This window comes from Salvelinus alpinus, chromosome 20 (genome assembly GCF_045679555.1).
Source record: "Salvelinus alpinus chromosome 20, SLU_Salpinus.1, whole genome shotgun sequence".
NCBI classification, from domain to species: Eukaryota; Metazoa; Chordata; class Actinopteri; order Salmoniformes; family Salmonidae; genus Salvelinus; species Salvelinus alpinus.
Window position 1 is genome coordinate 14,592,920 of NC_092105.1, and position 61,133 is coordinate 14,654,052.

General features: G+C 44.3%; 5 protein-coding genes across 12 annotated transcripts in view; 3 read left to right on the forward strand and 2 right to left on the reverse strand.

The window, feature by feature from the left end:
* LOC139546330 (transcription factor Dp-1-like) overlaps positions 1-5,645 on the forward strand; it is a 12,617-nt gene extending 6,972 nt beyond the window's left edge. For all 7 annotated transcript variants that reach the window (XM_071354609.1, XM_071354604.1, XM_071354607.1 and 4 more), the window contains 6 exons: positions 600-746; positions 861-929; positions 1,058-1,209; positions 1,414-1,580; positions 1,807-1,888; positions 4,471-5,645. In XM_071354609.1, the coding sequence (XP_071210710.1) occupies positions 600-746; positions 861-929; positions 1,058-1,209; positions 1,414-1,580; positions 1,807-1,888; positions 4,471-4,609 (756 nt within the window). In that variant the 3' untranslated portion in view covers positions 4,610-5,645. The remainder of the gene's footprint in view (positions 1-599; positions 747-860; positions 930-1,057; positions 1,210-1,413; positions 1,581-1,806; positions 1,889-4,470) is intronic.
* A 98-nt stretch (positions 5,646-5,743) lies between these two features.
* On the forward strand, positions 5,744-11,329 carry LOC139546329 (rhodopsin kinase GRK1-like). Its single transcript, XM_071354603.1, has 7 exons — positions 5,744-7,350; positions 8,092-8,219; positions 8,450-8,607; positions 8,696-8,779; positions 8,881-9,005; positions 9,279-9,480; positions 9,677-11,329. Exons 1-7 carry the CDS (start codon positions 6,652-6,654, stop codon positions 9,964-9,966), a joined length of 1,686 nt encoding a protein of 561 aa, XP_071210704.1. The 5' UTR covers positions 5,744-6,651; the 3' UTR covers positions 9,967-11,329.
* A 57-nt stretch (positions 11,330-11,386) lies between these two features.
* On the reverse strand, positions 11,387-15,502 carry LOC139547292 (protein-lysine methyltransferase METTL21C-like). The gene is made up of 4 exons (XM_071356346.1): positions 15,343-15,502; positions 15,010-15,146; positions 12,164-12,281; positions 11,387-12,026 (listed from the first exon to the last, which is right to left on the reverse strand). The coding sequence occupies exons 1-4, from the start codon at positions 15,500-15,502 to the stop codon at positions 11,629-11,631; spliced, it is 813 nt and encodes a 270-aa protein (XP_071212447.1). The 3' UTR covers positions 11,387-11,628.
* A 12,904-nt stretch (positions 15,503-28,406) lies between these two features.
* LOC139546332 (fibrous sheath CABYR-binding protein-like) lies at positions 28,407-35,036 on the reverse strand. Its single transcript, XM_071354612.1, has 6 exons — positions 34,913-35,036; positions 30,754-32,676; positions 29,696-29,778; positions 29,410-29,550; positions 29,215-29,326; positions 28,407-29,034 (listed from the first exon to the last, which is right to left on the reverse strand). Exons 1-6 carry the CDS (start codon positions 34,953-34,955, stop codon positions 28,967-28,969), a joined length of 2,370 nt encoding a protein of 789 aa, XP_071210713.1. The 5' UTR covers positions 34,956-35,036; the 3' UTR covers positions 28,407-28,966.
* Positions 35,037-37,638: 2,602 nt separating this feature from the next.
* Positions 37,639-55,214, forward strand: LOC139546333 (junctional adhesion molecule 2A-like). Of its 2 annotated transcripts, XM_071354614.1 has the most exons (10): positions 37,735-37,941; positions 41,354-41,419; positions 41,498-41,608; positions 41,728-41,877; positions 47,103-47,290; positions 48,727-48,835; positions 49,727-49,835; positions 50,170-50,195; positions 54,569-54,593; positions 54,816-55,214. In XM_071354614.1, exons 1-10 carry the CDS (start codon positions 37,890-37,892, stop codon positions 54,847-54,849), a joined length of 870 nt encoding a protein of 289 aa, XP_071210715.1. In that variant the 5' UTR covers positions 37,735-37,889; the 3' UTR covers positions 54,850-55,214. The 2 variants fall into 2 exon arrangements, with proteins under 2 accessions (XP_071210714.1, XP_071210715.1); XM_071354613.1 differs by lacking the exons at positions 54,569-54,593; positions 54,816-55,214 and adding an exon at positions 53,410-54,560 and having other exon boundaries at positions 37,639-37,941.
* The last annotated feature ends 5,919 nt before the right edge of the window (positions 55,215-61,133 follow it).

Consider the following 61,133-nt stretch of genomic DNA (forward strand, 5'->3'; position numbering starts at 1 on the left):
TTTGAAAAGAGCTTTACATTGGCAAGTCCTCATCCTGGTAAAGTTGTCAGTCGGACTACTGCCATCTCCACTATAGATAGCAAGCAAATATAGCCACCTGACAGAACACCTCATTATGGCATCACTCTCTCTTACAGAACTCCTCATTATGACAACCCTCTCTCTGACAGAACTTTACTATAACTTTCTCTCAGACATAACACATCATTGTGACATCGCTCAGACAAAACAAACCTTTTTATGACGTCACAATTTCACAGACACAACAAACCTGTTTAGGAAATAAAGATTCTCTGACATGGTCTTCCTCGAGCCTAATTTACTTGCGCTACTACCGCTTCAGTGTTTGGACATCAAACGTCCTCTCTCGTCCACATAGGGTTTTGAGTCCACATTCACCTCCTTGAAAACTTCTGCTGCGATTTCGAAATCCATGTGCGGACAGGAGCGGACATTCCGGGAGGTAGACGGCACGGAAGTTGTAAATTAGGCTTTAGGACACTGGTTTTCTTACGAAATCACCTCACAAATCCACTGTAAGCTCTCTGCACACACAGGAATCAAGGTCAGAGATGAACCTCTTCCCCCTCTCCTTGTAGCATGTGTACGACCAGAAGAACATCCGACGGCGTGTGTACGACGCGCTCAACGTGCTCATGGCCATGAACATCATCTCTAAAGAGAAGAAAGAGATCAAGTGGATTGGTCTGCCTACCAACTCAGCCCAGGAGTGCCAGAACCTAGAGGTAAGCGCGCGCGCGCACACACACACACACACACACACCTGGCCCTCTATGAACTCTCCTCACTCCCCCTTTTCTCTTATGCTCTGACACCCTGTCTGCGTTGTTCCTCTGTAGGTGGAGAGACAAAGGCGACTGGAGAGAATCAAGCAGAAGCAGTCACAACTCCAAGAGCTCATATTACAGGTGATCATAGGCCAAGCCTGCCTCATAGACAACAATACAATCAATGTTTAAGGGAAGCATAAAATACAAGACCACGGGTTGACTTAACGTTATTCTAACGTTCTCTCCATGTTGTTCCTCTCCTGCAGCAAATAGCCTTTAAGAACCTGGTGCAGCGGAACAGACAGACGGAACAGCAGGCCAACAGACCTCCGCCCCCCAACTCTCTCATCCACCTCCCCTTCATCATCATCAACACCAGCAAGAAGACAGTCATCGACTGCAGCATCTCAAATGACAAGTGAGTGACTATGTGTGTGTTGGTGTATGCCAGTGTAAATTGATCATCAATTGAAGTAATGTAAAGACATTTTATTTTGTCCAACATCGAGGCCATGGCAACACACCGATTGAGTTTTTCATGGTTGAAAGTTTTTTATTTATTAATGTTCTAACCATGCTATTATAGTCTTCATTTCTTCCTCTCCCATTCTGCTGTGTTCAGGTTTGAGTACCTGTTTAACTTCGACAACATGTTTGAGATCCACGACGATATTGAGGTGCTGAAGCGCATGGGCATGGCCTGTGGCCTGGAGGTGGGCAAATGTTCCCCGGAGGACCTGAAGGTGGCCCGCAGCCTGGTGCCCAAAGCCCTGGAGCCCTACGTCACAGGTCAGAGGTCATAGGGATCAGGGGTCATAGCGCATGCTTAAACTTCATGCCCAAATCATCTGTCATAGCTTGAGTCATCGAGCTACACACAATCTCTATTAAAGTAAATGAATTGGGCATTGTAAAACGTTGATAATTTGGGGTACATTGGCTATGAGAAACAAGGGCCTGTGTGGTTCTCTCTAATGTCTATATGTGAATGTGTGTACTACTGTCTGTCACATAGAGATGGCCCAGGGTCCCATCAGTAACGTCTACATCACTGGAGGATCCTCCACCAACGGGCGGCGCCATCACGGCCAGGGCAGGTGAGACTCTCTCTTAGTCAGGCTTGCCATCAGCACTTTCACATAGAAATATATGGTAACTCTTAGGGATGTAACAATTCACCAATACGTATCGGTCCCCCCCCATATGCTAAAACGACTTGCGTGATATTAGGCTTTATTAGTTGAGTGACAACCTGTGTAATTAGTTGATTGTTATCTATGCGCTGTTGAAAATGGTGTTTTACCAGAAATAAAAAGTAATCTACCTGGAGACAAGTCATCTGGCTATACCTGCTGAACGAGGCTTACAATAGATTTTACTTTGATTGTTCAGGTTCACCATCAGCAATAGTTTTGGTCGTTTTTCAGATATACAGGGTTAAGTTGATAATTTCATAACGAGGACAGCAATCACTTTTGCGAGGCACACTGCATGGCTGAAGCGAGAGGAGAAGAGATCACCACTCTCTAAAAATGTCCAAACCATTTTATTTTGAGATGGGAGGGTGGGAAATCCAAAGTTGTGCTAAATATTCATTGGCTATGTCATAACTATTTTGTAAATAATAAATATTGATACGTTACTAGCTCAAACACAATCTGCAAAAATGACAAGTTAATTAGTGGGTGATGGTGATTTCAGAACCAGAGTGTGGGGACAAAATGGGCTACATTGCCCCACCTAATCCGATAGTGGTAGTGAGTGGTAGATGCTTATGACTCAGCTCAGGTGTCTACATAGTACGTACACCATAGTAGTCGGCTCAGACAGATCCAGCTCAGAGGCCCAGCTCACGAGCTTCATCAGCAGCAGATTTTCATTTAGATTGGAAAATGAATGTGTTTATGCTGCAAATGTTGGTGCGATTCGTTCTCTAATCAAACTAAAACGTTTAGTTCCTGTATGGTATCGGAGCCCATGTGTCTAGATATCGGAAAGTATTCAGACCCCTTGACTTTTTTCACATTTTGTTACATTACAGCCTGTATCGAAAATAAATTAAATTAAAAACATCTCTGTAATCTACACACGATAGCCCATAATGACAAAGCGAAAACAGGTTTTTAGACATTTTTGCAAAAGTATTAAAAATACAAAACAGAAATACTTAATTTACATAAGTATTCAGACCCTTTGCTATGAGACTCTAAATTGAGCTCAGGTGTATCCTGTTTCCATTGGTCATCCTTGAGATGTTTCTACAACTTCATTGGAGTCCACTTGTGGTAAATTCAATTGATTGGACATGATTTGGAAAGGTACACACCTGTCTATATAACGTCCCACAGTTGACAGTGCATGTCAGAGCAAAAACCATGAGGTTGAAGGAATTGTCCGTAGAGCTCAGAGACAGGATTTTTAAGGCACAGATCTGAGGAAAGGTAGCAAAAAATGTCTGCAGCATTGAAGGTCCCCAAGAACACAGTGGCCTCCATCATTCTTAAATGGAAGAAGTTTGGAACCACCAAGACTCTTCCTAGAATTGGCCACCCGGCCAAACTGAGCAATCGGGGGAGAACGACCTTGGTCAGGGAGGTGACCAAGAACCCGATGGTCACTCTGACAGACTTCCTCTGTGGAGATGGGAGAACCTTCCAGAATGACCGCCATCTCTGCAGCACTCCACCAATCAGGCCTTTATGGTAGAGTGGCCAGACGGAAGCCACTCCTCTGTTCATCATGTAGCCCGCTTGGCGTTTTCCAAAATGCACTTAGACTCAAACCATGAGAAACAAGATTCTCTGGTCTGATGAAACCAAGATTGAACTCTTTGGCCTGAATGCCAAGCATAATTTCTGTCGGAAACCTAGCACTATCCCAGTCTGTGATGCATGGTGGTGGCAGCATCATGGTGGTGGCAGCATCATGCTGTGGGGATGTTTTTCAGCGGCAGGGACTGGGAGACTAGTCAGGATCGAAGCAAAGATGAACAGAGCAAAGTACAGCGAGATCCTTGATGAAAGCCTGCTCCAGAGCGCTCTGGGTCTCAGATTGGGGCGAAGGTTCACCTTCCAAAAGGACAACGACCCTAAGCACACAGCCAAGACAACGCTGCAGTGGCTTTGGGACAAGTCTCTGAGTTTCCGTGAGTGCCCAGCCAGAGCCCGGACTTGAACCCAATCGAACATCTCTGGAGAGACCTGAAAATAGCTGTGCAGCGACACTCCCCATCTAAGCTGACAGAGCTTGAGAGGATCTGCAGAGAGGAATGTGAGAAACTTATCAAATACAGGTGTGCCAAGCTTGCAGTGTCATACCCAAGAAGCCTTGAGGCTGCAATCGTTGCCAAAGGTGCTTCAACAAAGTACTGAGTAAAGGGTCTGAATACTTATCTAAATGTAATATTTCAGTTATTTATTTTAATTATAAATTAGCAAAAATTTGTAAGCCTGTTTTTACTTTGACGTTATGGGGTATTGTGTGTGGATTGATGAGGGGGGGAAAAAAACATTTAATCAATTTTAGAATAAGGCTGTAACCTAACAAAATTCGGAAATAGTCAAGGGGTCTGAATACTTTCCGGAGCCACTGTAGGTATAGAATTGTCCTGAAAGGGAAAGATGCACATCCCTACTAACTCTACTACTCTCTTCTTCCCCCTCTGTATCTCTCTCTGTAGTGACAGCGGTGCAGATGGTCCCCTGGCCTCCAGCTCTAATGACTCTCACTACAGCAGCTCCCGTGTTGAGACCCCTGTGTCATACATGGGGGATGATGACGAGGAGGACGACTACGATGAGAACGACGATGAAGATTAACTTTCTGCCGCGCCAAGCCTCTCGAACAAGCAGTCTGTCTCTTTTTCTCGCCCTCTCTCTCTCTCTGAGTATCTCTGAGTATTTCTCCCCCTCCGAGTATCTCTCTCTCTGTAAGGGGCGTTGAAGAATGTTTTTCTGGGTATGAAGGGTGTGCAGCCCTCTTCTCCTCAGAGGGGGTGGTCCTGAATCACATGATGCACATTGGCTCTCTGGGAAGTGTAGTCTATGGCTTTGGCACTGCTGCAGCATTTCTCTGTCTATTATCACCCTCTTCTTGGCAAGCCACCCCGCTGGAGAATAAAGGGAAAATAAACATCTTCCAGACAACCCACTGCTGTTGGAGAATAGTGTTCCTTGTGTGTGAAATAGTTAGCTTTGTTATGTTTTGATTTCTTTGGACAGACTCAATGGTGAACCACTGTTTCAAGATGGCTGCCAGTGCAACTGTCCCCAGACCGCTGGCTCAGAGACACTCACTGGATCCAAAATGTCCGGTTTAGTCGCCACAACGCCCTAAGAAAGTTTGGGACTGCCTTTCGAAAGTGTGGACACTGTTTTGTTATCCCCCTCTTTTGTGGCATTGATATCAATGGGCTGGTGTGTTGGGCTAGCTTCCTCTCATTCTGTAGGCAGCTGCTTTTCTGGTCCTTATTTGTTTAAGTTTTGGAGAGCGCCCTTCCACACCATGGTAGTGTTTACAAGTGACGGGCACGAGCGAGGAAAATAACTCTCCTACCCACGCTCCCCTATAGGAAAATGTTAAGCTTTGTGTTTGAATGATGTAAACTGATCCTATGAAGATTGTAGTTTATAACATCCTTTACAGGTCAGTGGCGGAAGGAAGACCTGGACATTATTAATGTATCTGAAATGTGGGTTGTGTAGGTGTGTCTCCATGGACTCCCTTCGAAGATCTCCTTTTTTTTTTTTTTTTTTTTACTGAACAACATGTACTGACTCTTCCAAAAGACCTTTTCTGTAATCTAATATAATTTTGTCAATTAAATATAGAGAATGTTTTAACACGTTTACTTCAGTTAGTGGTTTTGTGTGGTGTTATAATCTAAAAAGCATATGGTATTTTGCACTACTCAATTGGCTTCAATAGCTGAAATAGGACCGTAATAACCTCAAATGGGTCAAACATATGACATCCTTTGGGAATTTTCCTCTGGGAAATCTGATGTGTTGACTTGCGGTCTCTAAAGCCTTGTTCACATTGGTATTTTGAAGTGACTCAAATCCTTTTTCCTGCAGTCAACAGCCAAAAAGCACATGGAATCAGATATTTCAAGCCACATTTAAAACCACCTTTGTAGGTTTTTAGACAGTTTGGCATATCTTGTTGCTTGCTAGCTACTCTGTTGACAATTTTGACAAGAACAGGTGGTAGTTAACTAGCTTGTTAATTGTTTACAATCAAATTAGGGAATGTGCTGAAGGCTAGAGGGAGATATAACCATTTTGCTTTCACCTTTCTGATCCTTCCATATCTATGAAGGCCAGGAGCCATTCCAATGTTTCGAGAGGTGTCTATTTTAGACTGCGCCTTACTCCCTCCCTTCTTTTCTACTGTTCTGCTCCCTTGTGTCTTGTTCTTTAGATAACAGGTGCTGCTCTGGCCTCCATGGCACAGTCTGAATACATCAGTCACAGCTTGGGCTCTCACTCTCAGCCTGAGGTATTAGGGAGTTAGTGGATAAAGGCATTACTGTCTGAAAGGTGCTGAGCCAGGTGTGTGTGAGAGATACGGGTAAAGCGCTCGGGTCAGGAGAAGGATCTTGTGTCCTCTGTCCTGCTGCTGGCACTGCTCTCCTTTTCTTTCTCTGCCGCTGTTCATTTTCCTCTTAGCATTCCTCTCTAATCCTCCCTTTTTACTGTTTCACTCCCTCTTTCTCCTCTACCACCTTTTACTCACACTTCAACATATTTTTTGTAATCTCTTTTCTCACACTATCCCTCCTTGCCCCCCCGCTCTCCTTCACCATGCTCTCCCTCTGAGTGTCCTCGCTGTCGGCGACAGCCTCTCTCCCTCCGTTGCCATGGATTTGGGCAGCCTGACCACGGTGGTTGCCAACTCGGCCTACATAAGCGCCCGCGGCAGCTTCGATGGCTCCAACCCGGCAGCCTCGCGTGACAAGAAGTACCACGCCCGCCTCAAGCTGCCCCACATCACCGTGTGTGAGGGCCTCCAAGAAACCCTGGACCTAACCTTTCAGTCAGTCTGCGTGGAGCAGCCCATCGGCAAACGTCTGTTCCGCGAGTTCCTGGAGACGGTGCCCGAATACCACGGTCCTTGCCACTTGTGGCGGGACATCGAAGAGTACGACTTAGCCGAAGACACAGACCGGGCCCAGAAGGCATCTAGGATCGTCCAGCGTTACCTGGAATCCTCTGCTAAGCTCTACTGCCCCTTCCTGACCCCGGAGACCGTGACCCAGGTGAAGGAGGCACAGCAGGGGGCTGGGGACACACTCTTTTCCCAGACACTGGTCTCGGTGCTTGGCTACCTCCAGGAAGTTCCCTACACCTTCTTCCTGGAGAGCATGTACCTGAAGAGGTTCCTGCAGTGGAAGTGGCTGGAGATGCAGCCCATGGACCAAGACTGGTTCCAGGACTTCCGTGTGCTAGGGAAGGGGGGGTTCGGAGAGGTGTCTGCCTGCCAGATGAAGGCCACGGGGAAACTGTACGCCTGCAAGAAGCTCAACAAGAAGAGGCTGAAGAAGAGGAAAGGCTATGAGGTGAAAAGACGGGGTGGGAAAGAGGTAGTTTCTGAGGGTCTTTGGTGTGGTCCATCATCTCTAGTCATGTGATACTTCCTGTATGATATCAGATGATATCCCAAGAGGAAATCAGTTCATTAGAATACAGGTCACTTCTGTAGCCTATTATCGCTAGATCAAGCTGAGTCACAATGACTAATGACATGGAAGGGTAGTGCTACAGTGTGTGGCCAGGTGTCATACCCTCTGTGACTGTGTTAGAACCCCTGTAATCTTGAGTGAAACATTTGCCTCTGTCTTAGCCCTCTGTGTTAAACACAACACAGGGATAGAGCGATTACGGAGAGGTTTAGGGAAAAGCTGTTCTCAATGGAAGTGCTGGGGAAGGTTAGTCCATGTCCTTTACAGCTAGTCCAATGCCCTGTTAAAATGCCCCCTTGCTAATGTCAATCACTCATATGATTAGATAGGTGAAAGCAAGGATTCCACTTCATATCCTTCACCTATCCAGGTGTTAGATCAGTGATTACTTCAAGGATGCATTTGAAAAGTAATTGAGCAGGGCCTACCGCTGAGATACTGTATATAATGATCAGATTGTCTCCCTAACAATGGGAGTATTGGGAGCTTAACGCTGTATTCCCTCAGTGGACAGATTTTGACTGGAGTGGATCCTCTCGCTTTGCCTCTTCCTCGCTGCCTACCGGTATGAATTTGTGAGTGATGGTTGCTATTGTCATGTTTGTCCCTCTACTCTAGGGGGCGATGGTGGAGAAGAGGATTCTTGCCAGGGTTCATAGTCGCTTCATCGTGTCACTGGCCTACGCTTTCCAGACCAAGGATGAGCTTTGCCTGGTTATGACCATCATGAATGGAGGAGACCTGAAGTAAACACACACTTATGATAGATTTGTAACATGTTTGTTCCCATACTTCACATTTTAGTAATTTAGCAGACACACTTATCCAGAGCGACTTACAGGAGCAATTGGGGTTAAGTGCCTTGCTCAAGGGCACATCAACATATGTTTCACCTAGTCAGCTTTGGGGATTCGAACCAGCGACCTTTCGGTTTCTGTCCCAACGCTCTTAACCACTAGGCTACCTGCCGTCCCAGGTACCACATCTATCTGGTGGATGAGAACAACCCAGGGTTTGAGGAGCCCAGAGCCTGTTTCTACGCAGCTCAGATCATCCAGGGCATGGAGCACCTCCACCAGAAGAGAATCATCTACAGAGACCTCAAACCTGAGAACGTGCTGCTGGACAATGAAGGTACACAATGAGAGGTGTGCATGTACATACAAACACACCCACACGCATGTGATGCTTGTGTGATGTGACGCTGTCCATATGTCCTTAGGTAACGTGCGTATCTCTGACCTGGGTCTGGCAGTGGAGCTGAAGGAGAACCAGACAAAGATCAAAGGCTATGCCGGAACTCCAGGTCAGTCTCGGCTGCAGCGGCTTGACCTGGGGTTTCACGTTTAGTGTCTCCAAGAGGTTCCATATTGGCTCTTGTGACTGACCTTTGCTATCTGCCCCCAGGGTTTATGGCCCCGGAGCTCCTGAAGGGGGAGAAGTATGACACCTCAGTGGACTATTTCACCCTAGGGGTCACACTGTTTGAGTTTATGGCCGCCAAGAACCCCTTCAGGGAACGTGGAGAGAAGGTAACCTGCTCTATCCCTCCTCCCTTTCATCCCTCCACACTGAAAGTGCACACTGGATAACAGTGTAGGTCATCAATTCTGGTCGTGTAGAGCCACTGGAGTATGAAGGCTTTCATTCCATCCCAGCATTTACACACCTGTCTTTGATTCTTCCTTAAGGCCATCATTATTTGCATCAAGGGTGTCTGTGCAGGGCTGGAACAAAAGCCTGCACACACAGTTGGTTTATGGCTTTGATGTATTGTTGCTAACCTGCGGTCGTCTTCTGGTCAGGTTGAGAAGGAGGCACTAAAGGAGCGCATCATGACCGGGACTGTGGTCTACCCAGAGACATTCAGTGAGAACGCCAAGTCCATCTGCTCTGCGCTGCTGGAGAAACAGGTGGACAAGAGACTAGGTTTCAAGGACGGGACCTGTGACGAGATCAGAACACACCCCTTCTTCAGCGCCATCCACTGGACGAGACTGGATGCAGGTACGAACTGCTATTTCTAAGTGCTAAACTGAACCAAATGTTAAGTTGTGTATGTGGGCTAGATTTGGGCCATGATAATTTTGCTGTGTCACACTACAGCTGCCACAAAGACAGACTCCCAATCAGAAGCACACCATCCCTCCTTCTGAAGTTCACTCAGTAAGAGTCTCTCTAACCCCCTCCCTCTCTCCTACAGGCATCCTGCCCCCTCCGTTTGTCCCTGACTCCAAGGTGGTCTACGCCAAGGACCTGGATGACGTGGGGGAGTTCTCCTCGGTGAAGGGGGTGGGGCTGGACGACCCCGACCGCGTGTTCTTTGACGAGTTCTCCTCTGGGAACATTGCCATCCCCTGGCAGGAGGAGATGATTGAGACGGGGATCTATGGTGAGCTCAACGTGTGGGGACCCGCAGGCACCATACCCAACGACCTGCGCAGGGAGTCCATCTTGGAACAGCCCAAGTCATCCACCTGCTGCTTGGCGTGATTGTCTCTTTGGAAACGGAGGACGAAGAAGGGAGCTCAGACGTTCCGGATCAGACCAACCGTAGCTCTTTGAGGTGATGTTGTGTTTAGTACACGCGGAAGCGCTGCCAACTGAATATTTTTTTTGAACGCTTTACGTTTAGAGTAGAACAATGAGAGAAACTGTAAAAAAAAAAATAATACATACACCTCAAAGGGCATTGATGGGAAAATGCGTCGCCATCGTGACAACAACACCTGGACCCAGACAAACACTCAAGACAGTCCAGAACAGCAAATCAGGTTCTACACAATAACGTTGCCATGGAGATGGAACTCCTGAGTGGCACGGCGTTCTGACTGCTCATTGGTTGAGATTGAGAGACTGTTCCGCTGCTCTTAGAGTGAAACTGTTAGATGGACTTTGGACCTTTGTACTTCATTTGGGCCCAGCTATAGATATTCTGTATTCTCAAAGCATTCTGACAGATCATTTAGCATCATCAAGATGCTTTCTGATTCTGCTCACTATAACACTAGTGAAATGTGCTAAGAAACATGAAATCTTGCAGTTCTCTAAATATGTCAATATACACTGAGTCTATCAAACATCAGGAACACCTTCCCAATATTGAGTTGCACCCCACCCCTTGCCCTCAGAACAGCCCCAATTGATCAGGCATGAACTCTACAAGGTGTCACAGGGATCCACAGGGATGCTGGCCCATGTTGACTCCAATGCTTCCCACATTTGTGTCAAGTTGGCTGGATGTCCTTTGGGTGGCAGACCATTCTTGTTACATACGGGAAACTGTTGAGCGTGAAAAACCCAGCAGCGTTGCAGTTCTTGACACAAACTGGTGCGCCTGGCACCTACTACCATACCCTGTTCAAAGGCACTTCAATTTTATGTGTTGCCCGTTCACCCTCTGAATGGCACACATAAACAATCCATGTCTCAGTTGTCTCTAGGCTTAAAAATCCTTCTTTAGCCTGTCTCCTCCCCTTCATCTACACTGATTTGAAGTGGATTTAACAAGTGACATCAATAAGGGATTCTAACTTTGGAAAGAGCAGTTGTTAATGTTTTGTATACTCAGTGTAAGAGCTTACCTTCTTGAACTAGTCTGTTTTCATGTATAGTGGAAAAGGGTTTGTTTGCCATTATCGTAAATGCAGGTGATACTGTCTCTAGTAGATGTCTATGTATATATAGTAACTTTCAGAATATCTGTGTTGATGCCAATGCAGACTATGCGTAAGTAGCGAGAAATGAACACATTTCTCACACTGTAGTGAAAATCAAATTTATTTACAAAACATTTTGTCAATGTATCTAATGTATGAAAAAACATTGGTAGATAAAATTGCATTTTGAAAAGTCACATGGTTTAGATTCATTTTGGTTTCTGTTTTTTTTTGCAGGACACGGGTTGTAAATATAATGTAGCTCACAGCAATGTCCTTGAAACCCAGAATCTGCTTTTGTTGTCTGTCTAATAATAGTGTGTGTTGGTGAGGTGAATGTACCCACACAATGGGCTCCAGGCAGTCTGTAGTGAGCTCCTGTTTCATCCATCCACAGTGGAGAACAATCTCTTCTTTCTCTTGCTCAACACTTTTCCTCTGAGTCTCCTCTACTCCCTGGTCTCTCCATTATATCCCCTCTCCCCCTCTCCTCTCTTCACTCTCGTGCCGTGGCCTTGTAGATCATCACGTCTCCCTCCTTTAGCTCTGTCATCAGTGTTGTATCAAAACAACTCTTAAATCTCTCTGTGAACTTCAGGTCTGACTGGAACCTCACCTTATTGGCCCACATCAGCGTGGTGCCACTTCCTGGTTTGCAGAAGTGGTGCATGGTCGCCAGCAGCTCCTCCAGGTAGTTGTGGTGATACACTACATCGGCTGCCAGCACGTAGTCATAGTGACAGGAAGTGCTGGGGAAGTCTTTCTCAAGGTCGTGACCCCAGGTGAGGGCAGTTACCTGGGGCGTGTAGCGGCAGCGGCCCTTGGAGTTCCGAGAGAGGTTAAAGGTCAGGTTGGGAAGGATTTCGGGCAGGTCGGTGGCTGTTACCCAGGCACCTGGAAAACAGGATACAAGGGGAACAGTCAGTTAGGAAAATTGAATCAGTCTGTCAAACCATATCACCAACTGACAGACTCATCTAGTAGACTGGCCAGTTAGCCAGACTGAAAAAGAGACAGATGGACAGACTCACCCAGAAGACTGGCCACAATAGATAGTAAACCTGTCCCTGCTCCAATCTCCAGTACCGCTTTATCCAGGAAATTCACCTGCTGCCGGTTATTCTCCAGGAACTGACTCAGAGCCACCGCCTACCCAGACACACACACAAATACATCATCGTCAGCAACAGCATTATTATCATCATCACTGCGATCACCATCAACATCTACACACAGTGATAGATAGAGCAACCCAGATCAGTCAATATGAATTAAAGGCCCAGTGCAGTCAAAATTCTTTTTTTGCTGTGTTTTATATCATATCGCACAACAGCTGATGAAACTAACACTGTAAATGTGTGCTGATTGAAAATACAATCTACGCGGGAGTTTCTGCTTTTCATGGTGACATCACCATGCAGTAAATTGGTTAATAGACCAACAGAGTGCCAAACCTCTCTGCCAATAACAGCTTCCACTCTACACGAAGACCACTCCCAGACAGTCCTAGCTAAACTGTTGCTTGAGAAATATACTGAACAAATATATAAACGCAAGTGTCAAAGATTTTACTGAGTTACAGTTCATATAAGGCAGGTATTCCCAAACTGGGGTATGTAAATGCAATGCCGTCATGGGTACGCCAAATAAAAATGTGATTCACCAAAAAATACATATATATATTTTCACATTTTCAAACAGCACATTTATATTTTCCAATGGGGCTATACATTTGGGTGAGGATTTTTTCTCGCCTGAGTAGCCTTGTTTCACTGCCCCCCCAAAAAATTCAACCGTCTAGTGTTCAGCAATTTTTTTTATTTATTTCACCTTTATTTAACCAGGTAGGCCAGTTGAGAAGAAGTTTACAACTGCGACCTGGCCAAGATAAAGCAAAGTAGTGCGACGACAAAAACAACACAGTTACACATGCGATAAACAAACGTACAGTCAATAACACAAGTGAAAGTCTATATACAGTGTGTGCAAATGAGGTAGGAAATAACAAAATGTCAAATACAGGAAGCCTAGTCAAAAAATGAACATCCAATCACATTAACCGTTACTGTCTCGTGGGAAACCTTCACTCTTGCGCAGACATTTTAGAAACATGACAATTTTAAAAATAAGCCACAGGAGTTTTAGTGAGAATAAAGGTGACTTTTGAGTAGTAAGACATGTATAAAAGCAACAGATACCATGAATAAGAAGGGGCTAGAAGCATCTTATATGGTGAGCTACCAAGTGGCTAGGACAGGCAAGCCTCATACTATTGTGGAGGACTTAATTCTTCCTGCTGCCCCGGATATGGCTGGGACAATGCTGGGAGAAAAGGCCCCAAAAAACTATACAGACAATGCCTTCATCAAACAACACTGTTTCACGACGCATCAGTGACATGGCAGGAGATGTTTTGAATCAATTACTGCTTCGCATACAAGCCAGTGAATTATATGCGTTACAGCTGGATGAGTCAACAGACGTAGCGGGCCTGCCACAGCTCCTGGTATATGTCCGTTACGTTTATGGGGGTCAATTAAGGAAGACATCCTCTTCTACAAACCACTGGAAACCAGGACAACATGAGAGGATATTTTTAAACTACTGGACATCTTTGTGACATCAAATGGACTTTGGTGGTCAAGATGTGTTGGTATCTGTACTGATGGCGCAAAAGCCATGACAGGGAGACATAGTGGAGTGGTAACGCGCGTGCAAGCAGTTGCTACCGACGCCACTTGGGTACACTGCAGCATCCACCGAGAGGCTCTTGCTGCCAAGGGAATGACTGACAGCTTGAAATATGTTTTGGATACTACAGTGAAAATGGTTAATGTTTTTAAAGCAAGGCCCCTGAACTCTCGTGTATTTTCTGCACTATGCAATGATATGGGCAGCGACCATGTAGCGCTTTTACATCATACAGAAGTGAGCTGGTTATCATGGGGCAAAGTATTGACACGTTTTTTTAAATTGAGAGACGAGCTTAAAGTCTTTATTGACCATTATTTTCACTTGTCTGACTGCTTGCATGATGATGAGTTTCCCACACGACTGGCCTATCTGGGTGATGTTTTTTCTCGCCTGAATGATCTGAATCTAGGATAACAGAGACTCTCCGCAACTATATTCAATGTGCGGGACAAAATTGAGGCTATGATTAAGAAGTTGGAGCTCTTCTCTTTCTGTATTAACAAGGACAACACACAGGTCTTTCCATCATTGTATGATTGTTTGTGTGCAAATGAACTCAAGCTTACTGACAATGTCAAATGTGATATAGTCAAGCACCTCAGTGAGCTGGGTGCGCAATTACGCAGGTACCTTCCAGAAACGGACGACACAAACAACTGGATTCGTTATCCCTTTCGTGCCCTGCCTCCAGTCCAGTTACCGATATTTGAACAAGAGAGCCTCATCGAAATTGCAACAAGCGGTTCTGTGAAAATTTAATTTAATCAGAAGCCACTGCCAGATTTCTGGATAGAGCTGCGCTCAGAGTTTCAACATTTGAGAGTGCGCTGACCCTGGTGCTAGAGGGGGTAGCAGTTGGAGGTTGAATGTTTGAAGCGGTATGGGACTATAACAAGTTTGGGAACCACTGATATAAGGAAATCAGTCAAATGAAATAAATAAATTAGGCCCTGACCTATGGATTTCACATGACTGGGCAGGGGCACAGCCATGGGTGGGTCTGGGGGGGCATAGGACCACCCACTTGGGAGCTAGGCCAACCCACAGGGAGCCAGGCCCAGCCAATCAGAATTAGTTTTTTCCCACAAAAGGGCTTTACTACAGACAGAAATACTTCTCAGCACCCCCTGCTGCATTCCCTTTAAGTTCAATCATCATGTTACTGAGTGTCTTTTGAACTCACCCCTGGCCAGACAAGGGCGCCATAGGAGTCCAGAGACTCTCTGATGCAGATTTCATGACCAGCGATAAGGAAAAACTCCTTCCCCAGCGTGTAGGAAACACTGGATTCACTGGCCATCTGCTTACAGTCAGACACCACTGTAGAGGACAGGACCACAACACAACCAGGTACACTACACACCGGACAGCCAACTGTTAATAACCACTACTACACACAGTCACAACATAACTAAGTTTGACTGTTACACACAACAGCCTCAGAACCACAACACAACCACACTGGACTGCTAATATAATTGACCGTGACCACTAGAACACATTCACCATTCCTTACTGTTAGGGTTAGGAAACCGCTGCTTGCGTTCATCTTGTGTTCCATTGTCCATCACCTGTGGTCTCTCTTCTTCTTCCTTGTTCTCACCCGGCTCTCCGTCTGTCTTCTCCTTCTTGGGATCCTCTTGGTCTGGCTGTTTGACTGTAGAAGGGCTCTCCATCGCCACAGAACACTGTCGCCATTAGACAACACTTTAGTTGACCTTGTGTGTGCGTCCATCCGTACATGTGTGTGTAAATACTGTATTGGTTAGGCTACATGTTACATGTGTGTAAATCCAGCCAAGGAAGCTTGGACTGGGCTATGATGAACTGGGCTCTTTTCCCTTATCTCCCCTGGGTCTAGTTGTCTGTGTTCGGGCCCAGAGAAATACTTATATTTATAACCAACCATCAGCAGAACACTCGGACTCTGGAGGGAAATACCTGCCATAGCTTAGGACCCACATCACCGAACTTCCTCAGTTCCATACACTTAGTTTCTCTTCTCCACACACAATCACCAGACTTTCACATCAAACATTGTTAGCTAAGATGGTGTTAGTATCAGAAATGGAGCAGCATTAGTACCAAGGCTTTTACAGACTCAAATTATGCATTTCCGTACAGGATTTACCCCAGTGTTTTACCCCAAAGGCTAGGACTTTTCTGTTTCCATCTACGCGGGCCGGCACCCGTGTCTCACTGGGCCATGGCTCCGGCGGACCAGCTCTCACTTGGGGATAAAGCCAAGCCACTGGTACTTTTCAGCTGGCGTTTACATAACAAATGTTAATCGTAAACTTCAAGACCTTCTCACAAAGCAACTGTTCTGATTATGCAGAAGTTGTTGATTCCGCTCCTCACAAGTCCTCACTGTCAGCCCTAGCTATGGAAACACAACATAAGGGTGTGTATACACTAGTGTAACACTGGTGCTACAGTCAAAAAGCAGCAGAAGACACTGATGCAAACACATGAATACCCACATATTGATGTTCACGGGGGCTTGCAGACTCATGCTCCAGAGAGATGAATCAAGTTCCATGGAATTGAACAGAATAAACGGGAGGATGTTGTATGTGATACAGACCTGTATGAGGTGGTTGTCTCTGTCTCTCTTTGTCTTTGTGACTGTCCTACTGCATCCTGTTTATACCTGGGCAGCAGCCCTTCAAACACACCCCCAAAATCACTGCGCTATAATAGAGAGAGAGGCAGAAAGTCAGACAGACTAAGCTAGTATGATAGTGACAGACCGACAGACAGAGAGAGAGCGAAAGATATACTGCCTAAAGTGAAACTCCCTCTTTGATCCCACTCACATGGAGCCAAGTAAAGTCCACATTTTCAGAGACGTGTGTATTAGACTGAGACTTCTGCGTGATGACGTATCTGCCATAGTGCTATTTGCCAAGGCATACAGGCTCCTGGGTCTAGCCCTGAATTTAAAGAAGACTCAAATCCTTCAACAAGCCCCCTACTCCGCCCACAATACAGGTTGACAATAACACCCTTGGAAATGTGGAACACTTCCCATACCTCGGCAGCCTTCTCTCCCCCAAAACCTACAATGACTCTGAAATACACCTGTTGTATTCGGTGCATGTGACAAATAAAATTTGATTTGATTAGATTTTTGATGTGACTGAGTGACAGCAAACTTGGCTGCCCCCTGCAGTTGAGGACAGACACAGAAACATCCATCCGTGGGCTGCTCCTAATCTGCAGTTTTTTTTGCAGTGACAATGTGCAGGGAGTTATTTGACAACATCTATTTAGGTATATTAAAACACTTCCGTTTTTCCCGATCAAGAGTATCATCGAATCCGACTATCAACTGTAAATTTACGCATACGACCACGTGTATGGCCACGTCGGCACACATCATACTTTACATGCTTGTACACTTAATTAAGGCACTATTTAACACACCCCTACCATGTAGTCTTATAGTCTCCACAGGCACAGCCAGAAGAGGATTGGCCAAGCCTCAGAGCCTGGTTCCTCTCTAGGGCCAGTAAACGAAAGGTCGCTGGTTCGATTCCCTGAGCTAACTAGGTAAGAATAATCTGTTGATGTGCCCTCTACATCCGGCTTCTTCATTTGTGGGATCATCTGAGACCAGCCACCTGGACAGTTGATGAAACTGTGGGTTTGCACAACCGAAGAATTCCGACACAAACTATCAAAAATCGTCTCAGGGAAGCATATCTGCGTGCTCGTCGTTCTCACCAGGGTCTTGACCTGACTGCAGTTTGGTGTTGTAACTGACTTTGGTGGGAAAATGCTCACCTTTGATTGCCACTGGCATGCTGGAGAAATGTGATCATCACAAAGAATATGTGAAATGCTTACTTACAAGCTCTTAACCAACAATGCGGTCTTAAGAAAATCGAGCTAAGAAAATATTTACTAAATAAATTAAAGTGAAAAATAAAAAACTTTAAGTAATAAAATAACAATAACGGGGCTATATACAGTTGAAGTCGGAAGTTCACATACGCCTTAGCCAAATACATTTAAACTCAGTTTTTTACAATTCCTGACATTTAATCCTAGTAAAAATTCTCTGTCTTAGGTCAGTTAGGATCACCACTTTATTTTAAGAACGTGAAATGTCAGAATAATAGTAGAGAGAATGATTTATTTCAGCTTTTATTTCTTTCATTACATTCCCAGTGGGTCAGAAGTTTACATACACTCAATTAGTGTTTGGTAGCATTGCCTTTAAATTATTTAACTTGGGTCAAACGTTTCAGGTAGGCTTCCACAAGCTTCACACAAATTGAATCTTCCTATTTTGTGAAGTGCACCAGTCCCTCCTGCAGCAAAGCACCCCCACAACATGATGCTGCCACCCCCGTGCTTCACGGTTGGGATGGTGTTCTTCGGCTTGCAAGCCTCCCCCCTTTTCCTCCAAACATAACGATGTTCATTATGGCCAAATAGTTATATTTTTGTTTAATTAGACCAGAGGACATTACTCCAAAAAGTACGATCTTTGTACCCATGTGCAGTTGCAAACCGTAGTCTGGCTTTTTTATGGCGGTTTTGGAGCAGTGGCTTCTTCCTTGCTGAGCGGCCTTTCAGGTTATGTCGATATAGGACTTGTTTTGCTGTGGATATAGATACTTTTGTACCTGTTTCCTCCAGCATCTTCACAAGGTCCTTTGCTGTTGTTCTGGGATTGATCTTGCACTTTTCGCACCAAAGTACGTTCATCTCTAGGAGACAGAACGCGTCTCCTTCATGAGCGGTATGATGGCTGCGTGGTCCCATGGTGTTTATACTTGCGTACTATTGTTTGTACAGATGAACGTGGTACCTTCAGGCATTTGGAAATTGCTCCCAATGATGAACCAGACTTGTGGAGGTCTACTATTCTTTTTCTGAGGTCTTGGCTGATTTCTTTTGATTTTCCCATGATGTCAAGCAAAGAGGCACTGAGTTTGAAGGTAGGCCTTGAAATACATCCACAGGTACACCTCCAATTGACTCAAATTATGTCAATTTAGCCTATCAGAAGCTTCTAAAGCCATTACATAATTTTCTGGAATTTTCCAAGCTGTTTAAAGGCACAGTCAACTTAGTGTATGTAAACTTCTGACACACTGGAATTGTGATACAGTGAATTATAAGTGAAATAATCTGTCTGTAAACAATTGTTGGAAAAATGACTTGTGTCATGCACAAAGTAGATGTCCTAACCGACTTGCCAAAACTATAGTTTGTTAACAAGAAATTTGTGGAGTGGTTGAAAAACGAGTTTTAATGACTCCAACCTAAGTGTATGTAAACTCCCGACACACAAGTGCTCATTATATGTGGGAACTCTTTCAAGACTGTTGGAAAAGCATTCCAGGTGAAGCTGGTTGAGAGAATACCAAGAGTGTGCAAAGCTGTCAGCAAGGCAAAGGGTGGCTACTTTGAAGAATATAAAATATATTTTGATTTGTTTAACACTTTTTTAGTTACTACATAATTCCATGTGATGGCACCGACAGAGATGGTCTCCTCGCTTAAGGTCCTTAGGAAATAACGGTACACGGGGTACCGGTAGTGAGTCAATGTGCGGCGGTACAGGTTAGTCGAGATAATTTGTACATGTAGTTAGGGGTAAAGTGACAATGCATAGATAATAAACAGCGAGTAGCAGCAGTGTAAAAACAAATGGGGGGGGGGGGTGTCAATGTAAATAGTCCGGGTGGCCATTTGATTAGTTGTTCAGCGGTCTTATGGCTTGGAGGTAGAAGCTGTTAAGGAGCCTTTTGGTCCTAGACTTGGCGCTCCGGTACCGCTTGCCGTGCGGTAGCGGTACCAGAGTGTATATATAGTTCCTGGATGACAGGAAGATGATGACGTGGCCCCAGTGATGTACTGGGCCGTACGCACAACCCTTTGTAGCGCCATACCAGGCGGTGATGCAACCGGTCAGGATGCTCTCAATGGTGCAGCTGCAGAACCTTTTGAAGATCTGGGGACCCATGCCAAATCTTTTCAGTCTCCTGAGGGGGAAAAAGTGTTGTCGTGCCCTCTTCACGACTGTCTTGGTGTGTTTGGACCATGATAGTTCGTTGGTGATGTGGACACCAAGGAACTTGAAACTCTCAACCCGCGCCACTACAGCCCCGTCAATGGAGGCCTGTTCGGCCCGCCTTTTCCTGTAGTCCACGTATCAGCTCCTTTGTCTTGTTCACATTGAGGGAGAGGTTGTTGTCGTGGAACCACACTGCCAGGTATCTGACCTCCTCCCTATAGGCTGTCTCGTCGTCGTCAATGATCAGGCCTACCACTGTTGTGTCATCAGCAAACTTAGTGATGGGGTTGGAGTCGTGTTTGAGCACGCAGTTGTGGGTGAACAGGGAGTACAGGAGGGGACTAAGCACGCACCCCTGAGGGGCCCCAGTGTTGAGGATCAGGGTGGCAGACGTGTTGTTTCCTACCCTGAACTCTGAGCTGTAGTCAATGAACAGCATTCTCACATAGGTGTTCCTTTTGTCCATGTCTGCAAACTACCAAATAACTGTCATCAAGTGGTGAAAGGCCTCAACAGTATAATAAGGACAGAGGACAACACTCTCTGTTTAGTGACTGTGACTAACACGGCTTGAATGTGTTGAATCTCCAGATATGATTGGATAAGGTTGTCATATTCATATAATGCGTTGTGAAGCTGATCTAGAGTTCAACACCATGAGAGTTGTGTTGTGAGGGCTGTTCAAAACGGCCCTGTTCTCTAGAAATGAACAATGAACCTGTTTCGGATCATCCAAACAGGCATTCCTTTAAGGTTGCTTTTCTCAACCACTGGGAGGGAGAGAGGGAGAATTTGTGTAATGACGTTTGTGATGAGTCTGTGTGTGTGGTAACTATTGATTAAAATAGAAAGATTAGACAGGGTTGATTGTCACCTGAGAGCTGATAATCCTGCCTCTGTCTCAGTAGCCCTTAAATAGCCTCTGTAATCACACTCATACACAGCTATGTGAGTCCCAACATGCCTCATATTGTGTGTGAAAGGCTGCTAAGCTCCTGGGGGATGGGCGTGCAGTTGTTCTGTCTTCTCTCAACTACTCATACAAACTGGCACATATTCACAAACAGATGCATACACACTCTTTGTCATCCCTGTGGGCAACGAGAGACTGAGAGTTGTAATATAAGAGCTGGATGTGAGCAGCCCTGGTCGTCATGGGATACTGTTGGCCCGGGAACTAATGCTTTCATGGACAGAGTGGCTCTTCCCTGATCCTACAGATGACATGCAGAAAACACTGGAACGTTTGGAATTGTGAGGCAGATGAAGAGAGAAAGCCATGTGTGGGTTATATTTGGGCCACGTAGCTAGTGGGTCGTTCCACAAAATGAGTGCCTTTTGCGTCCCTTTGATATTTAAAATAGAAATTGTGCACAAATATAGACTTTTAAAAGCCTGTTATATTAAGTGCCTGTAATATGAGGTGCCCTTTAATATAGACTACATGGAACATTTTATAAATCAGATTTTTAATAAAAATAAAGACTTTCTAAAGTGTCAAAATGAAACATTTTGACATGTCCCTCTGCATCCTCTGTGACTTCTAGGAAGATTTTAACTGACATTTCTCCAAGATTTCACCGTCATTATAAAGTTATTTTGTTGATTTGACAGAGTCAATGTCTGAAGATGATTATTTATTAGTGATTCATTATTTTAAGGTCAACCTGTTACGTGAACTGAACGTTTATTTTAATATGGTGAAACTATTCTTCTTCTTCTTCTTCTTATTTTTTACATCTATTAGTCAAATGATAGTGTAAAATCAGATGAGTTGGTTACATTTACATTTTGGTCATTTAGCAGACGCTCTGAGGGATCCCCCTCCCCACTGTTTTTCATATCACCCTCTCCTTGTTCTGGAAAACAATTGCACATCCTCCCCGTCATAGAATTAACTCCAAATAATGTTTACGACCACAAATAAAAATAATTGTCGGGACCCTGTGTTAATAAAGGTGGATGTCGACTTTGCCACTTCAGCGTGCTTTTGAGGCTCAGTTGATGCTACGCAGGACTATGGGCCAGAAGGTTGAGGTTTCGCTGACCACCACCGACAGCAAACTCTCCCTGCCTGTTTCTTACACTATGGTCAGAGCAGGCTGCAGACAATGATCAGCTAGGTGGAAATGACATTTTCAACATTTTTATGCTCTATTTATAATTTATATTATCCAGGCTGTAACCGGCTGTGATTGGGCGTCCCATAGTGCGGTGCACAATTGCCCCAGTGTCGTCTGGGTCTGGCCATTTTCCACCAGCAGGTTTCTGTGCCAATGCACCACAGCCAATAAGCAAAGCATACCGACTTTGGACGCTTCAACTTGGTGGTTTGCGTTTTCAGCACCACAATCTGCACAGTTTGGATGCTGGAATTATATTGTGGCAGATTTAGGCATAGGCAACATGTGCAGCTGCCCAGGGCGGCATGGGGCGCCAGCACACAAAAAAAGTTTAAATAAATAAATATATCTATATTTATTTATTTAAACTTTTTTTGTGTGCTGGCGCCTCATGCCGCCCCCGGCAAGATGCCGCCCTGGGCAGCTGCACATGTTGCCTATGCCTAAATATATATACATACAGTTGAAGTCGGGGGTTTACATACACTTAGGTTGGAGTCATTAAAACGCGTTTTTCAACCACTCCACAAATTTCTTGTTAACAAACTATAGTTTTGGCAAGTAGGTTGAGGACATCTACTTTGTGCATGACATAAGTAATTTTTCCAACAATTGTTTACAGAAAGAATATTTCACATATAATTCACTGTATCACAATTCCAGTGGGTCAGAAGTTTACATACACTAAGTTGACTGTGCCTTTAAACAGCTTGGAAAATTTCAGAAAATTATGTCATGGCTTTAGAATCTCCTGATAGGCTAATTGACATCATTTGAGTCAATTGGAGGTGTACCTGGGGATGTATTTCAAGGCCTACCTTCAAACTCAGTGCCTCTTTGCTTGACATCATGGGAAAATCAAAAGAAATCAGCCAAGAGCTCAGAAAAAAAATTGTAGACAGCAGCCGTCATACCGCTCAGGAAGGAGACGCGTTCTGTCTCCTAGAGATGAACGTACTTTGGTGCAAAAAGTGCAAATCAAAGGACCTTGTGAAGATGCTGGAGGAAACAGGTACAAAAGTATCTATATCTACTGTAAAACGAGTCCTATATCGACATAACCTGAAAGGCCACTCAGCAAGGAAGAAGCCACTGCTCCAAAACTGCCATAAAAAAGCCAGACTACTGTTTGCAACTGCACATGGGGACAAAGATCGTATTTTTTGGAGTAATGTCCTCTGGTCTGATGAAACAAAAACAGTACTGTTTGGCCACAATGACCATCGTTATGTTTGGAGGAAAAAGAGGGAGGCTTGCAAGCTGAAGAACACCATCCCAACAGTGAAGCACGGGGTGGCAGCAGCATGTTATGGAGGTGCTTTGCGGCATGAGGGATTGGTGCACTTCACAAAATAGATGGCATCATGAGGAGGTAAATTATGTGGATATATTGAAGCAACATCTCAAGACATTAGTCAGGAAGTTAAAGCTTGGTCACAAATGGTCTTCCAAATGGAAAATGACCCCAAGCATACTTCCAAAGTTGTGGCAAAATGGCTTAAGGACAACAAAGTCAAGATATTGGAGTGTCCATCACAAAGCCCTGACCCCAAACCTATAGAAAATTTGTGGGCAGAACTGAAAAAGCGTGTGCGAGCAAGTGTAACAGTATAACTTTAAACCGTCCCCTCGCCCCGACACGGGCGCGAACCAGGGACCCTCTGCACACATCAACAACTGACACCCACGAAGCGTCGTTACCCATCGCTCCACAAAAGCCGCGGCCCTTGCAGAGCAAGGGGCAACACTACTTAAGTCTCAGAGCAAGTGACGTAACTGATTGAAATGCTACTAGCGCGTACCCGCTAACTAGCTAGCCATTTCACATCCGTTACACTCACCCCCCTTTCACCCTCCTCCTTTTTCCGCAGCAACCAGTGATCCGGGTCAACAGCATCAATGTAACAGTATAACTTTAGTACGTCCCCTCGCCCCGACACGGGCGCGAACCAGGGACCCTCTGCACACATCAACAACGGTCGCCCACGAAGCATCGTTACCCATCGCTCCACAAAGGCCACGGCCATTGCAGAGCAAGGGGAAACCCTACTTCAGGTCTCAGAGCAAGTGACGTAACCGATTGAAATGCTATTAGCGCGTACCCGCTAACTAGCTAGCCATTTCACATCCGTTACACAAGGAGGCCTACAAACCTGACTCAGTTACACCAGCTCTGTCAGGAGGGATGGGCCAAAATTCATCCAACTTATTGTGGGAAGCTTGTGGAAGGCTGCCTGAAACATTTGACCCAAGTTAAACAATTCAAAGGCAATGCTACCAAACACTAATTGAGTGTATGTAAACTTCTGACTCACTGGGAATGTGATGAAAGAAATAAAATCTGAAATAAATCATTCTCTCTACTATTATTCTGACATTTCACATTCTTAAAATAAAGTGGTAATCCTAACTGACTTAAAACAGGGATTTTTTACTTGGATTAAATGTCAGGAATTGTGAAAACTGAGTTTAAATGTATTTGGCTAAGGTGTATGTGAACTTCTGACTTATATTCCGAATGGTGACATTTGCGCTATTGGTTTTCTATCGCTCATTTGTACATCACGTTAATGATATCATGTCACCGTGTGCGACTGTGGGTCAATTAACCTTGTCGGAGTGGGCGCCCTGATTCTAGTTTGTGAGCTAGGCAGGCTACTGCCTGGGAAAGTCTCCCACTCAGAAGTACGAGAGGGGGCGGGGGTAGGTTGACCTCAGGTCTCACCACTGGAAGCCCGAGGTAGGGAGAGCGGGGGAATCTATCAAATAGCGCACCTCTAACTTTGTACAGTACTAATGCAATTAGTTGTGCAATTTAGTTTGTGTGTTTCTTGTTTGAAGTGCAATAATCAGGTTATCTTCTTTATAAGTGTGTTATTCTATTTGTGTAATATAAGATTTCTGCAATTTATTTTTATTTGTGTTTTTTTGTTAGCAATAGTGTAATAATTTGATTCACTGTTTTATTTGTATTTATATACTACAATTTCTTTCTATTTTTTTTTTTTTTTAGTTCACCTTTATTTAACCAGGTAGGCTAGTTGAGAACAAGTTCTCATTTACAACTGCAAACTGGTCAAGATAAAGCAAAGCAGTGTGACACAAACAACAACAGAGTTACACATGGAATAAACAAAGATACAGTCAATAACACAATAGAAAAAAAGTCTATGTACAGTGTGTGCAAATGAGGTAAGATAAGGGAGGTAAGGCAATAAATAGGCCATAGTGGCAAAATAATTACAATTTAGCAATTTTAACACTGGAGTGGTAGATGTGCAGAAGATGAATGTGCAAGTAGAGATACTGGGGTGCAAAGGAGGAAAAAATAATAATAACAGTATGGGGATGAGGTAGTTGGATGGGCTATTTACAGATGGCTATGTACAGGTGCAGTGATCTGTGCTCTGACAGCTGGTGCTTAAAGTTGTCTTTGTTACTTATTTTTGGATATTTATGAGTCTTATTGTTATATATATATTTATATAGTTTTAAATGTTATGATTATTTATTTGTGTTGTTCCAAATGTCGGAATAAAAATTACAGTTAGTGCAGAATGGTGCTTTTTTTTTTTTAAGGGGGGTTCGCCCAGGAAGCTAGAACCGCCACTGCGCAGGAGACTTTTGAAGTAGCGTAATTAGATTAAAACATTGTGACTGGTTGTTTTTATGCCACACATAAAAGGTAATAGATTTTAAAATATCAATTACAAAAATGTTGGCTATATTGTTCTAGGTGCGCGAGGAATAGCCACTCGGATTGGAGAGGAGGGAGAGTGCTGTTTAAGCTTTCCTGAATAACTGGGTCTGCTGGTAGCATATGTGGCCACGTTATTATAGGACGATTTGAGAGAATTATGATCCACAACAGACAGTGCATCGAAAGTAGACCCACATCTGATCCAAATGGAATGAAATATTCAAATCACAAGGCTCTTTTGCTCTGTTATTCAAATGACATTTTCACTGCAGTTTACAGCCTAGAGTATAATTGTTTTACTCACTTGAAAACAATAATGCAATTATTAATTGTATTGTGGTGTTGTAGGCTAGCCTAGGAAGGATACTTGTATTGTTCTTAAACAAGATCGATAGGGGAGCTTTTTGAGTTCCGTGTTTAATGCGCAATGACGCACCTGGCCTCTCCGCTTATATTGAAAATTGGTGCAGCTTTGAAAGATTTTATGTGTGGTGTCATTGCTAGTTAGCATATTGCAGATCTGGACAAACGATCAACCTACCTCTATTGTTACTATGAATGGTGGATAGAAGGCAGCATAGACAGTTAGACTGGTACACGATACTGACTTGTGGCGTGTGGAAAAGCGTAGTGTGCATGAGGGAAGTTTCCAAAACAGCTTGATATAGGGGAGGAACATGCACGTAGATGAAGAACTTTGACTAGGATGGAAGACATTTTATAGTCAAACCTGCTAAAGAGTGAATGTAAAGCAGGGAAAAAAACAATCCTCCCCAAAGCAAAAAAATAAAATGATAGACAACCCCCCCAATTTCGAACTGTTCCTTATTAACCAGAGCAATTTAGGCTGCGTTTATTCTTGGTTCTTACTTGCGTCCTTTGTCCTAATCTTGTCCACATTCTGATTGTGTCCACATTTTTAGACAGGTGTAGACAATCAAAAGACACAAAGTGATCTGATTGTGATCAGATCTTCCTGCCCACTTCCAGAGGTAGTCAGACACACAGTGTGTCTGGATATCTTACAAGTGTAGACAGAGCTGGACAAAGAAACAACTTAAATCATCATTATTCCACTCTCTAAAATCATTTACAGGTTGCACCATTAACTGATTACATCAATATGTGTCTTACAATAAATAAATACATATTATTTTCAAAGAATAGCTCTTAAATAATTTGCATGAAGTAAGGAACTAGAAAATCTGGTCACAATGAAGACGCAGTGGACGGATAAAAGACACATTTTTATACCATTTGTAGACACATTTCTGGAAATGTGTGCACAATCAGAATGTAGATAAGGTCAGGAGAAAGGACCCATGTTAGCACCAGGTATAAACGGGGCTACAGAGCGTCATATACAGTACCGTCCATTCAAATATTTGAGAAGTACAAAAGTAGGTAGAACTAGTAAAAAGCAACGCTCCTTCGCTGCGTTTGTGTAATTTGTGTAAAGTGCGTAGCAGCCTTTTACATTAGTGCTTAGATGGTTCTACTCTTTTTGGAAATGTTCTGGTGTTTTGTGGCGGAACACGTCAACCTTTTTGCACATAACATGTCATCTTTGTTACCCATAGATAGACAGGCTAGAAATGTTTTAACAATTACATTTTGCATTCAATTGCCACTCTCTGTTGCGCACAACAAGCTTCCTTCCATTCCCCCTATCACAAGGGGATTTGTTACGGTCAACCCTGTTACGGTCAACCCTGTACAATTATTTGGCACTTAAATTTATTTAACCTCTTGTGATGGGAAAACATGTTTTTTATTAAGTTTAACATGTGCTCTTATGACAGAATGTTACTTTTAGGTGAAATGAAGTGTATTTTCCCCAAGTTACACTACTCAAAAGCAGTGGTGTAAAGTACAAAGACTTTAAAGTACTACTTAAGTAGTTTTTGGGGTATCTGTACTTTACTATTTATATTTTTTACAACTTTCACTTTTACTTCACTACATTCCTAAAGATAATTATGTACTTTGTACTACATACATTTTCCCTGCCACACAAAAGTACTCATTACATTTTGAATGCTTAGCAGGACAGGAAAATGGTCCAATTCACGCACTTATCAAGAGAACATCCCTGGTCATCCCTACTGCCTCTAATCTGGCGGACTCGCTAAACACATTCTTCGTTTGTAAATTCTGTCTGAGTGTTGGAGTGTGTCCCTGGCTATATGTAAATAAAAAAATCTTGAAAATTGTGTGGTCTGGTTTGCTTAATATAAGGATTTTTTATATTTTTATACATTTACTTTTGATACTTAAGTATATTTAAAACCAAATACTTTTTAGACTTTTACTCAAGTAGTATTTTACTGGGTGACTTTCACTTTTACTTTTCTTTTCTTTACTTTTACTACATTATGACTTTTGGGTATTTTTTCCACCACTGCTCAAAAGCCACCTAATTGGTGGAACGACCTGATGTATGGTTCTAATGTATGGGTCTAATGTATGGTTCTAATGTGGGCTGTATGTGAGTCATATATGTGTCTAATGTGGGCTGTATATGAGCCATAGACCCACAGCAGTTTTCTTGCTGGGTTAACAGTGCTGAGCCAAAGCGCCCCAGATAGCACTTTGCTATGACCTTAAAGCTTAGCTATAACTGGGTGCCATAAAAATGGAGTCATCTCAAATATGAGACCAGTGAGCAAACATGCATGCACACCAAGATAAGTTAGTAATACTGAAACACAGGACCAAGAACGTTTCTAGCAAAAATGTCCCTTTATAGAATTCATTACAGTCATTTATATAACTTTTACACAAACATATGAACATAGTTCTATTTTCAAAATATAAAAAGTGCTTTCCTATGGCTCTAAAATAGATTGTTTATCATAGAGAAATAATATCTTACAGTGTGAATGCAGTTAAATGTTTAAGAATCTCTTTCACCACTGAAGCCAGGTACTTGAATCCCCCGTGACTCAAACTGGAAACCTCCTGAGAGGTTCAAAGTGCAAGGGTCATAAAATCTGACACCGCTGTGTTCCTAGAGCTCGGGATAGAGGATGCACTAATATGTACAGCTCTAGGATCAGTTTCCCCCAAATATTCCACACTGGGATGAAGAATGTAATCTGACTTTAGATCAGTGTCTAGGGCAGTGGAGAACAGCTCAATATAATGGCTGGAATGGAGTTAATGGAATGGTATCAGAAACATGTTTTTCATGGATTTGACACCATTACATTCCATCCATTATAATCCAGTCCAGCCATTATTATGAGCCGTTCTCCCCTCAGCAGCTTTATCCTACTGTTTCCTAGACAGGGTGAGAGCAGACAAACGCTCGCAGATCCCAGCACGGCATATCATTGAACTTCCCATTTCCTGAAAAGCAGAAAACAAACATCAATAATAGCCCATATAACAGAACAACAAAGTGTTATTCAATTGTATAAGTCATCAGTCATTATATTATCCATAGCTATCCTTCCATACTCTCAATGGCAGTATGGATGTATGCTCAAGAATACATTACACGATTAGTTAGCTTTCAGTCGTACGTACCAAGTGCCAGTAGCTCCAGACAGTTCTCCACCCCTGCCGTGTAATTGGGCTCGCCAGGCAACCAATCCTCATAGGACCAGTGGGCACCGTCCAACCAGATGAAGCGACCAGTCTGACAGAGTAAATAGGATAAAATGTGTAAACAAATAAACAGGATAGTGACACACACACACACACACACGTACACACACTCACGTCCAGGTAGCGTAGTCCTCCAACCCAGGTGCGTGTGTATCCTCCGATCTGTTGCAGCATGAGGTCCATGACCTGTCTGTGGATGGTCTGACTGGTGATGGATGCCAGGTGGCCACGAGGGAAGTTAGCCTGGCAGTAGAACTGCAGAGGAGCAGAGAAAACACGGGTTAACTGTTTACATGTTTGTTGAATTAGAGATGGTGAACGATTCACTGAGAGACAAAACAGAGAAGGAACAGAGAAAACATTAAAACATGAAAAAAACAAGATATTAGTTCCCACTCACCTCAGCATCTGAAGCTGTCTTTGGGCCTCTGAAGAACTGGTAGCATTTCCCCTCCAGGACCACACCACTGCAGGAGCTCCTCCCTGTGGTAGAAATCAGCATTGCAACGTCATTTCATATTTTACACGTTTGTGTAAGTGTGTGCATGTGTCACAGAAGGCCGCTGAGGGAAGGACGGCTCATAATAATGGCTGGAACGGAGCGAATGGAATGGCATCAAACACATGGAAAGCACGTCTTTGATGTATTTGATACCATTCCACTGATTCCTCTCCAGCCATTATCAAGAGCCCGTCAACCCCAATTAACGTGCCACAAACCTCCTGTGAGATGTGTGTGTGTGATTGTTGGAATATGTGGACCTCCCTCCATCTCACTGGTTGATGCTTATTTATAAAACCCTCTTAGGCTTCACTCCCCCCTATCTGAGATATCTACTGCAGCCCTCATCACCCACATACAACACCCGTTCTGCCAGTCACATTCTGTTAAAGGTCCCCAAAGCACACACATCCCTGGGTTGCTCCTCTTTTCAGTTCGCTGTAGCTAGCGACTGGAACGAGCTGCAACAAACACTCAAACTGGACAGTTTTATCTCAATCTCTTCATTCAAAGACTCAATCATGGACACTCTTACTGACAGTTGTGGCTGCTTTGTGTGATGTATTGTTGTCTCTACCTTCTTGCCCTTTGTGCTGTTGTCTGTGCCCAATAATGTTTGTACCATGTTTTGTGCTGCTACCATGTTGTGTTGCTACCATGTTGTTGTCATGTTGTGTTGCTACCATGCTGTGTTGTCATGTGTTGCTGCCTTGCTATGTTGTTGTCTTAGGTCTCTCTTTATGTAGTGTTGTGTTGTCTCTCTTGTAGTGATGTGTGTTTTGTCCTATATTTATATTTATCATTTTAATTTACATTTTTATTCCCAGCCCCCGTCCCCGCAGGAGGCCTTTTGCCTTTTGGTAGGCCGTCATTTAAAATAAGAATTTGTTCTTAACTAACTTGCCTGGTTAAATGAAGGTTAAATAAATAAATACAAATAAAAAAATCTCTCTCACCTGTAGGTTCACGTTGGGCCATGTTCTCCATTAGCCCCACCTCCTCCATATTTAAAGACCGCCTCTCCCTCTCTGGTTCCACCCACATGCGCGCCTCTCCATCCATCATGGGGCCCTCGCCCATCATGGGGCCCTCGCCCATCATGGGGCCCTCGCCCATCATTGGCTGCTCCATGAGAGGCCTCTCTCTTACTCGAACCCCCTCCTCCAAAAGCAAACGCTCTTCCCTAAGACGCCTCTTCTCTTCTAGAGGTTCCAACTCCATCATTGGCTCCTCTACCATCACAGCTGAGTCTGTCATTGGATAATGCCCAGTGTATAGCCCCTCCCTCATTTCAGGTTCCAGCTCCATGATTGGTTCCTCAGCCAGGAAGTACTCCCTCTCCATCATAGGCCCCATGTCTTCCATCAGTTCCCTCACTGGCTTCTCTCCCTTGATGGCGTAATCTGTCGTGATTGGATTCTCTCCAAAAGGCACATCCCTAATTTCAGGCTCCAGTTCCATGATTGGTTGTTCCGCTATGACATACTCATCGTCTTCCTTCAGGCTAGGCCCCTCCCTTAGCAACGGCTCTAGTTCTGTCATTGGCTCCTCTTCCAGATCAAAATTATACATCATTTCTGGAGACATCTTGTTGCCATCCATAGGACTGCCTCCTCTCCAATACTGTTCAATCAAACTGTCCTCTGGTAGTGGTTCGAAATCCATGATTGGCTCTTCAGCCATGACATTTTCACCCTCCATAAGAGGGCCCTCCTCTTGGTAGGTGAGCCCCTCATCCATTGCAAACGCCATCTCCACCTCTGTCTCCATTTCTATTTCAGGTTCCATTTTTACCCTTGGTACTTCTGGTTCCTCCATTTCTGGTTCTTCCGTTTCTTTTCCTTCCATCTCTAGTTCTTCCATCTCTGGTTGTTCCATATTTAATCCCATCTCTGCTTCTTCCATCTCTGGTTTCCCCATCTCGGGATCTTCCATCCTCAGTAGATCCTCTTTCATCTCAGCCTCCATCTCCTGCTCATGCTGAGCCTCCTCCTCTGCTGCTGGGCCCACCTCCACCAACTCCTCTACAACCACAGAGGCCACATCTTCCCGTGGTTTCTCCTGTCCGACAGGGCTCAGTGCTTCTGGTTTCTCCTGATCATCAGGGCTCAGTGCTTCTGGTTTCTCCTGATCATCAGGGCTCAGTGCTTCTGGTTTCTCCTCTGCGGCAGGGCTCAGTTCTTCTGTTTTTTCCTGCACTGGAGGACTCAGTTCTTCTCGTTTCACATGCATTGGAGGGCTCAGTTCTCCTCGTTTCTCCTGCACCGGAGGGCTCAGTTCTTCTGGTTTCTCCTGGGCTTTCTCTACTGGTTTCTCCTGGGCTTTCTCTACTGGTTTCTCCTGGGCTTTCTCTACTGGTTTCTCCTGGGCTTTCTCTACTGGTTTCTCCTGGGCTTTCTCTATTGGTTTCTCCTGGGCTTTCTCTACTGGTTTCTCCTGGGCTTTCTCTACTGGTTTCTCCTGGGCTTTCTCTATTGGTTTCTCCTGGGCTTTCTCTACTGGTTTCTCCTGGGCTTTCTCTACTTTCTTCTCCAGCTCCACAGTGTCTTCTGTCTCTGGTTTCTTCTGAACCACTGGCATCCATTCAGCTGGTTTTTCATGTCTTACTGGAATCACCTGTAAATCCAGGCTGGGTTCCACTAGATTCTCTTGCACCAGGGGGCTCAGCTCTTCTGGTTTCTCCTGCACTAGAGGGTTCAGTTCATTAGGTTTCTCCTCCACCACAGAACTAAGCTGGGTTTGTTTTACAATCGCCTCAGTGTTCCAGCCAGCTGGTTTCTCCAGGTCTCTCAGGACTGGGTAGATCTCTCTCTGGTGCAAAGATGGTTTCCATTCATCAATCCATTCATCCATGACTCCATGTGGTCTCCCCAGAGCCACTGAGAAATAGAGAAAAATCAGAAGTGCTTCAATTGACCATTTGTAAGTCGCTCTGGATAAGAGCGTCTGCTAAATGACTTAAATGTAAATGTAATTACCCATTTTAACCTGTGCAATAATTGCAGCGTTTTTTAAATGGCCCTGGACAAAAATAATGCACTTTGTAGAAAATATGGAATGATTTGAGATTCAGAAATTTAGTAACTCTGATCCCAGGTATACAGTAGTGCATATCAGTATTGAATCATAAAGTGGCGCAGCAGTCTAAGGCACTGCATCTCATAAGAGGCACCACTACAGTCCCTGGTTCGAATCCAGGTTGTATCACATCCGGCTGTGATCGGGAGTCCCATAGGGCGGCGCACAATTGGCCCAGCATTGTCAGGGTTTGGCCAGGGTAGGCCGTCATTGTAAATAAGAACTTGTGCTTATCTGACTTGCTGAGTTAAATAAAGGTTAAATATTTGTTTTTTATAAAACCACCTCATGGAGATAAACTAAAGGATTATCAGGTAATGATAAGGGTACATGTAATGCTGATATGAGCCTAGACAACAGAGATTGAGGTTTGATCACAAAGTCACAGTGACTCTAACTTTCACTTTCACAGTCTTAGACTTTCTTTAAAAGATTTGAAAAGAGGAATATTAATTATTAAGTTCTTCTTTTAGTAAGACCATCACATTCCAGCCCCCCCAAGTACTGTACAGTGCCTTCGGAAAGTATTCAGACCACTTGACTTTTTACACATTTTGTTACTTTACAGCCTTATTCTAGAATTGATTAAATAAATACAAATCCTCAGCAATCTGTAGACAGAAAATCCTGTTTTTGCTTTGTCATTATGGGGTACTGTGTGTAGATTGATGAAGGAAAAAAACATTTGAATCAATTTCAGAATAAGGCTGTAACGTAACAAACTGTGGGAAAAGTCAAGGGGTCTAAATACTTTCCGAAGGCACTGTATATCTTAAAAACATATATTAGCTTGAGTGACCCTAAAATACACTGTACTGGTATTGCAAACAAAATGCACACAACAATACGCACAGAGGGGCCAAGCAACAGAAGAGCTATGTGGCGTAGCACAGTTTCGCGCGGCCCGCAAGGTCCAAGCTGTCACGTTCCTGACCTGTTTTCTGTTAGTTTTTGTATGTGTTAGTTGGTCAGGACGTGAGTTTGGGTGGGCAGTCTATGTTTTCTGTTTCTATGTTGGTTAATGGGTGAGCTGATATGGTTCTCAGTTAGAGGCAGGTGGTTTTCATCTCCTCTGACTGAGAATCATATTAAGGTAGGTGGTTTCACATTGTTTGTCGTGGGTGGATGTCTCCTGTGTCTGTGTTTGTCGCGCCACACGGGACTGTTTCGGTTTGTTTGTCAGTTCGTTCTTTTGTGTAGTCATTTTTCCTGTTCGTGAGTTCTTCGTTTTATGTAAGTTCGCATGTCCAGGTCTGTCTACTCCGTTTTGTTATTTTGTTAGTTATTCAAGTTAGTTCATTTTTTGTCTTGTTAAATAAATTCATAATGTCCTATTCCAACGCTACATTTTGGTCGAATCCTCTTCATCCGAAGAGGAGGAGGAAATCCGTTACACAAGCTAATGCTATTTTACACATTTTGCCATGAGAGAAAATGTTGCTGTTTTAGAGCTTAGGGATTCTTGAAAGATGGGACAATCTCAAATATTTGTCTTAATATTAGCAACATTTTAAATATATATTTTGATAGACCAAAGTATCAGCTATCACACCATGTAAAGGAACAACCACCCAACTAACTGGATATACGTCAACTCCATCAGACACCATAAAATACATTTCATTTGAACAATTACTGTCCAAGTGTTAAAAGTCCTTAATTCTCTAATTCTAACAGTATGTTATTCAAATAGGTATTAATACAAATCTCTAAACTTCTTTTTATGTTGTTTTATAGCGCTATGAAATGTTCCAGGGCTAATTTCAATAGCATTGTGACATGTTTTTCTACATTTAGAACATAACATTTATATATATTAAAATTCCCCTAAACGTAAACTTTAAGCTCAAATAATTACATATATCTACGTTTTTTAGGATTGTTCCGACTTTCAAGAATCCCTGAGATAATTTCTTGCTATTCTACACATTTTGCCATTAGTCTTAAGGAAAATTTCCTGTCATTCCCCCCCAAAAATCATGGCTTAATAGAAGAGAACTTTGAGAACTTTCTAGAGCTCTCACTGAGACACCTTACCTGCCAGGCTCAACAACAGTAAGACCAGAGTCTTCATCTTCATCTGGAGAGGGAGAGAAATGACTGATTAGAACACTGAATACTCAAGACACAACTGTCTAACAAATCACCAACCTTGTTCTTTGTGAGTAAAAACAAATAATGAATTCAACGCTTTGCTGTTATTGTCTTACCTGTGAATGTAGTCCAGGTAACGGCTCCAACTGTCTGCTTTGTGGTCTCTTTATAAGCTTGTCATGAGCTCTCCTGACCCGATAAAGAGCTGTTCTTACACACTTTATGACCCCCCTCCCCTAAACCCCCCTCCACTCCTATCACGTGCAGGTTAGTCCATCAACACGTCCCCTACCTCAGTCTCTCTTTAGCAACCCTCTATTTCTCTCCCTCTGCTTCCTCGTTTGACAGACATTACATGGGCCCAAAGTGCACAACACTCTGATAACGTCTCATTACAGAAGAAAAACAATATCCGTATCTCAATATGCAATAACCATATAGCAATAATCAACAACAGTCGCTGGCAGACTTTATTACAGCATGTTTTGGTCACGTGTGTGAGGCCTTGCAGAATGTGTTTAATCTACAATGAATATAAAATGAAATAGTGAATGTAACTCCTACTTCTCACAGGGGCAGATGTATAACATCAGGTTAAGGAATGGCTATTAAACTGTAAAGTCATCCTTTTCTAACAATCCTGCAATGGTTAATTTCCTTTGGATATTTTGAATGTGATTAAAGACATCCTAACAATTGACTTGCCCAAAATCTAAGTCATGACTACCCACTGGACACAGACGTCAGTTCAATGTCTCAATTCTTTGGTTGAATAACTTGGAAACAACATTAATTCAACCAGTTTGTTTCCTGGTTTGGGACATGGGGTAGAAAGTATGGTCCTTGTTCAGACTGAATAGTATGTTCCTATCCCACTAGGGGGCAACCTCCTGATTAAGTGGTCACTACAGAACAGTGAGGTTTGACAGGACAGGATTATACTATTACTATATGCCATTTAGCAGACACTTTCATCCCCAAAAATGTACAGTCATGCGTGCATACACTTTTTGGTATGGGTGGCCCCAGCGGGAATCAAACCAATGACGTTGCAAGCGCCATTCTCTACCAACTGAGCCACACAGAACAGGAGACTGAGGTTCTGTCTTAAAACAATCCAATAGATCCTCCCCTTCAGTGTTTATTGGTTTAGTTCAGCTCAAACTTCTTAAAACAGTTGCTATCAAAAACAAGAACTGATGCTGAAAGTCTGTTTCTAGAGCTAAGGAAAGGGATAGGTCGATAGGTGTAACGGCACCGGCTGAAACTCCCCTAAGATCTTTGGAAGGTTAGGTTGAACCATCATCTAATAGCTACCTATCCGGAAGGTACGAGACTAGATCAGAGGATTGTTTTTCAGTTTAGACTGGGCTAAAGAACGTCAACAGTCAGACACTGAGGAATAAGGAAATGTTTTGTATTTCCATACACAACACATTGAAAGCCAGCCTGTCATTAATCTGTCACTCACGTTTTGTTTTGTGAACTTTGATCCGCTGCTTATCGGTTTTTGTGGCCTGACAAGTAAAGGTAGTAACTATGGTAGTATACTGATGAATGGTGCTTGTGTGGTCATGTGGAGTGAGTGTGTAGTCAGAGGGAATGGTGCCTGTGTGGTCATGTGGAGTGAGTGTGTAGTCAGAGGGAATGGTTGTAGGTAATGGCAATAGGGTTTCATGACAACCCCTCCATCATGTGTCTGATCTACAATTAATATTAAATGAAATAGTGAATGTAGCTCCTACTTCTCATAGGGCGGTGCACAATTGGCCCAGCGTCGTTAGGGTTTGGCCAGGGTAGGCCAAAATGAAATAAAAAACCATGTGCATGTGTGTGTTGAGGTAACAGCAGCGGGGCTCTCTCTCAACACAGCAGCTACACAGACAGTAACTTAGGAACACTGTGTGTGTGTGGTCCGGGTAGCTATTTGGTTAACTATTTAACTAACTATTTACAGTCTTCTGGCTTGGGGGTAGAAGCTGTTAAGGGTCCTGTTGGTTCCAGACTTGGTGCGTGGGTATCACTTGCCATGCGATAGCCGAGAGAACAGTCTATAACAGGTGTCTGGAGTCTTTGACAATTTTTAGGGCCTTCCTCTGACACCGCCTGATATAAAGGTCCTGGACGGCAGGGAGCTTGGCCCCAGAGATGTACTTACATGTATGGAACTAAACAAGACAGTTCAAACTGTTGGAAACAGCCATTCTGAATTTATAAATCCCCTTACCAACAATATCAAAGTAAGTCTTATCGAACTATAAGTTATTACAACAACAAAAAGTATAAAAATACAAATATCACAAATAGATGTCACTGCTCCAAAGCAGAGTCGTAGATCTTACAAGGACCACAACACACATCTTAATGACAAAACCTCAACTTAGAAATAGTTAACTCCACGAGAGTAAAATCGCACCTTGTCACAAATTGATAAAAATAAATGTTTATTACAAATTGGTGGGAATTACAAATTGATCATCAATATGTAGGCTCCTGTAGGCTATGATAGTTACAATGGCACATCGAGACCCACATTTTTAATGTTATGTGGTGGTTGTGTGTTTGCTGTGTGGTGTGTTGTGACGGTTTATAATTTGTCCCGTTAATAACATCGTTTATAGCCGTTTACAGCCTACGCATACGTTGGCCGAAATACACATTAGAGATACATATGCGGTAAAATCCTCTACGGGAGCAAAACGTTCGCCCACCACGAACCACTGACGCGTGTTTCATGGTGAGCGCGCGCCTGAGTTCCTCCGCTAGATGAGATGGTCTCCATCGGGAGCGCGCACATGGAAAACTTCAGGAACTTCTCAAAGTCTGGAATCTCATCCGTCTCGTGTGGAGCGAGTGTTCTCAGACACTCAAGAGCATTTCCAGGATATTTCAGTTCACTGCTCAGTCGTGTGTAAGAACTATGGACAGCACGGGGATTTTGTCTCTCACCCTTCTCCTCCTCTTGTCACAGAGTGAGTAGCCTTTTATTTTCTAAATTGTCCCTAACGGATATTTTGTCTAAAATTATCATTTTTAAGGGAGTGAATGAACAATCATACAAACTATAGCCTTCATACATGACTAATGCAGGCGAGCAGTATTCAATAAGACCATACATGACTAATGCAGGCGAGTAGTATTCAATAGGACCATACATGACTAATGCAGGCGAGTAGTATTCAATAGGACCATACATGACTAATGCAGGCGAGTAGTATTCAATAGGACCATACATGACTAATGCAGGCGAGTAGTATTCAATAGGACCATACATGACTAATGCAGGATAGTAGTATTCAATAGGACCATACATGACTAATGCAGGATAGTAGTATTCAATAGGACCATACATGACTAATGCAGGATAGTAGTATTCAATAAGACCATACATGACTAATGCAGGCGAGTAGTATTCAATAGGACCATACATGACTAATGCAGGCGAGTAGTATTCAATAGGACCATACATGACTAATGCAGGCGAGTAGTATTCAATAGGACCATACATGACTAATGCAGGATAGTAGTATTCAATAGGACCATACATGACTAATGCAGGATAGTAGTACTCAATAGGACCATACATGACTAATGCAGGATAGTAGTATTCAATAGGACCATACATGACTAATGCAGGCGAGTAGTATTCAATAGGACCATACATGACTAATGCAGGATAGTAGTATTCAATAGGACCATACATGACTAATGCAGGATAGTAGTATTCAATAAGACCATACATGACTAATGCAGGCGAGTAGTATTCAATAGGACCATACATGACTAATGCAGGATAGTAGTATTCAATAAGACCATACATGACTAATGCAGGCGAGTAGTATTCAATAGGACCATACATGACTAATGCAGGCGAGTAGTATTCAATAGGACCATACATGACTAATGCAGGATAGTAGTATTCAATAGGACCATACATGACTAATGCAGGATAGTAGTATTCAATAGGACCATACATGACTAATGCAGGCGAGTAGTATTCAATAGGACCATACATGACTAATGCAGGATAGTAGTATTCAATAGGACCATACATGACTAATGCAGGATAGTAGTATTCAATAAGACCATACATGACTAATGCAGGATAGTAGTATTCAATAGGACCATACATGACTAATGCAGGATAGTAGTATTCAATAGGACCATACATGACTAATGCAGGATAGTAGTATTCAATAGGACCATACATGACTAATGCAGGCGAGTAGTATTCAATAGGACCATACATGACTAATGCAGGCGAGTAGTATTCAATAAGACCATACATGACTAATGCAGGATAGTAGTATTCAATAGGACCATACATGACTAATGCAGGATAGTAGTATTCAATAGGACCATACATGACTAATGCAGGATAGTAGTACTCAATAGGACCATACATGACTAATGCAGGATAGTAGTATTCAATAGGACCATACATGACTAATGCAGGATAGTAGTATTCAATAGGACCATACATGCCATAGTGTTGATGTGTGATCATTTCAGACGGTGTAATTTTACATTGTAAAATAGATATCATTTCTGTAATGACAGTAAGTTAAGAGGCAGTTTGCACGTCAGGCTAAATATCATTTTTCTAGTATACCCATCATGCACTGCATCAGCGCCTCTCAAGCTGTGTGTGTGTGCATGCGTCTGTATGTATGTGTGTGTGTGCGTGCGTGCTCGTGCGCGTGTGTGTGTGTGTGTATGCAGGCTATGTATGTATTGTACGTTTCCGAGCACACTTTTAACAGTTAGGTTTGGTGAAGTGTGTGTGTAGTGTGTAATGTGTTTAGGGGATGGGCGTGCGTTGGGATTGGGAGGACTGGTTCGTGATCATACAGGTCTTCGGTTTACATTAACCCCTCTGATGCTGTCCAAGCCCAGAGATCCAGAGACCCAGAGGCCCAGAGGCCCAGAGGCCCAGAGACACAGAGATCCAGAGGCCCAGAGGCCCAGAGATCCAGAGACACAGAGGCCCAGAGACCCAGAGATCCAGAGACACAGAGGCCCAGAGACCCAGAGACCCAGAGATCCAGAGGCCCAGAGGCCCAGAGACCCAGAGGCCCAGAGGCCCAGCGGCCCAGAGACCCAGAGGCCCAGAGGCCCAGAGACACAGAGATCCAGAGACCCAGAGGCCCAGAGGCCCAGAGACCCAGAGGCCCAGAGACCCAGAGGCCCAGAGGCCCAGAGATCCAGAGGCCCAGAGGCCCAGAGACACAGAGGCCCAGAGGCCCAGAGACACAGAGACCCAGAGGCCCAGAGACACAGAGATCCAGAGGCCCAGAGACACAGAGACCCAGAGGCCCAGAGACACAGAGATCCAGAGGCCCAGAGACACAGAGATCCAGAGGCCCAGAGACACAGAGACACAGAGATCCAGAGGCCCAGAGACACAGAGATCCAGAGGCCCAGAGACACAGAGGCCCAGAGGCCCAGAGACCCAGAGGCTGATGAAAGGCCAGACCACTAAGGGGCTTCAGGGCTCTGGAGAGCCAACCTTTCTGATGCCCAGCGCAGGCAGGCTGATCTCCCTGTTTGATGTTGTCGATAGCACCGTCATGACCCTGCTTCTACTTGAATCAATCAGAGACAGAGAGAGAAAGTGTGTATAAACAAATCATCTGCCAGTTGATGTGTGTTCGCATGTGTTGATATTGTTGTTTCAGCAGTGTGTATTCATATGTTAGTGTGTGTGTGTGTGTGTGTGTGTGTGTGTGTGTGTGTGTGTGTGTGTGTGTGTGTGTGTGTGTGTGTGTGTGTGTGTGTGTGTGTGTGTGTGTGTGTGTGTGTGTGTGTGTGTGTGTGTGTGTGTGTGTGTGTGTGTGTGTGTGTGTGGGAAGGTTAATCAGGTCTAGCAGTAGTCTGACAGGCTCTCATCAATCACCTCTATATCTCCTACACACTCCATTCCTGCTGGTACCACCAGGCACCAGGTCATATACTGTACATTCTGAGGGTTTACTCTACCTCTCTCTCTCTCTCTCTCTCTCTCTCTCTCTCTCTCTCTCTCTCTCTCTCTCTCTCTCTCTCTCTCTCTCTCTCTCTCTCTCTCTCTCTCTCTGTGTTAACGCCGAGAGTGAGTATGAACATGTGTTAGTGAGCGTGTATAGTAGGTGTGTGAATGAGTGTTTGCAATGTGTGTGTGCGTCTGGCTGTTTGTCTGTGTCTGGCTGTGTGTCTGCTTTTTCGCAAACAAATATCTTCTGAAGTACCCCCCTCAGCCCAATCTGGACTGTGTAGCACAAATCTCAGTTGAATCAATGTTTAACTTTGCATTTAAGAAAGTTAGAAACATTGCTACAAATAGTTATCATTCAGTGCTGCTGTGTACTATTTATTTGTGAATCACCTCCCTCTCTCTCTCTCTCTCAGGTCCTGCCTGCCTCTCTTTGACAGTGAGCACCAGTAAGGCCAAAATGGAGGTCCATGAGAACACAGGTAAGAGAGGAGGAGGAGAAGGGATGAATTGTGACAGTTGATGAACTGTTTTTGTACATCTCTCTCTTTCTCTGTCAGACGCTGTGCTGTCCTGTCAGTTCAAGACAGAGAAGGAGACTAACCCTCGTATTGAGTGGAAGAAGAAAGGGAAGGACATCCACTTAGTTTATTTCGATGGAAAATTCACCGGTGACTACTAGACCTCGCTCTACCTCGTTTCCCCTCTCTCTCCTCCATCTCTCCCCCTCCTCACATGTTTCTTATTTCTTTCCTCTCTCTACAACCCTTTGGTCCTTGTGGTATTCCAGGATCCTTTGCAGGTCGGGCCAAGATCGAGGGGGCAACAGTGACGCTGCATGCCGTTACCCAGAAGGACTCTGGGTTGTACCGCTGTGAGGTCAGCGCACCAGCAGACCACACCAACCTAGGAGAGGTCAACGTCACCCTCAACGTACTGGGTGAGCTGCTGTGTGTGTGTGTTAGTAACAATGTCATCCACCCACCCTGTGCCTTTACATTTTAGTAATTTAACACTTATTCAGAGCAACTTACAGTAGTGTGTGCACATATTTTCATCCTTGTATTATTCTGGTACTGTTCCCATGTTGGAATGGAACCCATAACCCTGGTGTTGCAAGCACCATGCTCTGCTGAGCCACACAGTTGTCTTGTGTGTTGTCAAATCAAACCAAATCAAATTGGTCACATACACATATTTAGCAGATGTTATTAAGGTGTAGCTAAATGCTTGTGTTCCTAGCTCCAACAGTGCAGTAGTATCTAACAATTCACAACAAAACACACAAATCTAAAAGTTAAAGAATGGAATTAAAATCAAATCAAATCAAATCAAATTTTATTAGTCACATACACATGGTTAGCAGATGTTAATGCGAGTGTAGCGAAATGCTTGTGCTTCTAGTTCCGACAATGCAGTAATAACCAACAAGTAATCTAACCTAACAATTCCACAACTACTACCTTATACACACACAAGTGTAAAGGGATAAAGAATATGTACATAAAGATATATGAATGAGTGGTGGTACAGAACGGCATAGGCAAGATGCAGTAGATGGTATAGAGTACGGTATATACATATGAGATGAGTACTGTAGGGTATGTAAACATAAAGTGGCATAGTTTAAAGTGGCTAGTGGTACATGTATTACATAAAGATGGCAAGATGCAGTAGATGATATAGAGTACAGTATATACATATGAGATGGGTAATGTAGGGTATGTAAACATTATATTAAGTGGCATTGTTTAAAGTGGCTAGTGGTACATTTTTACATAATTTCCATCAATTCCCATTTTTAAAGTGGCTGGAGTTGAGTCAGTATGTTGGCAGCGGCCGCTAAATGTTAGTGGTGGCTGTTTAACAGTCTGATGGCCTTGAGATAGAAACTGTTTTTCAGTCTCTCGGTCCCTGCTTTGATGCACCTGTACTGACCTCGCCTTCTGGATGATAGCGGGGTGAACAGGCAGTGGCTTGGGTGGTTGTTGTCCTTGATGATCTTTATGGCCTTCCTGTGACATCGGGTGGTGTAGGTGTCCTGGAGGGCAGGTAGTTTGCCCCCGGTGATGCGTTCTGCAGACCTCACTACCCTCTGGAGAGCCTTACGGTTGTGGGCGGAGCAGTTGCCGTACCAGGCGGTGATACAGCCCGACAGGATGCTCTCGATTGTGCATCTGTAGAAGTTTGTGAGTGCTTTTGGTGACAAGCCGAATTTCTTCAGCCTCCTGAGGTTGAAGAGGCGCTGCTGCGCCTTCTTCACGACGCTGTCTGTGTGGGTGGACCAATTCAGTTTGTCCGTGATGTGTACGCCGAGGAACTTAAAACTTTCCACCTTCTCCACTACTGACCCGTCGATGTGGATAGGGGGGTGCTCCCTCTGCTGTTTCCTGAAGTCCACAATCATCTCCTTTGTTTTGTTGACGTTGAGTGTGAGGTTATTTTCCTGACACCACACTCCGAGGGCCCTCACCTCCTCCCTGTAGGCCGTCTCGTCGTTGTTGGTAATCAAGCCTACCACTGTAGTGTCATCCGCAAACTTGATGATTGAGTTGGAGGCGTGCATGGCCACGCAGTCGTGGGTGAACAGGGAGTACAGGAGAGGGCTCAGAACGCACCCTTGTGGGGCCCCAGTGTTGAGGATCAGCGGGGTGGAGATGTTGTTACCTACCCTCACCACCTGGGGGCGGCCCGTCAGGAAGTCCAGGACCCAGTTGCACAGGGCGGGGTCGAGACCCAGGGTCTCGAGCTTGATGACGAGTTTGGAGGGTACTATGGTGTTAAATGCTGAGCTGTAATCGATGAACAGCATTCTCACATGGGTATTCCTCTTGTCCAGATGGGTTAGGGCAGTGTGCAGTGTGGTTGCGATTGCGTCGTCTGTGGACCTATTGGGTCGGTAAGCAAATTGGAGTGGGTCTAGGGTGTCCGGTAGGGTGGAGGTGATATGGTCCTTGACTAGTCTCTCAAAGCACTTCATGATGACGGAAGTGAGTGCTACGGGGCGGTAGTCGTTTAGCTCAGTTACCTTAGCTTTCTTGGGAACAGGAACAATGGTGGCCCTCTTGAAGCATGTGGGAACAGCAGACTGGGATAAGGATTGATTGAATATGTCCGTAAACACACCAGCCAGCTGGTCTGCGCATGCTCTGAGGACGCGGCTGGGAATGCCGTCTGGGCCTGCAGCCTTGCGAGGGTTAACACGTTTAAATGTTTTACTCACCTCGGCTGCAGTGAAGGAGAGCCCGCAGGTTTTGGTAGGGGGCCGTGTCAGTGGCACTGTATTGTCCTCAAAGCGGGCAAAAAAGTTGTTTAGCCTGTCTGGGAGCAAGACATCCTGGTCCGCGACGGGGCTGGTTTTCTTTTTGTAATCCGTGATTGACTGTAGACCCTGCCACATACCTCTTGTGTCTGAGCTGTTGAATTGCGACTCGATTTTGTCTCTGTACTGGGACTTAGCCTGTTTGATTGCCTTGCGGAGAGAATAGCTACACTGTTTGTATTCGGTCATGCTTCCGGTCACCTTGCCCTGGTTAAAAGCAGTGGTTCGCGCTTTCAGTTTCACGCGAATGCTGCCGTCAATCCACGGTTTCTGGTTTGGGAATGTTTTAATCGTTGCTGTGGGTACGACATCGTCAATGCACTTCCTAATGAACTCGCTCACCGAATCAGCATATTCGTCAATATTGTTGTTGGACGCAATGCGGAACATATTCCAATCCGCGTGATCGAAGCAGTCTTGAAGCGTGGAATCAGATTGGTCGGACCAGCGTTGAACAGACCTGAGCGCGGGAGCTTGTTGTTTTAGTTTCTGTTTGTAGGCTGGAATCAACAAAATGGAGTCGTGGTCAGCTTTTCCGAAAGGGGGGCGGGGGAGGGCCTTATATGCGTCGCGGAAATTAGTATAACAATGATCTAGGGTTTTTCCAGCCCTGGTAGCACAATCGATATGCTGATAGAATTTAGGGAGTTTTGTTTTTAGATTAGCCTTGTTAAAATCCCCAGCTACGATGAATGCAGCCTCAGGGTGTGTGGTTTCCAGTTTACAAAGAGTCAGATAAAGTTCGTTCAGGGCCATCGATGTGTCTGCTTGGGGGGGGAATATATACGGCTGTGATTATGATTGAAGAGAATTCCCTTGGTAGATAATGCGGTCGACATTTTATTGTGAGGAGTTCTAGATCAGGTGAACAGAATGACTTGAGTTCCTGTGTGTTGTTATGATGATCACACCACGTCTCGTTAATCATAAGGCATACCCCCCCGCCCCTCTTCTTACCAGAAAGATGTTTGTTTCTGTCGGCGCGATGCATGAAGAAACCAGCTGGCTGCACCGACTCCGTTAGCGTCTCTTGAGTTAGCCATGTTTCCGTGAAGCAGAGCACGTTGCAATCCCTGATGTCTCTCTGGAATGCTACCCGTGCTCGGATTTCATCAACCTTATTGTCAAGAGACTGGACATTGGCGAGTAGTATGCTAGGGAGTGGAGCGCGATGTGCCCGTCTCCGAAGCCTGGCCAGGAGACCGCCTCGTTTGCCCCTTTTACGGCGTCGCACAGGGTCGCCGGCTGGGATCAGATCCATTGTATTGGGTGGAAGGCAAAACACTGGATCCGTTTCGGGAAAGTCATATTCCTGGTAGGAACGATGATGAGTTGACGTTAATCGTATATTCAGTAGTTCCTCCCGACTGTATGTAATGAAACCTAAGATTACCTGGGGTACCGATGTAAGAAATAACACATAAAAAAACAAAATACTGCATATTTTCCAAGGAACGCGAAGCGAGGCGGCCATCTCGTTTCGGCGCCGGATGTTGTTTTCCTCACCTCACCTCAATTAAGAAATAAGATGGCGCAATGTTGGACTGGCATTGACTAAAATACAGTAGAATACAGTATATACATATGAAATGAGTAAAACAGTATGTAAACATTATTAAAGTGACTATTAAAGTCACAGAGAGAGGAAAGAGGTGAGGACAGAGAGGAGAGAGGGGTGAGGACAGAGAGAGGAGGTGAGGACAGAGCGAGGAGGTGAGGACAGAGAGAGGAGGTGAGGACAGAGAGGAGAGAGGAGTGAGGACAGAGAGGAGGTGAGGACAGAGAGAGGAGGTGAGGACAGAGAGAGGAGGTGAGGACAGAGAGGAGAGAGGAGTGAGGACAGAGAGAGGAGTGAGGACAGAGAGGAGGTGAGGACAGAGGAGTGAGGACAGAGAGAGGAGGTGAGGACAGAGAGAGGAGGTGAGGACAGAGAGGAGAGAGGAGTGAGGACAGAGCGAGGAGGTGAGGACAGAGAGAGGAGGTGAGGACAGAGAGGAGAGAGGAGTGAGGACAGAGAGAGGAGGTGAGGACAGAGAGGAGAGAGGAGTGAGGACAGAGCGAGGAGGTGAGGACAGAGAGAGGAGGTGAGGACAGAGAGGAGAGAGGAGTGAGGACAGAGAGGAGGTGAGGACAGAGAGAGGAGGTGAGGACAGAGAGAGGAGGTGAGGACAGAGAGGAGAGAGGAGTGAGGACAGAGAGGAGGTGAGGACAGAGAGAGGAGGTGAGGACAGAGCGAGGAGGTGAGGACAGAGAGAGGAGGTGAGGACAGAGAGGAGAGAGGAGTGAGGACAGAGAGAGGAGGTGAGGAGAGAGGACAGAGAGAGGAGTGAGGTGAGGAGAGAGGGGTGAGGACAGAGAGAGGAGTGAGGTGAGGAGAGAGGGGTGAGGACAGAGAGAGGAGTGAGGTGAGGAGAGAGGGGTGAGGACAGAGAGAGGAGTGAGGTGAGGAGAGAGGGGTGAGGACAGAGAGAGGAGGGAAGTGACAGAGAGAGGAGAAAGGATAGAGAGAGGAGAGATGGGGTGAGGAAAGAGAGACAAGAGAGGGTGTGAGGACAGAGAGAGAAGAGACGGGGTGTGGACAGATTAGAGACAGAGTGAGGACAGAGGGAGGAGAGACGGGGTGATGACAGAGGGAGGAAAGACGGGGTGAGGACAGAGGGAGGAGAGACAGGGTGAGGACAGAGGGAGGAGAGACAGGGTGAGGACAGAGGGAGGAGAGACAGGGTTAACGTCATTAACATGCCTTTGATCAGGCATCTAAAGCACCTCCATGACGTGTTACTCACAGTGTGTGTGTGTGTGTGTGTGTGCGTGTGTGTTGGTAATCCTGTCCTCCTCCCCAGTGCCCCCCCACACCCCGTTCTGTGAGGTGCCCAGCTCAGTGCTGTCTGGGGCAGGTGTAGAGCTCCACTGTAAGGACAAACCCAGTGTGCCCCCTCCTACCTACCTCTGGTACAAAGACAACGAGGCCCTGAGGGCCACACACACCCCTGACATCTCCTATAGCATGGACACTGACACGGGAACGCTGGTGAGTAACACATAATGGAGGTGCTTCAGATGCCTGATCAAAGCCATGTTAATGACGTTACATCACACTATACACCCTCCCTCTGTCATCACCCTGTCTCTCCTCTCTCTGTCATCACCCTGTCTCTCCTCCCTCTGTCATCACCCTGTCTCTCCTCCCTCTGTCATCACCCTGTCTCTCCTCCCTCTGTCATCACCCTGTCTCTCCTCCCTCTGTCCTCCCTCCGTCTCTCCTCCCTCTGTCATCACCCTGTCTCTTCTCCCTCTGTCATCACCCTGTCTCTCTTCCCTCTGTCATCACCCTGTCTCTCCCCACTCTGTCATCACCCTGTCTCTCCTCCCTCTGTCATCACTCCGTCTCTCCTCCCTCTGTCATCACCCTGTCTCTCCTCCCTCTGTCATCACCCTGTCTCTCCTCCCTCTGTCATCACTCCGTCTCTCCTCCCTCTGTCATCACCCTGTCTCTCCTCCCTCTGTCATCACTCCGTCTCTCCTCCCTCTGTCATCACTCCATCTCTCCTCCCTCTGTCATCACTCCGTCTCTCCTCCCTCTGTCATCACCCTGTCTCTCCTCCCTCTGTCATCACTCCGTCTCTCCTCCCTCTGTCATCACCCTGTCTCTTCTCCCTCTGTCATCACTCCGTCTCTCCTCCCTCTGTCCTCACTCTGTCTCTCCTCCCTCTGTCATCACTCCGTCTCTCCTCCCTCTGTCATCACCCTGTCTCTCCTCCCTCTGTCATCACTCCGTCTCTCCTCCCTCTGTCATCACTCCATCTCTCCTCCCTCTGTCATCACTCCGTCTCTCCTCCCTCTGTCATCACCCTGTCTCTCCTCCCTCTGTCATCACTCCGTCTCTCCTCCCTCTGTCATCACCCTGTCTCTTCTCCCTCTGTCATCACTCCGTCTCTCCTCCCTCTGTCTCTCCTCCCTCTGTCATCACTCCGTCTCTCCTCCCTCTGTCATCACCCTGTCTCTCCTCCCTCTGTCATCACTCCGTCTCTCCTCCCTCTGTCATCACTCCATCTCTCCTCCCTCTGTCATCACCCTGTCTCTCCTCCCTCTGTCCTCACCCTGTCTCTTCTCCCTCTGTCATCACCCTGTCTCTCTTCCCTCTGTCATCACCCTGTCTCTCCTCCCTCTGTCCTCACCCTGTCTCTCCTCCCTCTGCCATCACTCCGTCTCTCCTCCCTCTGTCATCACCCTGTCTCACCCCGTCTCTCCTCTCTGTCCTCACCCCGTCTCTTCCCTCTCTGTCCTCACCCCATTTCTTCTCTCTCTGTCCTCACCTCTCTTCTCTATTTGTCCTTACTCCTCTCTCCTCACCTTTATCCTCTCTCCTCTCTCTCCTCACCTTTATCCTCTCGCTGTCCTTACCCCCTCTCTCTTCATTCTCTGTCCTCACCCTCTCTCTCCTCTCTCTGTGTGTCTCCGGAGCAGAAGATTAAGAGTGTGTCCAAGGCCGACTCGGGCCAGTACCGCTGTGAAGTTTCCAATAGTGTGGGGGCGTCTAAAAGCTCTGTGGCCCATCACATGAAGGTCATAGAATGTACGTACAATCCAGTGTGTATGTGTGTGTCTATGTGTGTCTGTGTGTCTATGTGTGTATGTGTGTGTCTATGTGTCTATGTGTGTATGTGTGTCTGTGTGTGTCTATGTGTGTATGTGTGTCTGTATGTGTCTATGTGTGTCTGTGTGTGTCTATGTGTGCCTGTGTGTGTATGTGTGTGTCTATGTGTGTCTGTGTGTGTCTATGTGTGCCTGTGTGTGTATGTGTGTGTCTATGTGTGTCCGTGTGTGTCTGTGTGTGCGCTAGAATGTTTGTGGGTTTGTGGAAATTGGAACACTTCTTTCATCCTTCTCCAATCATCCTTCATCGTTTTCCAATCATCCTTCACCAATCATCCTTAATCCTTCTCCAATCATCCTTCATCCTTCTCCAATCATCCTTCACCAATCATCCTTAATCCTTCTCCAATCATCTTTCATCCTTCTCCAATCATCCTTCATCCTTCTCCAATCATCTTTCATCTTTCTCCAATCATCTTTCATCCTTCTCCAATCATCTTTCATCCTTCTCCAACCACCCTTCATCCTTCATCCTTATCTTTCCTGCCTCTCTCTGTTCTCTCTTGACCCTGTCCCCTGTGCTGAGTAGGAGCATTGGGCCAGTAACCGAAAGGTTGCTGGATCGAATCCCCGAGCTGACAAGGTAAAAATATTTTGTTCTGCACCTGAGCAAGTCAGTTAACCCATTGTTTCCCGGGCGCCGATGACGTGGATGTCGATTAAGGCAGCCCCCCGCACTTCTCTGATTCAGAGGGGTTGGGTTAAATGCTGGAAGACACATTTCATTCGAATGCATTCAGTTGTACAACTGACTAGGTATCACCCTTTCCCCTTTCTTCATCCCTCTCTCCCTCTGTCCCCCCTCCTTCAGATCCGTTGAGCATGACGACACTGATAGCCGGAGCTGTAGGCCTCTTCCTGCTCATCCTCATGTGCTGCCTGGATGTGTGTCTCCCATTGACAGGGCTGCTGCAAAAAGGGTGAGTACATCACCTCACAGACTATATGTGCTTGTGGCCCCCAATATACCACAGCTAAGGGATGTTCTTAGGCCCAACACAACGCAGAGTGCATGGATACAGCCCTTAGCCGTGGTATAATGGCCATATACCACAAACCCCAGAGGTGCCTTATTGTTATTATAAACTGGATACCAACGTAATTAGAGCAGGAAAATAAATGTTTTGTCATACCCGTGGTATACGGTCTGATATACCACGGCTGTCAGCCAATCAGCATTCAGGGCTCGAACCACCCAGTTAACAATGAACAATATTTTGTAATTGTCCTGTTCCTCTTCTTTCTTCATGCTAGCCAACAGAGGAGCAGGAAGGAAGCAGGTCAGTCTTTCAGACAACCATTCTGTCAACTTCTTATTGTGTTGCTGATGTGTATGCATGTTATTGTACACGTGCAAGAGGTACAGTTTCACACAACATACACACATATATATATATATACAGTTGAAGTCGGAAGTTTACATACACTTAGGTTGGAGTCATTAAAACTAGTTTTTCAACCACTCCACAAATTTGTTGGTCACAAACTATAGTTTTGGAAAGTTTGTTGGAAAGTCATTTCTCCAACAAATGTTTACAGACAGATTATTTCACTTATAACTCACTGTATCACAATTCCAGTGGGTCAGAAGTTTACATACACTAAGTTGACTGTGCCTTTAAACAGCTTGGAAAATTCCAGAAAATGATGTCATGGCTTTAGAAGCTTCTGATAGGCTAATTGGCATCATTTGAGTCAATTGGAGGTGTACCTGTGGATGTATTTCAAGGTCTACCTTCAAACTCAGTGCCTCTTTGCTTGACATCATGGGAAAACCAAAAGAAATCAGCCAAGACCTCAGAAAAAGAATTGTAGTCTGGTTCATCCTTGGGAGCAATTTCCAAATGCCTGAAGGTGCCACGTTCATCTGTACAAACAATAGTACGCAAATATAAACACCATGGGACCACGCAGCCGTCATACCGCTCAGGAAGGAGACGCGTTCTGTCTCCTAGAGATGAACGTACTTTGGTGCGAAAAGTGCAAATCAATCCCAGAACAACAGCAAAGGACCTTGTGAAGATGCTGGAGGAAACATGTACAAAAGTATCTACAGTGGGGCAAAAAAGTATTTAGTCAGCCACCAATTGTGCAGATTCTCCCACTTAAAAAGATGAGAGAGGCCTGTAATTTTCATCATAGTTACACTTCAACTATGACAGACAAAATCAGAAAAAAGAATCCAGAAAAATCACATTGTAGGATTTTTAATGAATTTATTAGCAAATTATGGTGGAAAATAAGTATTTGGTCAATAACAAAAGTTTATCTCAATACTTTTTTATATACCCTTTGTTGGCAATGACAGAGGTCAAACGTTTTCTGTAAGTCTTCACAAGGTTTTCACACACTGTTGCTGGTATTTTGGCCCATTCCTCCATGCAGATCTCCTCTAGAGCAGTGATGTTTTGGGGCTGTTGCTGGGCAACACAGACTTTCAACTCCCTCCAAAAATGTTCTATGGGGTTGAGATCTGGAGACTGGCTAGGCCACTCCAGGACCTTGAAATGCTTCTTACGAAGCCACTCCTTCGTTGCCCGGGCGGTGTGTTTGGGATCATTGTCATGCTGAAAGACCCAGCCACGTTTCATCTTCAATGCCCTTGCTGATGGAAGGAGGTTTTCACTCAAAATCTCACGATACATGGCCTCATTCATTCTTTCCTTTACACGGATCAGTCGTCCTGGTCCCTTTGCAGAAAAACAGCCCCAAAGCATGATGTTTCCACCCCCATGCTTCACAGTAGGTATGGTGTTCTTTGGATGCAACTCAGCATTCTTTGTCCTCCAAACACGACGAGTTGAGTTTTTACCAAAAAGTTCTATTTTGGTTTCATCTGACCATATGACATTCTCCAAATCTTCTTCTGGATCATCCAAATGCTCTCTAGCAAACTTCAGACGGGCCTGGACATGTACTGGCTTAAGCAGGGGGACACGTCTGGCACTGCAGGATTTGAGTCCCTGGCGGCGTAGTGTGTTACTGATGGTAGGCTTTGTTACTTTGGTCCCAGCTCTCTGCAGGTCATTCACTAGGTCCCCCCGTATGGTTCTGGGATTTTTGCTCACCGTTCTTGTGATCATTTTGACCCCACGGGGTGAGATCTTGCGTGGAGCCCCAGATCGAGGGAGATTATCAGTGGTCTTGTATGTCTTCCATTTCCTAATAATTGCTCCCACAGTTGATTTCTTCAAACCAAGCTGCTTACCTATTGCAGATTCAGTCTTCCCAGCCTGGTGCAGGTCTACAATTTTGTTTCTGGTGTCCTTTGACAGCTCTTTGGTCTTGGCCATAGTGGAGTTTGGAGTGTGACTGTTTGAGGTTGTGGACAGGTGTCTTTTATACTGATAACAAGTTCAAACAGGTGCCATTAATACAGGTAACGAGTGGAGGACAGAGGAGCCTCTTAAAGAAGAAGTTACAGGTCTGTGAGAACCAGAAATCTTGCTTGTTTGTAGGTGACCAAATACTTATTTTCCACCATAATTTGCTAATGAATTCATTAAAAATTCTACAATGTGATTTTCTGGATTATTTTTACTCATTTTGTCTGTCATAGTTGAAGTGTACCTATGATGAAAATTACAGGCCTCTCTCATCTTTTTAAGTGGGAGAACTTGCACAATTGGTGGCTGACTAAATACTTTTTTGCCCCACTGTATATCCACTGTAAAACGAATCCTATATCGACATAACCTGAAAGGCCACTCGGCAAGGATGAAGCCACTGCTCCAAAACCGCCATAAAAAAGCCAGACTACGGTTTGCAACTGCACATGGGGACAAAGATCGTACTTTTTGTAGAAATGTCCTCTGGTCTGATGACACAAAAACAGAACTGTTGGCCATAATGACCATCATTATGTTTGGAGGGAAAAGGGGGAGGCTTGCAATCCGAAGAACACCATCCCAACCGTGAAGCATGGGGGTGGCAGCATCATGTTGTGGGGGTGCTTTGCTGCAGGAGGGACTGGTGCACTTCACAAAATAGATGGCATCATGAGGAGGTAAATTATGTGGATATATTGAAGCACCATCTCAAGACATCAGTCAGGAAGTTAAAGCTTGGTCGCAAATGGGTCTTCCAAATTGACTATGACCCCAAGCATACTTCCAAAGTTGTGGCAAATGGCTTAAGGACAACAAAGTCAAGGTATTGGAGTGGCCATCACAAAGCCCTGACCTCAATCCTATAGAAAATTTGTGGGCACTGAAAAAGCGTGTGCGAGCAAGTAGGCCTACAAACCTGACTCTCTTACACCAGCTCTGTCAGGAGGAATGGGCCAAAATTCACCCAAGCTATTGTGGGAAGCTTGTGGAAGGCTACTGTTATGGAGATTCATATGTTTAAGGTAATGGTAAGATAATGACTAAATTATTTATACTTTCAAATTAATGTTAAGGCAATAACTAACAGTATTCCACCCTGTCACTGTATAATGGAGTGAAATGTGTTTGAATCATAAGAATAGTATTCTTGAATGTATGTACACAGGAAAAGAGGACCTGTTAGCAGACAAGGAACTGTGGCAGACAACTTGTGACCACTGTGAAACTGATAACAGGAAGGAGGTCTCCCCACCCAGAGAGGGGAGAAACCATTAGGCTTGCAGTAGATTGTGTAACATATGGCAGGATATGATAAGCAATGTATGTGTAGGAGAAGACTTGTAAACAATATTGACAGTATTAGGAGAAGAGGGACATTTATGTCCAAATGGGAGGTATATAACCAAATGTGCATTGTATGATTTCAGAACGTTCTCTGAATAAACTTTTGACCTATTGCAGACTGGGACTTTGTCTAATTCTTCATTAACCAGGGATTTACAACCCCTGGGAATTATTCGAAGCTTAAGTGATAGTTGAGTTCACAACATTGGGATAAGAATTCTCGTGACAGCTACCTGAAACGTTTGACCCAAGTTAAACAATTTAAAGGCAATGCTACCAAATACTAATTGAGTGTATGTAAACTTCTGACCCACTGTGAATGTGATGAAAGAAATAAAAACTGAAATAAATAATTCTCTCTACTATTATTCTGACGTTTCACATTCTTAAAATAAAGTGGTGATCCTAACTGACCTAAGACAGGGATTTTTTACTAGGATTAAATGTCAGGAATTGTGAATAACTGAGTTTAAATGTATTTGGCTAAGGTGTATGTAAACTTCTGACTTCAACTGTATATGTCACCTTAATTGGGCTCCCGAGTGGCGCTGCAGTCTAAGGCACTGCATCTCGGTGCTAGAGGCGTCACTACAGACACCTGGTTCAATCTCAGGCTCTATCGCAACCGGTTGTGATTTGGAGTCCCATAGGGCGGCGCACAATTGGCCCTACGTTGTCTGGGTTTGGCCGGTGTAAAATGTCATTGTAAATTAGAATTTGTTTTTAACTGACTGGCCTAGTTAAATAGAGGTAAAAAGGACAGGCTTGTGGTAATGGCTGGAGCGGAAATAGTGAAATGTTATCAAATATGTGAAACATATCGGTTTCCATGTGTTTGATGCCGTTCCAGCTATTATGAGTTGTCCTCCCCTCAGCAGCCTCCGCTGAGACTCTCAATGTCGTAACTCTTCTTAACAGAAAAAGAAAGGAATTCATTGTGGTTTTTGTCTCTTTGTTTTTTGTTGCACCAACTTCTACAGTCCACCTCCTCCTCCCACCAGAAATGTGAGTGTGTTGCCATTCCCAGTTGTTGTTAATCAGGAACTGTTATTATTCCTCCTACTGTCAGTATTAATTTAGTTGACCAGTGGTCTTGTTTTAAATTTGACTGTTCTTGGAGCAGTTGTTGACCACACCAGTGTGTTGATAAGCCTGAGTTGTTGAGTGAGTTGGTGATAATAGTAACCAGTCTAGTTAACTGATGGATACGCCTTTCCCTTTCTGCAGCCCAAGAACTACAAACACACCCAGTCCTTCATGATCTGAGGGTATAGCACGCACATACACACACATTCGGTGGATGGATGGAGAGAATGTGCAACAGAATACATATTTTAGCTAGCCTACACCACCTATAATAAAGCTCACTGCTGTACCCTTTTCGGTGTGTGTTTTATTTACAATTCTGCTGTTTATGACTGTACTGAGAAGCAATGAATTATATTAACATTGTTGTTTTACAGAGATATTTGTATACTTATATTTTTTAAGTATTTGTTTTGGGCTTTTGTGTGATGAAGGATGTGTCATGTTTGAACAGGTGTTTGTATGCACTGACTATGCACATGTGACTATTAAATCATCTGAATCTGATTATCATGTTTTCATTAAATATATTGTACCACACGTTGCCTCATAATTGACGACATGATACGTTTGGCCATAAACCTTATACTGACCCAATTAAATTTTAAAAATCTTAAAATGTATAAGGAATAAAGTGGTAGGTAGGTAAAAAGTAGTCGGTTGAAAAAGTTAACAAACGTTTGAATGTTATGCACAGATTTCCTTCATCATGCACAGATTTCCTTTGAGTTGGTTCCCTCAAGGTGGTGCTACAGAGCAGGATATTTCTCTGGGGCAAACACTGCACAGAGACCTTAGCTAAGACTTAGCTTGTGTGTTAGTGGTCCATAAACAATGTCTCTCGTGTTCATTTTGTTATTTTATTGTTCTATTATTATTCTGCTGCCTCTACGTTTGGGCCATAAGCTGTTTTTCTGACCATCAATTCAATTCAGTTTTTTCAATTATGTGTGTTTGTGCATATGTTTGGGATCTTGTGTTTGTGTACATGCTCGTGTGTGAGTGTGGTCTTGTCACCGTGTGTTTGACCTTGGTCTTGTCACCGTGTGTGTGAGGGAGGTGATGGCTGTCCCACAGATTCTGCGCCAGAACCTCCTGTTGTCAGATGTTAAATTAAGCCTCAAACAAGCTCTCCTCTAAGAAGTATCCTTGGCTTGTCTCTCTCTGTGCCCACCTCTGCTAAACAGACATTAGCCATGCATCACATAACACTGAGAAAACAGTAGTGCTGAGTGTTTAGTGCTTTTTTGAGGTCGGTTTGGCTTGGGGTGAGTGATTAGTGCTAATTGAGGTCGGTTTGGGTTGGGTTCGTAAAAAAAAATATTAATTTTGATTATGAATGTATGACTTTGCAATTATTTTCGTTTTTTAAAAGAAATTCCAAAGCAAAATATTGAGAACATTCAATTGTCAAAACATTGGAAACATTCCATTGTCTCCAACAACATAGGACAAAGCGATTATTATTTTAATTCAATAACATATTTAAGTTGTGTATAGCATATAACTTTATCAGATGACTTTATTATTTAATTTCTTAATTTCTTAAAGTCGTAATCTCATCTCTCAGGCAGTAGCAGCCAGACACCATCTAACGTTATATATGTGCTCTTGGCTAGCGAAAACGGTAGTCAGTAATCCTTGGGTTGCAACAGCTGCCCATACTGCAGAGCTGTCGGACGAAATCAATATTTTAGTAGTTCTTCAAAAGTAGAGAATACATTATTTCAAGACTGCTACAACTATGAATCCGCTATAGCTACCTCACAAACTGTCTCTATCCTTCTCGTCATTGTGTTTACATTCCGCTCTCATGCTGTGTGCAGTGCCGGGAAGAATAGGCGCAATGGATTCTGGTCATTGTAGTTCAGGACCACGTTTTCTGCGCAGAATTAAATCAAATGTTTTCCTATTGAAACTATTTATATCTAGAGAAACGGCGCGTTAAGGTCACGAAAAATTACGAATTAAATGGAATTTAAGTAATTGAACCGACATCGGTCAATTAGTTGTTTAATAATTTTAAAAAAACATTTCATTAACCGCTCAGCACGAGAAAACAGTTAGCGAGGCATCAGTATCACATCACGCTGAGAAAACAGACTTTACCCCAGGCAGCAGCATCACAATAGACTTGGACCAAGGCTCCTGAGACATTACATCTGGTGTGTATTCACTGAGGTGAAACATTCAGAAGCATATAATTAGAATACAGGATCTCTATGTTCAGAACATTTGCAGATAGGAATGCAATTTGTATTTATTAAGGATCCCCTTTAGCTACTGCCAAGGCAGCAGCTACTCTTCCTGGGGTCCAGAAACTTTAAGGCAGTTATATACAGTAAAAAATATGACATGTCATATCTACCACATATCTACAGTACAAAATCCACGTGTACATGTGTCTAGAGTGTGTGTTATCTTGTGTATGTGTATGCGTGTGTCTGTGCTTGTGTGTCTTTTCACAGTCCACGCTGTTCCATAACCTGTATTTGTATCTGTTAAAAAAAAAAACTGATTCTAATGCTTGCATCAGTTACCTGATGTGGAATAGAGTTCCATGTAGCCATGGCTCTATGTACAGTAGTACTGTGCGCCTCCCATAGTCTGCTCTGGACTTGGCGATTGTGAAGAGACCTCTGGTGGCATGTCTGTAATGAATAGAGCTGACATGATGCCCAATTGTATTCTGCATGACTGAATATCATATCTGTTCTATACTGAACAAAAATATAAACGCAGCATGTAAGGTCCGATGTTTCATGAGCTAAAGTAAAAGATCACAGAAATGTTCCATATGCACAAGCTTATTTCTCTCAAATTTTGTGCACACATTTGTTTACATCCCTGTTACTGAGCATTTTTCCTTTGCCAAGACAATCCATCCACCTGACAGGTGTGGCATATCAATAAGCTAATTAAACAGCATGATCATTACACAGGTGTATGGTTGCTGTGGACAATAAAAGGCCACTCTAAAATGTGCAGTTTTGTCACAGCAGTGGCATAGTGCTAAGGAGGTTTGCTGGGAGGGAGGAGGAAATGGCGACTGTTCTTGAATCTGAAAGTGTGGCAAGTGAAGTGTGTGATAAGGAATGGAAAATAGTGAAATCAAAGAATGGATCAAAGCAAGCAAAAGTTGTAGTAGAAGACAAAGACCGGTCCAATAATGCATTTCTTATTGGACTGTGTTTTTTTGGACGAGGAGATTTATTTGGGAAATCCATTTGTAATATCGAGGACTGTGAAGAAAGCAGTGGGAAAGGTGAATTCAATCAAGGTGACTAGAAGCGGCCTTGTTTTGGTTAATTGTGTTGATGAAGAACAGAAGAAGCGTACACTGGATCTGGCTAAATTGTCCACGTCAGAAGTAACGTATTGGTCTTCGGAGCAGGGCGCCTGCCAAAGGAGTTATATCTGGAGTTTCGTTGAATATAGTACCTTAGTCATAAAATCCCAGGAGTGGTCAGTACACGTCGCCTGACCCGTATGGTAAATAGAAGGAAGGAGAAAAGCCTGTCAATATTATTGTTGTTTGAGGAGCCTCTACCTGAATATGTGAAGCTTGGGTATGTGAGGTATGCCGTGAGAGCATTTGTGTGTGGAAATTGTAAAGGGCATGGTAACATTTAAAATGTTTTCAGACAGGAGAAGTATGAATTTGAAAAATCTGTGATTGGAAAATGTTGCAAATGTGGTGGGGATCATACTCCGGACTTCCCTGAGTGCCCTGTTAGGGTGAAGGAGGTCAAGGCGTCAAGGATCAGGGCTTCCAACGGATCTCCTATGTGGAGGCGGTGAAGAGTCGAAGGGGCAAGAGGCAACAGTGTTGAAGGTATGGTGGTGGATGCAATGCAACCAGTTGCTAATGCTTTAAGTGATCTGGATACATTCATCGTGAAGAAGGTGGACTTTGTGGCATTTATAGCCACAGTGATTAATATCTAAGAAGTCCAAAATCTGGATATCATTATATCTACAGCCGAGATGTTTTTGGGGTACCAAGACTTCATGGCAGAAGCACTACAAGGACTATTGTCGCTTGGAAATGTCCAGCCCTCACAAGAGGCTTCTGGGGATTTTCTGTGTTGGGACTTGATTAGAATTAGGTTTTTACAGAAAAGCAGGTTGATTTTGTTTAGTTAATTTTCTTTTTGGTAGTTTGTATGATTTTCTATTTATCTTTACCCAAATGTTTTACTTTTTGGGATCCTTATTATCCACCTGCGTGGTAGGTGGCGGAATGCACATCTAATTGTTGCAAACACCATTATACCATAGAAGAAGAAGCATTTTTGTCACACAACACAATGCCACAGATGTCTCAAGTTTTGAGGGAGCGTACAATTGGCATGCAGACTGCAGAAATGTCTACCAGAGCTGTTGCTTCAACGTCATTTTAGAAAATTTGGCAGTATGTCCAACCGGCCTCACAACCGCAGACCATGTGTAACCACGCCAGCCCAGGAACTCCACATCCAGCTTCTTCTCCTGCGGGATGGTCTGAGACGCCGGACAACTGATAAAACTGGGTTTGCACAACCGAAGAATCTCTGCACAAACTGTCAGAAACCATCTCAGGGAAGCTCATCTGCATGCTCGTTGTCCTCTCCAGGATCTTGAACTGACTGCAGTTCGGCATCGTAACTGACTCCAGTGGGAAAATGCTCCCATTTGATGGCCACTGGCACGCTGGAGAAGTGGGTTCTTCATGGTTTCAACTGGTCTGGGCAGATGGCAGACAGTGTGTATGGAGTCGTGTGGGCGAGCGGTTTGCTGATGTTAGCAAACCATTCTCTTGAGTATGTTCTTGTGAGGACGAGAATGTGGAGAACGTATAAAACATCACATATGATAAGCATTCGCACTTCCCCTACCGTATTACCTCACGCTGCACATCTCCATTCACTGAACCTTCTTCCAGCCAGGACAATGGCAACAATAAAGATCAAACAAGATATACGCAAAGCAAACGTTTTACTTCATAATTACCAGCAAGCTCTATACTTGTAAGTCGCTCTGGATAAGAGCGTCTGCTAAATGACTTAAATGTAAATGTAATAATCGAGCAATCTTGAAAATATGTACAAACGATTTTTGATTTGGACTCATTCTTCGACCCTCCCATGCTCCACTTTGCGTGCTCAGAGCATGGTAGTTTCCATTTTGATAAATACCCCTTATCGCTGAGAATATGCTCCATATTTGAAACAGGTGGCACAACACACACATCTTCTGACACACTCCTCTTTCACAGTTCCTCCTTTCACTTTCATGTTTAAAATAAACTGGTAGTGTTGTTGTCGAGAACTCACTTGCACTCACACAGACTCATGAGCACACACACAACAACTCACAAAGATATTCACATACATATACAGGTGCAATCAGAAAGTATTCAGACCCCCTTTTCCACATTTTGTTAAATTACAGATTTTTTTTTTTTTTTAGATATCCTCATCAATCTACTCACAATACCCGATAATGACAAACCGAAAACAGGTTTTGATAGATTTTTTGCCAATTACATACGTTTTCAAAACCTTTCCTATGAGACTCGAAATTGAGCTCAGATGCGTCCTGTTTCCATCAACTTGATTGGAGTCCACTTGTGGTAAATTCAATTGATTGGACATTATTTGGAAAGGGACACACCTGTCTATATAAGGTCCCACAGTTGACAGTGCATGTCAGAGCAAAAACCAAGCCATGAGGACAAAGGAATTCTCCGTAGTGCTCCGAGATAGGATTGTGTCGAGGCACAAATCTGGGGAAGGGTACCAACAAATGCAGCATTGAAGGTCCCCAAGAACACGGTGGCCTTCATCATTCTTAAATGAAAGAAGTTTGAAACCACCAATTGGGGGAGAAGGGCCTTGGTCAGGGAGGTGATCAAGAACCCAATGGTAACTCTGACAGAGCTCCAGAGTTCCTCTGTGGAGCTGGAAGAAACTTCCAGAAGGACAACCATCTCTGCAGCACTCCACCAATCAGGCATTTATGGTAGAGTGGCCAGACGGAAGCCACTCCACAGTAAAAAGCACATGACAGCCCACTTGGAGTTTGCCAAAAGGCACCTAAAGGACACTCAGACCATGACAAACAAGATTCTCTGGTCTGATGAAACCAAGATTGAACTCTTTGGCCTGGAGGAAACCTGGCACCATCCCTACGGTGAAGCACGGTGGTGGCAGCATCATGCTGTGGGGATGTTTTTCAGCGGCAGGAGCTGGGAGACTAGTCAGGATCGAGGGAATGATGAACGGAACAAAGTACAGAGAGATCATTGATGAAAACCTGCTCCAGAGGGCTCAGGAGCTCCGACTGGGGAGAAAGTTCACCTTCCAACAGGATAACGACCCTAAGAACACAGCCAAGACAATGCAGGATTGGCTTAGGGACAAGTCTCTGAATGTCCTTGAGTGGCCCAGCCAGAGCCCAGACTTGAACCCGATCGAA

Bases quoted from the DNA above. Each gene is read 5' to 3' on its own strand.
- LOC139547292 (XM_071356346.1), bottom strand. From the start codon at position 15,502: ATGGAGAGCCCTTCTACAGTCAAACAGCCAGACCAAGAGGATCCCAAG. The intron at 15,147-15,342 runs GTAAGGAATGGT...TGTCCTCTACAG, and splicing joins GCGGTTTCCTAACCCTAACA to TGGTGTCTGACTGTAAGCAG. The intron at 12,027-12,163 runs GTGAGTCTGTCC...CCTGTTTTCCAG, and splicing joins TATTGTGGCCAGTCTTCTGG to GTGCCTGGGTAACAGCCACC.
- LOC139546329 (XM_071354603.1), top strand. From the start codon at position 6,652: ATGGATTTGGGCAGCCTGACCACGGTGGTTGCCAACTCGGCCTACATA. The intron at 8,780-8,880 runs GTCAGTCTCGGC...ATCTGCCCCCAG, and splicing joins AGGCTATGCCGGAACTCCAG to GGTTTATGGCCCCGGAGCTC. The intron at 9,481-9,676 runs GTACGAACTGCT...TCTCTCCTACAG, and splicing joins CTGGACGAGACTGGATGCAG to GCATCCTGCCCCCTCCGTTT.
- LOC139546332 (XM_071354612.1), bottom strand. From the start codon at position 34,955: ATGAAGATGAAGACTCTGGTCTTACTGTTGTTGAGCCTGGCAG. The intron at 29,327-29,409 runs GTGAGTGTGTGT...TTACTCTGTCAG, and splicing joins GAGGACTACGCTACCTGGAC to ACTGGTCGCTTCATCTGGTT. The intron at 29,035-29,214 runs GTACGTACGACT...TCTGCTTTTCAG, and splicing joins TCTGGAGCTACTGGCACTTG to GAAATGGGAAGTTCAATGAT.
- LOC139546333 (XM_071354613.1), top strand. From the start codon at position 37,890: ATGGACAGCACGGGGATTTTGTCTCTCACCCTTCTCCTCCTCTTGTCA. The intron at 41,420-41,497 runs GTAAGAGAGGAG...TTTCTCTGTCAG, and splicing joins GGAGGTCCATGAGAACACAG to ACGCTGTGCTGTCCTGTCAG. The intron at 41,878-47,102 runs GTGAGCTGCTGT...CCTCCTCCCCAG, and splicing joins CGTCACCCTCAACGTACTGG to TGCCCCCCCACACCCCGTTC.